At 38.1% G+C, this 72089-nt stretch overlaps 4 protein-coding genes and 1 pseudogene across 4 annotated transcripts; 4 read left to right on the forward strand and 1 right to left on the reverse strand.

The window, feature by feature from the left end:
* Window positions 1–19581: 19581 nt before the first annotated feature.
* LOC133742343 (protein NRT1/ PTR FAMILY 7.3) lies at window positions 19582–24376 on the forward strand. Its single transcript, XM_062170010.1, has 5 exons — window positions 19582–19724; window positions 19960–20080; window positions 22071–22288; window positions 22454–23016; window positions 23130–24376. The coding sequence occupies exons 1-5, from the start codon at window positions 19698–19700 to the stop codon at window positions 23998–24000; spliced, it is 1800 nt and encodes a 599-aa protein (XP_062025994.1). The 5' UTR covers window positions 19582–19697; the 3' UTR covers window positions 24001–24376.
* Window positions 24377–25033: 657 nt separating this feature from the next.
* On the reverse strand, window positions 25034–32767 carry LOC133742344 (pyruvate kinase isozyme G, chloroplastic). Its single transcript, XM_062170012.1, has 12 exons — window positions 32236–32767; window positions 31543–31824; window positions 31206–31371; window positions 30509–30643; window positions 28875–28985; window positions 28668–28756; window positions 28486–28548; window positions 27619–27794; window positions 26916–27018; window positions 26638–26786; window positions 25367–25475; window positions 25034–25277 (listed from the first exon to the last, which is right to left on the reverse strand). The coding sequence occupies exons 1-12, from the start codon at window positions 32458–32460 to the stop codon at window positions 25152–25154; spliced, it is 1734 nt and encodes a 577-aa protein (XP_062025996.1). The 5' UTR covers window positions 32461–32767; the 3' UTR covers window positions 25034–25151.
* A 1073-nt stretch (window positions 32768–33840) lies between these two features.
* On the forward strand, window positions 33841–35010 carry LOC133744749 (uncharacterized). Its single transcript, XM_062172801.1, has one exon. The coding sequence runs from the start codon at window positions 33841–33843 to the stop codon at window positions 35008–35010; it is 1170 nt and encodes a 389-aa protein (XP_062028785.1).
* Window positions 35011–51439: 16429 nt separating this feature from the next.
* LOC133744750 (wings apart-like protein 1) lies at window positions 51440–56453 on the forward strand (annotated as a pseudogene).
* Window positions 56454–61434: 4981 nt separating this feature from the next.
* Window positions 61435–62819, forward strand: LOC133742390 (protein ALP1-like). The gene has a single exon (XM_062170047.1). It carries the CDS (start codon window positions 61548–61550, stop codon window positions 62637–62639), a length of 1092 nt encoding a protein of 363 aa, XP_062026031.1. The 5' UTR covers window positions 61435–61547; the 3' UTR covers window positions 62640–62819.
* Window positions 62820–72089: the final 9270 nt, after the last annotated feature.

Genomic DNA, 72089 nt, shown 5'->3' on the forward strand with positions numbered 1-72089 from the left:
GCTAACTAGAGACCCCTCGGTCACTAACGTTAACAGTGGTGGAATATATGGTACCAACTGTCTTGGGTCTAGTTTTGGCCTAGTTCACTCTGGTTCAACTAAGTGACCACCTCCACCCTTCCCTTGGTAACAGACGGGGTTGCCCATTGAGAAGCAAGAACAACTCTAAGGAGTTCGGAATCTCCCAAAGGCTTAGCGAGTGATAGTGGCCATTGCTCTCAGTCTTGGTGATAGGGTATTTCTGTCCACCTAAATAGATGCACAAAAATGCCTGTAACTTAACCCTACAAGAATGTCAAAAGTAGTATAGGTAGATAGGGATCGTTCCCGCAACAGATTGTGGTCTAATCACTAATCTAAGACCAAAACAATGTCACAAAAGTGACCACCGTTCCTAGCGAACAGCAGCCGAACACATAAATAATTACCTAACCTAGACAACTTTAAAAATTACGAAATTAAATAAAGACGTACTACACACATAAAGAAACCAGCACAAACGTGAAGAGACTCTCTCTCTCTAAAGGCGCCGCACACGCACCAACCTTGTCGATTCTTCAGTCGAGATCCTCTCGTCCTGCGGCACTCTGGGTCGGTGGGGCTTGCCTCGTCGTCGCTGGGAGGCTGCCGGACGGGTGTTGATGGTCTAGGGTTCCCTGGTTCATAGATCTGCAGTGGCTCGAGGTTTTGGGTCTGATCTGGTCTTGCTTGGGTCGAAACCACTCTGTGGCTGGGGGAGTTGTGGATCTGCTTCAAGGACGACGCGGGCTGGTGTTTGTCTTCAGGCAACGGCAGCAGTGCAGCGTATCGCCGAGCTGCAGTCGGTGCTCAAGGGGTACAGGGATCCTTTCTTGGATCTGGTCTGGTGTTGTTCGGGTTTTGTTGCCCTCGCGGTGGTGGCGGTGTGGTGCGGACGATGGTCCTTGAAGTGGCTGCGACGGCATGGTGCAGGCGTGGCAGCGGTGTGCGGCGTCCTCAACACAGCAAGGCAGAAGCTCAATAGGGCTGGGTCAGCTAGTTGGGCTTAGGGTTCTGCTCTTCTTTGGGTCAAATGGGCCGGTAGTTAGTTTTATTATTTTCTAGTTCATTTAGGCCTTTTTTGAGGCATCTAGTGGTTTTTTCCTACCTAGTTTTTAGCATTGGGTTTGGTCTTTGTCGATTTAATTCTCAATATCTCTAGTTGTACACCAATTGAGATCTCTAGGCGACTAGATTTACTGTTTTTTGAGTTAGGTTGGGAGGACCGGGCCTTCTAGCGCCTCCGGTGTAGTACCAAAGGGGGATCCCGCTTTGTCTACGTACTCGATTGTACAATGAGTAGGTCTATTTTTCTATGTACCACTGTGGGTACTACCACTGTCTTCTTGTCTGTCTAGATGACAGCGGAAGGGTATGTAACGACCTATTCTGGCTTCTGATGAATATATTTTCGCCTAGTGGCTCTATTTCAAAAAAAAAAAAAAAAAACCAGCACAAAAAATTTGGGGTTTTTAGGAGTTGATTTGATCTGGAAATAAAAATAAACAATAACAAGAACAGAAAGTTAAAAACAGAAAACAAATTTTATGGTTGAGAGAAGACAACGAAGAAAACTACATAGGAGTGCTTCCACCACCAAACAATCATTCCAAGGATAATTTATTCTAATCTAAATTCAAACAATTGGATGACTACGCTCACGATAAGCCTAGTGTGTTATGGTCAAATCGTATTACGTTTTCTTACTTACCTTGTTATGTGAAGGGTGTTATCAATCATAGCTCTATTCCCAATTAATTGACCTAGAAAGGTATTATCTGAAGCCTAATTAACTGAATTCATGAAGTTCTAAAAACGTTTGAGTCGATAGCAAAAATCCTAGCATAGGGTGTTAGATAGTAGGTCATTAGGAACTTGGTTTACACAAACAGGGCTGAGTTGCTTGGTTGTTTCTTGCAAAACATGCATCAATAAGGTGGTTGTCTACATGCTTCAAACAATAGATCCTAAAATATGCTTCTATGTATGCATCCACAGAAAACAGATAAAAGAATCATCAATGATAAACTAGTAAACCAAATTTCATCCAACTATAAGTATTTAGAAAAAGAAATAACAATCATCCTATGAAAATCATGTCTAGGGCTTCCACAACCCCAAACCTAATAACTTAGTTACACATAATAAAATAAATTAAAGAAGAATGCGGAGGGAGAGGGAAGAGATGGGAGGAGCCCTTTTTCGGATGTTGCACAGCCTTTTTATATTGCTCCTTGAGTCCACTTTCATTCATTTTAGATTAAGATTCCTTGAATTGTAGAGAAAGCCAACTTCTTGATTCTCTATTTGATTTAGGATTCTCCACATCATCTATGTAATGAGAATGCCATGTCATCATTCTCCACATCATCTGTCCAATGAGAATGCCATGTCATCATCAATATTTTCTAAATATTTTCTCCTTTTTATCTTCTTTTTGTATATAATTTGCTCCAAAATACCTAATAAACACAAAAGTAAATAAATAAAGAGAAAATAAAATAAACTAACATAGATTAATATAGAGATTAACATTATAAGAGTTGCATAAAATGCTCCCATCACTTGGCTAAGTTTGCTTATTGTGTATTGCTTATTGTGTATATTAATACATTAATAGCGTACTCATATTCTAATACATTAATAGCGTACTCATATTCTAATACATTAATAGCGTACTCATATTCTAATACATTAATAGCGTCAATCGCGATCAAGTAATACGGTATGAAAGTTTTAATTAGCATCGTCCCATCTCATCATCTGGAGAATTAAGTTCTTTGTGTTTACGGACAACTAAAACTTTAGAATATCATAATATTAGGAAGGGATCAACGTAGATAACCCTCATCACGTATGTGGTCACAATGCTACTTGTCGAAAACAAGATAGAATTTTTAGGTTAGGATTCTTAGTGGCAAACCAAAGGTCGCCCTAATTTACCCAGGTCATAATCTTAATGATCAAGTACTTTATGATCTCATCGATGTTATGGCAGATAAGACACGACCCGTCACAAGAAACAAAAAATCCGATCTATTCTCGGTGGCCTCTTGTCAAAATAGAGTACATATATATATACATGGCTTTATATTCAAGTTGATTGATAAGCGAATTCAAAGATTGGGACTTTACAGGAGTACTACTGCACCTACAAAAACTTAACTGTCAGTAGTGGTGAAAACAGGGAGAGGAAACAAATATTGACTATTAATTAGTAGAATCAATGGAGGCCACAAGAAAAATTGCTCCCTCGGTTGGACGCTTGGGGCACACGACCAATGATCTACAACCAGTGTGCTTGTAAACATGGAGGAGAATGAGAACAGGTCGTTGTCTGCCCCACTATATATTATCCAAGGCTGATGTTGATGTTAATTGGTACATGATGATCTGACGCTCAAGAGTCAAGCTTATATATCATAGAAGCTCGAGCTGTTGCAGAGTCAAATGTGCCAAAAATTTCAACGCCGAGCAGTTTATATGAAGACGAACAATGAACTGACATGGTAATTAATGATAGAGGGATAAGCTTAGTTTTTGGAAATTAAACTTGATCTCCTAAACCTGCTAGCATTTGTACATCCATCCTCAATATCATAAGAGGTTATAGAGAACCACAATCAAGCAAGGGCCTCGGTACCTCTCCCTTATGTGGCTCCGTCATTGCACGCTACCCTAACTAATGGATAAGCTAAAAATGAAGAATTATGAATTGTTTGATGTTAACGTAAGACTTGATGCAAATGAGACTTTACAATAAGCCCATAATTATGCTTAAATTGTTGATGAATGTGTCATCAACGATTATTAAACCAATAGTGTATGGATTTGGATAAGTGATGATACTTACACATGAGTTCGTCGATCATAAAAGACTGAAAAACCACGTCCAAATTTGAGAAGAAAACAAAATCGTATAAGAAAATATCCACATGATATTTTTGAAACTAGAAAACAGGGAAAAAATTCTACGTGAACAGACCTTAAATATAAGTTAGTCAATCACAAAGACACAGGATCACCTCGCGCAAACTTCGTAAGAAAATTCAGTTAATATTCTTTAACTAAAAAATGGTATTGCCCATAGATTGACACACCTTGCTAGTGCTGATTATTTAGATGATTATTGGTTAGATAAAGCTCCTGTGATTATTCAGGATGCACTGTATGAGGATTTATGTACCAGTACCTGAGGTTTAGGTAATATGTCTCCATCGTTGTATAATTATCCTTCAGTTATTAATAATAATTTCGAGTGTGGGGTTGAGCCTTCCAGTTAAGCTGGGCTCCAAACTCCTAATATATATATATATATATATATATATAAGGTGTTGACGTGAACATTAAAGAGTTTGAAGTCGTCGGTTATTTTGCCAGATTTCTCTCATGACAAGAAAACATTAGTCTTGTAACATCAAATTGGATATTCGATTAATTGTGTAACGACCCTGACGCTTACTTAAGCAAACTGCAAAGTGGGATCTGACTCGCGAAAGCAGACTACATATAATAAGCCACAAGAAATGCAGCAATAAACATGGCTACAAATGATAAGCCAACCTCTCAATTTTATATCACTATATGCTACTTTTGTAGTGATATGCATGCGTAAGACAATCCCAAAATGTAATACAGGATCTTATGATTTGTTACTGTAATTGATACTGTAATTGATAAGTCAGTGCATTGGCAGAATACGAGCCACTGCGTTTCACACTCAAAAGTTAGGTATTATGTCATCCCTAATATTCTATGAGAACTAACCCATTTGAGCAGGTTTACTTTTGATAAATACATATAGCTTCAAGTTTCACCTACTCACTTTGCTTTTCTCTACTCATGCATGAATGATGGAATGGATTAATTTAGCAAAGCTGGTTTAGCATTGCAAATACCAAAAATGGTTAAACTGGCGAAATGGCACGCAAAATCTGAGTAAAAAGTGATATTGCCATACAGTTCAGATCTTGTCATTACATCCACACAAATTGTATGTGAATGATTGGCCCTAGCTAGCTTAGATTGTTTCTCTCTTTTGATTCGTTGTAGAAGATTGAAATTAATTACGTCATGTTTAATGGTTGTCTTCCTCTTAATAAGCTTCAGTTTCTTGTCCCCATCTATATATTGATTTATCCATAAAAAATTGTTTAATAACTGTTGAACTTTAAAGGTTTAAATTGTTAAAATGATGATGCATTGTATCTAGAGAAACAAACATCCTAGACCAAAAACTTTGAAATCATGGTAAACAATCACTAGATATATAAAGAAGAAATTAACAATAACATGGAACAAAAAATTTAAATCTCATCATTTTAGTATGGGTGATCATTGTCCTACTTGAAATAGAACAGTTACGGTAAAGCTAAATCTTTGATTTAGACAGTTACGGTGAAGCTAAATCTTTGATTTAGGTCCTCTCATCCTTTGAAAGGATTGATGTTTTCAATTTAACTTTTTGTCATTTTGTTTTTGCCAAAGGAGACTTGATTTTCCGTTTTCACCCCCTATGTTCCACCTTTTAGCTTCTTTTTGTTTTTGTTCTTTAATAAAATTTTAAATTATAAGTAAAAATAAATAAATAAATCACTAGGTGTCTAAAACTCAGATTACTAGAAATTAGTGAAGGAAGTGAAATTGACACCCCCATTATTACAAACCACACTCCCCTCTATGCACATGAAAGAAGGTGTGGTTTGTAAAAAAGATTGGTCAATTTCATGTCCCATTAGTAAATACATGTAATTTGTGTCAAACTGACAAGTTATCAATTTTTTTTTGAATAGAATAGATAATTTCATTACTTATCTATAGCCAGAGGACACGTACATCAGATGTTGTCTTATACCAAAATCATAAATAGCACAAACCCTCAAGCAAAAGATAGGTAACCCTCATTGCAAACAAAATGAGCTCACTTATTCGAACCTAAAATCAAAAGAACCCAAACCCTCACAACTAACTCCCTTTGATAGTAAATCTAGTCGCCTAGAGACCTCAATTGATGTACAACTAGAGAAACTAAGAATTAAGCTGACAAAGGCCCAAGACCATTTGCAGGCAAAAAAACTAAGACTAAGTTAGGGCGAAACCCACTAGAACCACCAAATAAATAGGTGCTAGACAAACTAGATTTAACGCCCAAACTCCAACTCAATCAAAGATGGATCAACAACCCACAAACAGACCAACAACCCCTGCTCTTGCATAGCCTTTGCACCATCCCTGCTGGACAACTGTCGTCGTCGGAGCAAAGCGTTGCTGCAAAACCGTCGTTCCATCGATCCAAACCAAGCGCCACCTCCACCATGATCGATCCGAACAGATCATCCTCGCCTTTGAAACCCCTACATATGCCCTATCAATGAAACACGGGAGAAGCCCGCCCCGCAACCCAACTCAGGAACCCAGTCCGACTATTCTACCATCTCTAGACCAATCAGTGAAAACAAGACGCAGGCTTCGCCGTCTGCTGCAATCGCGTCCACCATCCTTGACCAAAGAACTTGAACGTTAACTTCCCTAGTGCAACGCATAGAATCCGTCGGTCCAAAGTCGAGTGACGCTGCCTAGATGCCCGTCCGGCGACGACATCCCAAGAAAGTGCGAACGGGAATTAGAGATCACAAAAAGTCTTTCGATACCTGTGGCGCGTATGGTTTCTAGAGAATTTTTGGACCTCTCCTTTCCTCAGTTCATAGTCAGTCATCTGGTGTTTCTTTGTATTGTGCTGACAAGTTATAAAATTGATTAGGAAGATAAGGTGCATATATGCATGATATGCAAGGATAATTTCAAGTGTCAGTATGACTTCAAGTTATAATTGTAAATCTGTAATATATATATATATATATATATATATATATATATATATATATATATATATATATATATATATATATTAATGGAGTTATTATGACTGGAATCTAAAGATGGCTAATTAAAGATTTTCATTATACAAAGAATCGTAGGGTTTAGAAATGACACAATTTATGGGGACTTATGGAAAAAATGACATTTTGGGGTAGTTTCTCTTATTTTTAAACCTAGGAGTGCAACTACATTACCTTCCCCAGGCTCCAACAATGTATCCAATCGCGATTAAAGACTTTTTTTTTTTTTTAAAACCCCACCCCATTCCCACCCTTGATGGGGCTCGAACTCCTGACCTCTTATATATGAGACCAAAGCCTTACCACCCCACCAAACACACACACCCCACCAATCGCGATTAAAGACTTCTCATCTCATTTCTCTCAGTAATCTATGGCTTTTGCCTTATATTTTCTAATTGTTATGCACGTTATCGGCATTATGGGTGACTATGAGTGGTACATTACGGGAAAATATAAGGAGTGCTATTGTATAAAGCAAGGCAGTAAGGGTTTTATTCAATTCGTAACACTTTTTTTAAAAGCTGTCACATGAAACTTCTATTAACAACCATATAGGAATGCATTCAGAAGCCTTGATAAAGAATTACAAATAACTATGTAACCTCAAAGCTAATTTTGTCTAATTGTATTAGAAGCTATCATATGAATATGGTATATTAGATTGTTATGGATATCTTGGTGCTCCAAAAAATGGTTTCGATCAGCTCTTTGTAAGGGTGCTCTTGCTAGTGGCTATCCGATGAAGGATTTTAAATCTGCGCTAATAATCTGGGGGATAATTGTTTGGAAAATGTTGTCTTCTCCTCAGCTAAACTGTTAATACTTTGCTAATGAAGTTGTATGTAAAAGGCACATTGGGCATCTCCAACAGAATAGCTAAATTCACTTTTTAGCTATATATAACTAGTTTTTAAGGAAAACTCAACCCCAACAGACTAGCTATAGCTAAGTTAAATTTAACTTTAGCTAAAATGGCTAGCTATATTTAGCTAGACAATCAAGAATAGCTAAAGAAAAAGTTAGGCCTGGGCTCGGGTCGGGCCGGGCCCAAAATTTGGTGAGACCGAGACCGAGCCCGAAACAATCGGTCCGGGTCGGTTCGGGCTTTTTCAAAAATGGAAACCAACAGAAACCGCACCAAACGGGCCGGTTCGGTCTTCGGGCTTTTCAGGCCCAAATCCAGTTTCCCAGCTTTATGCAAAATACACACAAAATTGGGTGAGAGGCGGGGTTTGAACCCCCAAACCCCGCCCTCTTACATGAAAGCATCGCTCCCAACCACTAGAGCACGAGACACTCTTAGTATAACTTGTGCAAAGTTTGTATTTATTTCATCCTAGGCGGGAGAAATGAAACAAAACAAAACCTAAATGTCCAGAACCGTCTTTCACTTTCTGCTCTCTCTCTTTTCTAGCCGTCTTCTTCTTCTTCTTCTTCTTCTTTTTTCCTTTTTTTCTTCCTCCCCAATCCCCATTAATCCATTATGCAGTTCCTTCTTCTTCTTCTTCTTTTTCGTTTTTTTTTTCCTCCCTAATCCCCATTATGCAGTTCTGAGTTCTCTATTTACCATATCTTCTTCTTCTTCTTCTTCTTCTTCTTCTTCTTCTTCGGCGACTTCGATCTACTTCTTGTTTCTTCTGAAATTCTGCTTTCCAATGATTCAATCTATTTCCATGTTCTTTTCCATTCACATGGTTTATGGGTGTTTACTGAAATTCTGCTTCTTCATTTATGGAGACTGGTTGCTTCAGAAGCCACTGCACATTTGAGTATGGAGAAGGAGGAGGAGGAGCTGGCTTGGGAGGAGAATTTCAAGAGGTTGAGATGGAGGAGAAATCGGTTCTGATCGGTCTTTCGGTCTCGGAAAATATCAAGCCCGACACCGACCCGATAAACAGTAATTTGGGTCGGGCTTTGCACCGAACCGACATTTTCCAACACAAAACCGAACCGAATCGGGCTTTTTTGCTCGGTTCGGGTCGGGTTTTCGGGTCCAGACGCCCAGCTCTAGCAAAAGTTATATTTCTCTCTCCTCTTTTGTCCACATGTCAATTTATAATTCGATAAAATATTATATCACTTATAAATAGTTATTACTGCTGGAGCAACATTGTTAAATCAATAGCTATATTTCTCAATTTTAGCTAAATTTAACTAAAATATAACTTCTATTGTTGGAGATGCTCTTATATATCTCGTGTGTAAGAGAATGTCTTGGCAACTTGAAGCATATAAAACGTAGGAAAATATTTGTGCATAGTTTTCAAATATGATCGACTTAAATTGACATTGAGATCTATTCAAAAAAGCCAACAATCCGTTCAAGAAGAATGTGAAAAGTATATGAAATTTTTAACTAAATATCTCAATTTTTTTTTATCTATTTTTTAAAAAGCGACTGAAAGTGCTTTGAGCTCTTGATTGTTGATCTGGTTACCCAATGAATGATTTCATATTTTCTTTTGAGAATTAGTGTGATACAGTAATTTGTAAGCTTGATTGAATTAGTGAATTGTTGTCTTCTCCTCAATGGTACAGTAGTATATACCATATATTTATTTTTCTAAATGAAATATTGAAAGTGATAATAGTGCCTCAACAAAGTGACTATAACACTCAGAAAGTTATAGTCGTCAAAGCACAAAAACAAAAGTAAAAAATAAAAAATGAAAAAAAGATATACATTTTTTTTAAAATCTAAATAGGTCAGCCATTTCATTAAATTCAGCAAGCGGTACAAAAACGAAACACCTCTATGGGGTCGACAGAAAGAATTGTTCCTCAAAACCTCATGAAAAGCCTATTCTAGAAGAATAAAATCCCAAAAAGTCCCTAGTACACCCACCTTTTAGGAAGTCTGCGCACCATTATTCTAACAAAAAACAAGAAACCTCGAAGCAAACATAAAAGGATTCAACTAAGACACTGGTTTTTACGACCCAAACATAAATTAAACAATACTATGGGCCATTGAGACCCTATTCATAGAGGGAGTACAAAGTGAATAATCACCCTCAACCTCCATTCCAAAGACAGACCAGGCCTTAAAAAACTTAGGACCCCGCCCACTCACATCCAGCCATGCATTAAGCCCTAGCCCTGGAACCAGTGCCAGGCACAGTGGGTCGGAATTGCTAAGGGCACTGATGTAGAGCGAATGACGATAAGAATTGAAGAACAGCTTGATCGTGGAAAAGGAGGAAAACCCGGTTTGCATGGAGGGGGTTTGAGTGGACACTTGGGCCGAGACAAGACTATTGCTAGCCTTGAGGAGAGGTATTTCTGGCCACAGCTGAAGAAGGATGTAGGAGCTATTGTGAGGAAGTGCTACACCTGCCAGGTTTCTAAGGGTCAGTCCCAAAATACTGGTCTTTATTTACCTTTACCTATTCCTGAAGATATTTGGCAGGATCTTGCTATGGACTTTGTGTTGGGATTACCTCGTACCCAAAGGGGTGTGGATTATGTGTTTGTGGCAGTTGACAGGTTCTCCAAGATGGCGCACTTTATAGCTTGTAAAAAGACTGCTGATGCTTCCAATATAGCCAAACTGTTTTTCAGGGAGGTGGTTCGTTTGCATGGAGTGCCCAAGTCCATTATTTCTGATAGAGACACGAAGTTCCTTAGTCACTTCTGGATTACGTTGTGGAGAATGTTTGGAACAGCTTTGAATCGTAGCAGCACAGCTTGACAGGTTCTCCAAGATGGCGCACTTTATAGCTTGTAAAAAGACTGCTGATGCTTCCAATATAACCAAACTGTTTTTCAGGGAGGTGGTTCGTTTGCATGGAGTGCCCAAGTCCATTATTTCTGATAGAGACACGAAGTTCCTTAGTCACTTCTGGATTACGTTGTGGAGAATGTTTGGAACAGCTTTGAATCGTAGCAGCACAGCTCACCCTCAAACTGATGGGCAAACAGAGGTTACTAACAGAACTTTGGGTAACATGGTCAGGAGTGTTTGTGGAGATAGGCCCAAACAGTGGGATTATGCTTTGCCACAGGTGGAGTTTGCTTATAACAGTGTTGTGCATAGTGCAACAGGGAAGTCACCATTCTCATTAGTTTATACTGATGTTCCTCAACATGTGGTTGATTTAGTGAAGCTTCCTAAAGTTCCTGGTGTTAGTGTTGCTGCTGAGGGCATGGCTAGGGATGTGCAGTCTGTTAGAGACGAAGTTAAGGCCAAGTTGGAAGAACTAATGCCAAGTATAAAGCTGCAGCTGACAAGCATCAAAGAGTTAAAGTGTTCCAAGAGGGTGATGACGTGATGGTGTTTCTAAGGAAGGAGAGGTTTCCTGTTGGTACCTACAACAAGCTGAAGCCACGAAAATATGGACCTTTTAAGGTGCTGAAGAAGATCAACGACAATGCTTATGTTGTTGCACTTCCTGATTCCGTGGGCATTCATAACACCTTTAATGTTGCTAATCTGCATGAGTTTCGTGAGGATGATGTTCTTTATCCTGAAGAGAACTTAGGGTTGAGTTCTTCGGAGGTGGAGGAGACTGATGTAGAGCGAATGTCGATAAGAATTGAAGAACAGCTCGATCGTGGAAAAGGAGGAAAACCCGGTTTGCTGCAACTTTGGCATTCGGTGTCCGATTCGCGATTGCTATAGCTTTCCGAAAAGGGAACGACGCCAGGAACAAAACTCATCGCTTTTCCATGTCGTGTGGGCTTTTTTAGGCTTTCGGGGTCGTTTAGGGCCTCAAAACTGCATTTTACTATTTTTCAGAATTTTTGGTTTTCTAGTTTGTTTTGTATTTGTTTTGTTTTTACCCGTGGGTTTTAGGGTTTCATTGTTAGTCACCCTAGGGTTTCTTTTCTCATACATAAGCAACCTTAAACGGCTACAGAACCTATCTTTTTTTTATCATATTATCAATCAAAATTGAGAGTTTTCTCATTTATCTCTGGTGGACTCCATAATTCTTGTTTTAGGTTTATTGCTTGTGAACCTGGGTTACTTTCGACTGCGTCAGGCACCCCAAGATTTCCACCATAGCCAAGCAAGCCGTCACCGCTGCCATCATGGGTCGCCGCCGAAGAGATTGTACCATCACCAGGATCGAAACACACCTAGGTCAGCACCAAACTCAGATAACTCGGGATCGACTTTTGGTCAACACACTCCACAAACTCCAACTCCACGCACCTAGGCTTCATCGCCGCCGATAGAGAACAGAGGACGGCAGAACCCAAGAACTTTGAGGCCCCACCACCCCCATTAGACGCTCTGGTCCCTCTCATAGTAAGACTAGATTTGATAGCCACACAGTCATCGTTCGGCCATACGACCCCAACCGCCGTTGGAAGAAAAAGCCACACCCAGCCAAGGCGGCGCCATCTCAGTGAGAAACCAATCCGATCTAGACCACTCTAGATCCAATGATCCGCTCTCAAAGCCAGGGATCGAAGTCGCCCACGACTCAATCCGGCCAAACGTGCTCTGATGAACCACAGCACACACGAAGAGAAAGTAAGAACAAAAGCTGATTAGACAAGTAAATCGGAACACAGCCATCGAAGACGGTAGATGTAAGGAAGAGAACATACGCCCTCCCAAAACCATGGCAGAGCCGCAGAGCACTAGGTCAAGTTACTATCTAATAAAAAAAAATAAAAAAAATAAAGATATATTCTATCTCAACTACTATAAAGCGAGGCTTTCTTTGGTGTCAAAAGTTTTACCAAAATTTGATTTTTCTATAATGGTCATTCAAACATGCTTATTAACTCACCAAAATTTACTTTCTAAGTATGAAATTATCAAATAATAAAATGAGGCAAACAAACAAAAATTATAGTAACTCTCCAAAAAATACCCACTATAATAATCACAATTAAACGTTTGTCACGTAGTAGATACAATTTTGTCAAGATGCCAGCAGTTAACCATATCAGCCTTGCAATGTAACCCCAAACTCTCAAAGCATAATTACTGAAAAAATTAGGTAGATCAGCAGCAGTTGATGTCTTCATAGCTCATATACAAATTTTTTGCATGAGGCTAATATCAAAGTAAAGAGGTGGAAATAAATGAATTACATCATTTTTAATGGAGAAGAATTAAAAAATAAAAATAAAACACACACACACATACACATAAAAAGAAGTGCAAAAATATTGTAACCAAATCCTAAAATGCTATTCCTATATGAGGTACATGGATATAATAAAAGTGTGTGAATAGAGCAAATGAGTGTGTGAATAGCACCACTCAGGGTGGTGCTATTCACACACCCTTTTATTTTTCTATTATTTTAATTCAATTTTTTTTTTACAAATTACTCTAACTACCCTCCATTCCAATTCTGATTCTTTTTCTTTTTTCTATTTGACAAGTCAATCATGAATCAAACATCAATATATCATTATACAATAAATCAAAATTTTAATTTACCTATAAATAAAGGAAAAATAATACGTTCGTTAAGTGGAATGACTTGTATTATTAGACAGACAAGGAATATGTTCCTAGGTAATTACGTTCATCCAACTGAATCAAAATTGCAAAGTTTGTCCTCAGCCTTGCGTAATACATTCTTATTATTTATGGGTCAGTGTTCTTTCAATACAGTTATCTAAAATACATTAAATTAAGAGTTCATACCATTGATTATGCGTGTGTCTACATTTGTCTAGCCCCTCAAGCTAGTCTTATTCAAACAATTAATTTTGAACTATACTCCTTTTTTTTTTTTACCTACAAATTTCTCAAATTTGCAGACTTCGTTTGAAAATGGCTTATTGCCAATCTATAAGAGATAAGAAACTCTAGTAAGCTAGGTGCAATATTGGAACCCGAGACAACGAGGGAGTAAAGCATGCGTTTTACCCCTCCAACTTGTATGAGAACAAACTTTTCAATTTAGATTCAGTTGGATGAATGTAATTACTTGGGAAGCATATTCTCGTCTAATAATATAGGTCATTCCACTTAATGAACGTATTATTTTTCCTTCATTTATAGGTAAAAGAAAATTAATTTATTGCATAATGATGTTTGATTCATGATTGACTTGCCAAATAGATAAAATAAAAAATAAAAAATAAAAAATAAAAGAAATAGAATTACAAGGGAGGGTAGTTAGGGTAATTTGTAAAACAGAATTAAATTAAAGTAATATAAAAATAGAGGGGGTGTGTGAATAGAGAAAATGAGTGTGTGAATAGCACCACCCATAATATATTATGTGCATCATTGTTTCATAGGAATTGAGAAAGCAAACCTATAATTCGCAATAATTAAGGTCATCCCTCACTGTTGGGAGATCCTTATTCCTATTCTATGTGATGGTTGTCTCCTCATCAACTAACTAATTAAGAATATTGTTGTCGATTTTAGTATTTGCATTATTAGCTTTTTCACTCATTCTGCATTTCCTACTTTTGAACATAGGTCGCATAATTAATCCCTAAGGAAATTGAGAAAGTTTTATAACAAAGAATATCTCAGTTGTACGATATTGTATCAAGAGAATATGTAAAGGGCCATGCATTATTTTGCATTTAATTTTGGGTGATCATCTTTTTAATCAAAATGAACTTTTGATTAAGTTAATCAAAATAGGTTTTTAATCAATTTAATCGATCTTTTTGACAACGTTTTTTTTTTGAGAATGGATCTTTTTAATAACTAGACATTAATTTTAAGTAATTTCAGATGAAGATGACAACTTTTACAGAAAAAAAGAACAGAAAATATTTCTGTTAAGATCATCTTTTTGAAGTGCCCTATATCTTTTTGCAGATGGATTTTGAATCCGGACTTGTTCAGGTTTCAAAAGTAGGAAATGCAATATCAGTGAAACCTGAACAAGTTCGGATTTAAAATCTGAAGCCAGTTAAAATCTCTATAATGCATCTTGTTATGCTTAGAGAATCTCCAAGAGTTTCCTTAAAATATCCATATTGTAGGTACTCAAAAGATAAAATCTTTATAATTTTTCTTCGAAGTTCCAATAGCTTCTCTAACATTTTCTTTATAATGAATTATCCACAATTAAAGATGGTTTTTTTTTTTTTGAAAGGATTTGATGTTATTAGATATCAAAGCCATGAAAACAGGTCAGAGTCTAACATGCACTAACATAAGAGTCCGGTGAGACCGGAGAACCTATCTAAGTCAATACTAAACTCATTAAAGTCTAAAGGGACGCTCGCTGGATAGCAAGCCTAAGCAAGCAAGAACAACCTCGCTATTCTAAGGAAAAATCATTCATCTAGTCTAATCTGCCGACACGCAATTGTGGTACAAATACAACTAGAAACATCTTAGAAAAAAGCTCATAGAGATTACTCCAACTTTAGAAGGCTTGTAACCAGATGTCTAATAGCAGAGACTTAGAAAAATGCTAGCTCCTTCCCCTTAGAGTTGGAGCCAACACCTTCCACGACCTCTTCGATCCGGAGCCAACAACCTCGGCAACAGGTTGGTCTTGCTCTTCTTATCCGAAGCAACTGCAACAAACGCAACCAGTCCAAGCTTGAGCTCGAACCCAGGCTCAGGAAACCAAGCCCAAATCCGAGCAGATGGAGAAGGGCCCATCAACTCAAATTTAGGCCCAGGCCCAAAAGCCCAAGTCCATACCAGAGCAAAGACAACAGCAACTGCAAGGCTTTCTTTCCTCATCAGCCCAAGGTGGAACCCAGCCCACCTGATTGAACCCACATTGGAGCCCAACAACTCAAGCTTGATCCTAGGCCCAAGGGCCCAAGCCCGAACTCGAGCCGATGGGGCAGAACCCGTAGGCCACTACTGTCATGCCTCCTCCGCCGCAGTTTGGCCCTCCGGCGGCCAGCCTATCTTCCATTGCCTCATCAGTCAGGCCCGCAGCTGGAAAATCAAATCAATCCCAGTGCGATGCCTCCTTGAACAGTCCACAATCCCACAGAGGCCCTGTCGGAAAAGATCTCTGCCTCCTTGATAGCGGCGACCCCTCTCGTGCCTCGCCGGGGTGGAATCTGTGCAGCGCCGATACCCAGACCCGGATCTACTACGCCCAATCGGAAACAGGAAGACCTCCCGTCCCCAAAAATCCCCAAACTCCACCGGGATCTGAACACCCCAAATACCGACCAACCACGAGCGCAGAGCACCGGGCCTAGGCTAGAAGAGCGCTGAGATGTGGGCGGATCTCCTCTCTGTGCTTGACGAAACCCTAGGGGAGAGCGCCGTTTTACGTCTTTTTTAAAGATGGTATTATTTTCCTTTCAAAAAAAAAAAAAAAAGATGCTATTATTTTTAAAATTAAAAAACATTAACAAATAATTAATGATAGAAATAAATACAATAAAAAAGAGAATGACCCAATCAAAAAAAAAAAAAAACAGAGGATAGCTAGAAGAGAGTTTTCTAAAAAGATAATTCTCTATAATTTTAGAGTTTACTGTAAGTATAGATTTTTATTTTGTTCTTCATCAATTTCTCTAAAATAGGGATATGTATATGGAATACGTTGTTGGAGCCAAAAAAAAAAAACAAATAAAAAACTCCCTAAACTAGAGAAAAAAAATCTCTAAAGCTCTTAGAAATGCTCTTACTATTGTAATTCTCTTTATTGTCAATAAACTTTGTTGTCATTTTTATAAAAAAAAAAAAAAAAGCTACTTGTTTTTTTGAGTTGAAATAGAAACTTCATTAGTCTCAAATTTAAAACGGCACTTAAGTAAGGGGAATTAATACCATCCACTAGTATACTGAATTATTGAAGCTCAATTATTTATAGAGCCTACATGATTATGTGAGTCATTCCACACAAATTAAATAGTTTGAATTTCCTTTCGTCAATACACTCAATTGTGGTACTCCGGAAAATTCTTTAACTTGACATTAAAAAACCCTATAGTATATATGTAAGCTAAGTTAGCCATCTGTTTGCCAGCAAGAATCACTTCGAAGTGGTGTTAGCTCAGTGGTTAGAGCACCCACTACCTAATGACGAAGTCATGGGTTCGAGTCACCATGGGGGTAAGAGTGAAGTCCTTTGATCCTTTTTTTTTTTTTTTTTTTTTTTTTTTTTTTTTTTAAAGAAAGTATATTCGAAAAAATTTCCCCTGGATCCCGAATGTGAAACCCTAAAGAATAAGAGCCCAACAGGCTAGTCCATATTTGAGCCCAGTGCTAAGCCCACTCCGAATTAGCATCCCAAATCAGAAATCACTACAAGAACCCAAGTTGCTTTCGGCACCCTCCTGTGGGAGGCATGACCATCACCTTCTCCCATCAAATCTACCATTAATCATAGGCCTCGCCATGGTTGTTGCCTAGCAAATTTACTCATAGATGTAGGCCTTCCAGGTGCTAATGGCACCCCTTCGTGGACCATCAGCCCTATACCACCACTCCTGCCACCGTTAAGAGCCTAGAGATCTTCGCCGCTTCCATTCAATAGAACACCCGGATCCCACACCGTCGGAAAATGAAGTCCACCTTGAATTGTAACCATAATCCAGCAAAGAGCACGAACATAAATCAGCAAAATAGATATGTCGGATCAGATCAAAGATTTGCATTCAAACAAAAATGACAAATAAATATGGAGATGAAGGAGCGACAAGGCTTCCTATAATGCACCGCAATCAAAGGCAGACTAGCTAGATATTGCGTGGAGCGATCAAGAAAAGGGAGGCGGCAGCCATGGCCGCACTCATGGTGGTCGACACCTAGTTCGATGTCGTTAGGGTTTTGGAGAGTGAAAGCTCTCATAGGTCTGTTTATTGGCCCCATTTTAAAATAAAGAAGCTACATTGAGAACATCTTTGAACGAACCCAGTGCGATAAATATTCACTAACAAAATAGTGTTATCTATCGCTCGTTCATCATTCGCCACATTGATTTTACTGACGTAATCAATGCAATTTGAAAATACCTTGTACGTATCACTTTTTAACTATTTAATCCCCGTCAACACAGTTGCCTTATCAACTTTTGAATCATTATAATTATTGTATTCGAATAGATTGTCGTGTTACTGTCTGTGGTTGCATGTATGTGATTTTCGATCATGGAAGTATGTGGAATCTTTGCCTGTGGCCTAGGCGCATCAATATTAGCTCGGAATTGCTCATGGGCGATTGACCTATCAAAAAGTTGTTTCAGTTCATGGTCGTGGGTATAATGATTATTATTATGTCAGAATACAAATATAACTGAAAAGAACACCGCAACGATATTGGATCGTATCATAGTAATCACTCACTTAAACTAATAAGCAGTTTAACCACTTAATCAATGCAGAAGATTGAATACTGAGAAATTTAGCTGCATTCATCATTTTTAAAACAAAAAATATTGTTCCCAAAGAGGGGAATTATTCTATGCACCGATGGTGCAAATGACTCAACACTTATAAGATGATCTAAACTTTTGATATTTATAATTAATATTTTTATTAATGACCTAAGAGTGTATTTAATATAATCTAACCATCTATTTATGTCGGTGCAAGTGCACGTCGGTGTACTGAATCCTCCCCCTCCCAAAGAATGCTAAACAACCTACAATGAGTTGTCTGTTGAGTTGTTTCCAACGTGCATAGAGATAGAACTATTGGCCATAAATTACTATCCTTAAAGAAATTTGTATGACTTTGAAGAGCAAGTACTCAAGAACTTAGGCATCTTTCCTCTTTAAGAACCCAATGTGATATAAAAGGATGGCATTTTGCCGGAAATAAGTCCAAAAAAAAAAAAAGTATTCATCCCAAATCACTCGTTTATTATAGAATATTTTTGGACACTGGACAAAGTGCATTTTGAATTAATACCCTCATCTCCTAATAAAAATTATATAAGGCATATTATCTTGGGTGTAAGAGAATGTCTTAGCAACTTGAGGCATAAAGTATGCAGAAACATGTGCATTATTTGTGCATATAATTCAAAACGCCACCAATTCCTCTCAAGAAGAATGCGAACTCTTCAGTCTTTAACTGTGATGAATGAAATGTCCATATGATTAAGGAATCTTATCCTTCATAATAATTGAGCAGCAAATCTATGACATATATTATATCTCTAATCGTAAGAAACTAAGAAAAAACAAGTGCATGTAAGTGTTCTTATCCTCTTTTTAAATGATCCCCAGCTAAGTGACAAGCTAAATTCATTGCATTATTAAAGAACACTCGGATTTGTTCCAACTGACTAGAAAGGGATAAAATAGGATAATGTCCATATGTGCAATGAGAAAACTGGTAACGTATGAATTCAAGTAATTATGGAAGCAAAAAAACGAAAGTAATTAAATAAATGTCCAAATTTTCCAAAAAAAATGGCGATAATCAGCATCAAATTGGGAATATGCTAAAAACAAGGAATCAAAATTTTTTCAAGGAATAACATTTTGATTCTAGAAATTCACGTGAAAAAAAACATGCTACATTTCTAGAGCATTTCTTCCATACCATAATGGAAGAACTCGATTTTCAAAAGTGTCATTTGTTTTTTGAAAAACAGAGTAGGGAAGAATACAATGGAGAACCTCTCCATTTTCTCTTTTGCTATCTGGTCCAAACAGATTGCACCTAAACCAAAAAGAAAAAATGAAAAGAAAACAAAAGGATTATTATTTCCTTTGGTGGTGTCCCCACTTTCATCTGTGAAATCTGGACCGTCAATTGTCCCCTCCTTTCCTTTATATAATAACACCTCCCCCTCTCTTTTCTTTGCTCAAGTAGTTCAGAATATCGTCTCTTCCTTTTAGCACTCACAACCTTTCTCTTAGCCCTGTCAATAATCCAAAGCGTTTCTGACTCTACACATCTTCAATGGCCTGTTTAGAGGTCTGCAACGAGGTAAATTAGCAAACCCCACAATGTCCTTCTTTCCCTCACCGTCTTTGAGCTCCCCTTTTTGTTTATCTGTGTTTCATTTAATCATGTCCAGGTGTCCACCTTCTTGGCATGATTTCCTTGTTTTACCATATGCATTCTTGAGAAATGCCAACTCTTTGTTGTGTGATCGTAGTAGCAAAAAAAATCAGTATAGTTTATTGATTTTCATTTTCTTATATATGAAAAAAAACTTCAGGGCAAGTTCAAAGAAGATGAAGAGGGAACCACAAACACACTTGATGGAAGTGTAGACATGCATGGCCGCCCAGCAATCAGAGCAAAATCCGGAAGATGGGTCGCCGGAATCATCATTCTTGGTAAGCACCGTTTTCTCAAATCACTCTTCAAAAAAATCCAAGAAACAGGGAAAAAGAAAACTCACATATATCTCTTGGTTTTCTTGGGTTCCTCAATTGTGTTTATATGACAAATCACTAACCTCATTTCAAACCTCATCAAAATTGTTACTCCCAAGGTCCCCTGCTTTTATTTACCCAGTAGTAAAAAAACGGTCCTCTGGTTTTATTGCTTTTATTACTTGGTTCTGCTGCCTTAGATTTGGGTTGCTTGGTTCAAGAACATTCAAGAACCTTCAAGCAAATCTTTTGAAAATGAGCAAGAGTTTATCCAGAACTGGGATGAAATGGAAGCCTGTGTATTAGATAAGCAGTTTTGATTTTTCTTTGATAAGCTAGAAGCAAATATAAGGGAGAGAGGATTTGATACACTTGGCACTGAAACCCAGAACCAAGTGTTGCAGAGTCCTTGTTGCATGCTGGGTTTCTCTATAGCCAGCTAAACTCCACTAGCTAGTGCCCCAATTTAAAGTGCCAGTTCACCACCACAAGAACCATGTTTTTCTGTTTTAGAGAGAGAAACTTGGAGAGAGTGGGAGAGAGAATCTTAGATAGAGAAAACGAGACTTGTTAGGTTCGAAGTGTGAGAGAGAGAGAGAGAGACTGGGAAGTAGACGACATGACCAAAGAGTAGAGAGAGAGGAGCGTGAATGTGAGGAAAGCATGCACTCAGAGTAATACGTCTCAGACACGTAATCAGTGTCTGATTTGCATGACGTGGGTTTCTGCCACGTGTCCTTTCCTCAAATTTTACGTTAAAGGGTTCAAGAGTTATCTACTCACACTATCCCCAAACCCAATGTGTCTTCATGTTTTGCCAAAAAAAAAAACTATTTCCTTGCATTAGATTTTTTTTTAATTGTCCATAAGCTGGAGATTATAATTGTGTTTATGGTTTATGGTCATGTCCTAGTTTCCACTAAAGTCTGGAAGAATGCCTAATCTCAAGCAGGACTGTAGATCCAAATATAACTTTACTTTAGAACATCCTAAAGCTTTTCTGCTTTGCCACCTATCCTCGAGTTTAGGTCACTTTGGTGTCCAAAGAGGGGAATATCCCTTTTTCTTTCTGAAATGTTTTCACCAGCAGAGAGTAGGAACCCATATCGAGAGGTACTAAACACATTTTATTCGACTCCCAGAAAAAAAAAAAAAAAAAAAAAAGACACCACTATCCATATTTTCAGAAGTAGTTTTTATCAACACTATTGTAAATGAACCTAATTGATGTGCATGCTTTATCAGTGAATCATTAATTTGAGGTTCCTATATAGAGAAGGAACTGTATATGTGTGCATCTGAGTTGCTGTTAATTTGCTGGATATCTATTTTGATTGCACATGTATATTGATCTAATGCATTAATGAGTGACCGATCTTCTGGTAAATTAGAGCTGTAGATGACAATAACAGTTTGATGCGTATGTAGAGGATGGACCAAACTATGAGACAACCTGAACATGCTTGATGATGAATGCTAACCATATATGGGTTTTGATTGTGTTCTCAAAATGCTTTCCGAAAGCTTCCCTTTTCACTCTTAAGAAAAATCTTGTTACCCTTGAATGTGTTTGATTTCAATGCGAAGCAACTCTGAAAACGATTTCTTTGATCATCTAAAGCATGGGATAACTTCTTTCCCTAAAAAAAGAAAGATGTCAAAGGAAAAAATATATATATAAACTCAATCTGTTACAAGCACAATTGTTGCTATATCCCTGGTCTTTGAATTCTGTTTAGATCATATATCTTTTTGATTGGGATCTCATATAGTCAGGTATTTAGTTTTAAAAGTAGTTAGACAAACTCGCTCTTCCCCAGACATGTATTTAAACGTCGAGTTTTCCAACCCAATTAAATCTTCCAGTTTCAATAGTTGCTTGAAAGTTGAAACCACATGTTTTGAACCTTCTGACCCTTTTTGTTATTGTATTGTTCAATTGAAAAATCAGTGAACCAAGGTCTGGCTACCCTAGCATTCTTTGGAGTTGGGGTGAACCTGGTCCTTTTCTTAACCAGGGTGTTGCAACAAAACAATGCGACGGCAGCTAACAGTGTGAGCAAATGGACGGGAACCGTCTACATCTTCTCCCTAGTTGGTGCTTTCCTCAGTGATTCTTATTGGGGACGCTATAAAACCTGTGCAATCTTTCAAATCATATTTGTCATAGTAAGTGCCATTTACTTACATTATTTATGGGATTCAAACAATGAGCTAAGCACCATTGTTTTCCAAGACGAAAGCATGCCATCTAAAACAAAAAGACTATAGCATTAACTGAGAATAAGTTAGTATTCTTTGCCAATGCTTTGTTCCTAATACATTAACTTGCAGGGGCTGGCATCATTGTCACTATCATCGCAACTCTTCTTACTGAGGCCCAAAGGTTGTGGGAGCCAAGAAAATCCATGTGGAACTCATGAAAGCTACCAAATTGTGTTATTCTACCTCTCCATCTACCTCATTGCCCTAGGAAATGGAGGGTACCAACCAAACATTGCAACATTTGGAGCTGATCAGTTTGATGAAGAGGACCGCAGGGAAGGACACTCAAAGGTGGCATTTTTCAGCTACTTCTACTTGGCAATGAACCTAGGCTCCCTTTTCTCCAACACCATATTGGGGTACTTCGAGGATGAAGGAATTTGGGCAATTGGGTTCTGGGCGTCCACTGCGTCTGCATTTGCAGCATTGGTCCTGTTTCTTATAGGGACTCCTAGGTACAGGCACTTCAAACCAAATGGTAACCCTCTTGCAAGGTTTTGCCAAGTCCTAGTTGCTGCTGTGAAAAAAGGCAAGGTAGAGATGCCATCAGGTGGAGAGGAACTATACACAGAGGAAAGGAAGGAGTCTTCCATGAATGGCAACCGAAAGATCCTCTACACCCATGGGTTCAAGTAAGAGCATAACATAAAACTCCACGTTCTTGATACTTTGGCTGATTCCTTCAATAGGTACCTCATTATTGTTATGACTTCAGAAACATAGAGCTAACTTCCTTTAAACACAGGTTCCTGGACAGGGCAGCATATATCTCATCAAGAGATTTAGACAACCAGAAGCAAGGTCTCCACAACCCATGGCGTCTCTGCCCAATTACACAAGTGGAAGAAGTTAAATGCATTCTAAGGTTGCTCCCAATTTGGCTGTGCACCATTCTCTATTCAGTGGTTTTTACACAAATGGCTTCTCTATTTGTAGAGCAGGGAGCGGCTATGAAAACTACTGTTTCAAACTTCCGCATTCCGCCAGCGAGCATGTCTAGCTTTGATATCCTCAGTGTGGCAGTTTTCATTTTCTTTTACCGCCGAATTCTTGACCCACTTGTGAGCAAAATAAGAAAATCAGATTCCAGAGGACTTACTGAGCTTCAGAGAATGGGAATTGGCCTTGTTATAGCAATCTTGGCAATGCTTTCAGCTGGCATTGTGGAGTGCTACAGACTTAAGTATGCAAAGAAAGAATGCACCCATTGCGATGGCTCAAGCACCCTAAGCATCTTCTGGCAAATACCTCAGTATGCATTCATAGGTGCTTCTGAAGTTTTCATGTATGTAGGTCAGTTGGAGTTCTTCAATGCACAAGCACCGGATGGACTGAAGAGCTTTGGAAGTGCCCTGTGCATGACATCCATATCTCTGGGTAACTACGTTAGCAGCTTGCTTGTGAGTATGGTCATGAAGATATCAACTGAGGATCACATGCCCGGATGGATTCCTGGAAACCTCAACAAAGGTCACCTAGATAGATTTTACTTCCTCTTAGCTGCCTTGACATCAATAGATTTGATTGTCTACATTGCATGCGCCAAGTGGTACAAGTGTATCAAGTTGGAGGGAAGATTTGAAGAAAATGAAGATCAAGAAAACTTCAAAGTCTGATGGAAACATCAAGGAGGCATGTTAAGACCTATGCTAGCAACCTATATTAAATAAGATGAATGAGGTCATAAACAGCGGGGTTAAGAGAATCTCTTTCTTACCAACTCTCTTACACCCGTTTTTCTCTGTATCTTAAGCAGCAACACTGTACTTTTACTGTGCAGGCTGTTCTAGTAGTGAATGGTGTGTTGGAAGAGGTGGGTAGCTTTTGGTTTAGGTCTTAGATCTTCCCTCATTCTCATTTGTTTGTTTTATTGCTAGCTACAGAATATACATGTGCTTCTAGAGAAATCTATTGTAATGATGGGAACTCTTTGAAGCTGTCGTAATATGTAAGAGAACTACTCTGACCTTAATGGAAGCACCTCTTCCTTCAGACTTGACTTGTATATTTCCTTAAAAAAGACCATCTATTGGAACCATGTTAGCAAAGCCCTGGCGCGGCCCCCCACCCCCTCCCCCAAAAAAGAAAAATAAAAAAAGAATAAGTCGGAAGGTTTCTTCCCAGGGAAACTAGTCCTAATAAGCTCTGTGGAAGGTGATTCTGTAAGCATATCCTGCTTTCTGGGATGGAATCTGGTTTGCTGTTAGCCAGCAACAGATGGAAAGAAACTTGATGATATATCATTTTCTGATTCCTCTTTGGCAACATAGAGAACATCAACTATGCGGATTATGATTAGTCTTTATCTAAAGAAGGATGAAGGTTCTGTTTGATTAGATTTGCAGGTTCTGTGCACCTATTAACTCGCAGTAATCTAAATAACTACCTCACAGAAAAACTATAATTTTTTCTGTACTAATCAAAGGCCAAGTGGCCCAAGCAGATGTATCTATAATCACATGTACTTTAGACAACTATGTCTGATGTATGGCATAGATTTACAGAGCACAATCCATGCACATCATTCTTTAACAAAATTGGTGATCGAGCTCATAAATAGTATCAAGAAACGCAAACACATAAATGAAAGAAAATTCACAATATAACATCTAAAATTGGTAATGACATAATTGCTTTACGTATTAGATATAAATCAACTTGATCTACTTTTGCATTCAATATTGGAACTATATTCACTAGATGTCAACAAGTTAAACTCAAATGTAAATTTGACTATCAGCAACTAAAACCAACTAAAAACAAATTCTCACAGGTTCATAATACTTTCCACTTTACGAACTTGGATATGATGAGAAGATTCTTGACGCCAGATTGGTTGTGCACCACTTTGGACAAGAGTAACATGCTCTCCCTCTTTCAAATGACCCTTAACCTATGCATCAAATATTGGAATACTTTTACCACAAACGAAAGCAATATAAGATAAAAGAAGACACAGTTGAGAAATCAGTGATCACTAACCACTAATAGCTTTATTGCTCTTGAGAAAGTCTCCTCTGAATCATTTGAAAATTGCATATATATTGGGAGGACACCATGATAAAGCACCAATCTCTGCTTAATCCTTTCTCTACAAAGCAGAGAAAATGTCAATAGTTTAGAACAGATAACAAAAACCAAGTTTAACTTGTGCTTCCATAATCCCTTACACGGAAAGACAACAGTGATTGCATTTGCAATTGGCTTATGAAGCTAAAACCAATATGCAATGAGGTTTTCAATGCCGCAGAAAATCTTAAAATTCCATAAAAAGTCAGAATGGCAGTTAAACATAATTTAAGTTTAAAATGTTGTTTTACAGCAATATTCCTCATGAAAATGTTCACAATAAAAATAGTACATAACAGGAAATATCCCGTATAGGGGACTTTTAAACTCTGTGATTTGAGCCTTTACCCAACAGCCTAGGTCTCAAATGCGTTTAGCTTTTAGCTTTAAAAACCAAAATCACAAAATTTCATGTTGTGTGAGAGGTAAATTTCTGTGGGCAGAAAGAGGGGGTTGTGTTGCTAATGTGGTGTGTTGGCTGTATTTAGTATGGATGGCAAGGAATGTGAGGATCTTTTGAGGGGGTAAGGGGTGAGGAAGCGGATCAGTTATTAGCATTCACTTGGGGCGCCAGTATCTTTTCAGTTTTGGGATTATTCCTTCTGGCCTTTGGGCTATTTTATATTATTGGAATGCTGTTGTGCTTCAAGAGACTTTACTATTTTTATTGTAACATTTTGAGGCAGCTCATGTTATTAATTCTAGAGTGGTACTTTAGACTATCTAGAGGACTCGTTGTCTCATGTCTGTTTCTTATAAAAAAAAGTTGTATAAACGGAATTGTGCATGAAAAACAAAAGATAGAATACAGGCCAGCGTTTGACATAATTATAATAAGCTAAGTGCTATACCACAGAAGACTGATTTTTTCTATCAACAGTTGTTCTGTAACAGGCTTTTATCTACAAATTTTTTTTTGCTCAGTCTCTTTTTAGGTCAAAGATAAACCTTTATAGCAGAGTGACATGATATCTCTTTTCATCAGAATCTAAACAATTTGTCGTCACGGGAAAGGGAACTGTTATATAAAGTTCACATATTTTTCCTAGTAAGGCGATCCATATGTGTATACCGCTCACTATAAAACTAGAGATCGTTGTGTGGACTTCAGAATAGACCAAAGTATCAAACTATATAAGTGCCATTTTCAGACATGATGCATATTATTAGGATACTGAACTTACTCATTTGTGAAGGCAAAGATTGTTGAGCATGGCCTATAATGGCTTAAAAGTACAGCCATGGATCCTGTCCTTGTGAAAACGATGATGGGTGTATTGAGACTGTTGGCCATAGTTGTGGAGTGGAAAGCAAACATTTCCCCCATATGTCTCTGTGAAAAGGGTCCACATATTTAGATTCAACAAGTATCTCACGCCAACGGCAGTATATATAGCAACCAAACGGAAGGAAAAAAAAAACTCATAAAAAACAGAAAATCCCGTATATAACCAGTGCATACCTTATAGGTACTTATTTGGATCGGAGGAATAGTGCTAATTGGTAGACTTGACTCAGTCCTCAATGCCACAGTATGCATTACTTTAACAGCTTTGAGTGGATATCTAGAAATGAAATTACAGAATTAATAAGATATGGAAGCACTTGTTGCCAGCTATTATAATTGAAGCTGGTTCAACAAGAGATGATATCTTGCTACAGCCAACAAATGTCTTCAGCCACAAAACGAGGGAAAGCAATAGAAACAGAACAACCAAGGTTTTCAATTATGCATAATATGAGGCAAGTCAACAAAAACGAACCTGAATACTGGATTCTTTTGGACTCATCCTTTTCTAAAAACAATTATCATTTGATCACATGGTAGACAAACCCAGACTTCACCCAAAAATGGGGAACATAAAACCAATATAATTAATCTCAGATGTTATTGGATAATGTACTAATATAGTGAAGCCTCCAGTGGCAAGAAAATATACCACACAACAGACTTGACAGACTGACACAAACCGCAAGGATGAAGTGATATTTTAAATATTTCTATAAAACTTGATAGGGTGATTAAAACCATCATCCTGAGATGTTCAAAAAAATATAAATACAACCAGTCTGTAATAAGAAATGCGATCCCCCGATTAAAAAAATTAGAAATCAACAACAACAGCAACAACAACAGTACTACTAATGACTACCAGTGTACTTACTTTCCATGGGCAGTTTCTCCAGATAGCATGATTGCATCAGCACCTTCTCTCACTGCAATTGCAATGTCAGAGACTTCTGCCCTGGTTGGTGTAGGATGATCGATCATGCTCTCCAACATATTAGTTGCTACAATAACTGGTTTCTGCATACTGTGACACCTTCTAATGATGTCTTCCTGTTTAGATAACATAGGATTCATTTCCATAAGGACATTAGTTTCAGAATCGATCACAAATATTAACAGTCCAAAGCTATATAAGAAGGAAATATTATCAGAGAACCTGATATATTCTACACTCTGGGTTGTCTATTATTTGTCATCTCTAAAACACAGATAAAGTCATTGTTACACACTTACATGTACTACCTGGTTTGGATTCTTTTGAATTTGACAAATTTGATCATATCCAACTTAAGACATCCTATAAAGTATAAACTTCTTCGGCCACCATTCAATATTCCTAGCAGTCTAAATAGTCACCATAGTTGGAGTGATGCTATATCACTTCGAAGATTTAAAGGGAAACAAATTTTAATCAACTTATATGTATATACATAAATCTGATAATCATATGTTAGAACATCGATACCCTAATTTGGTAAGTCAATTTGATTTAGTACAATTTCAACTGGCCATTAAAAGATTTAAAATTGTCGGCACCTTTGCTTCAACTTTTGTTAATGAACCATTATGCAGATCCATCATTCACAATTGGATTACTGAAAACTTATTTCTTAATAGAACAGAGCAGCAGAATATTGTAACAAGCTAAATGATTAACTATTATTGCTATATATGTCCGACATTTTGCCTCAGACTTGTATCTTTCCAAGTCAGTGCAAATATATAACATAAATCAAATTACCTGCAACAAAGGAACTTCCTCAATTGGGAGCTCAGCTCCAAGGTCTCCACGAGCAATCATAGCCTATAAAGTTGACCAACAAAAAAGAATATACATAATATGGCATTGCTGATGGTAACAACTAACAATTGAGGATCAGATGGGCTCTTATTCATGAAAATAAAGTCACAAATAATGCTAACCCCATCAGATGCGGAAATTATTGAATGAAGATTTGGTATAGAGTCTGCACTTTCAATTTTTACTATAACATGAATATCTGCATTACAACCTGCAAGAAATACACAACTCAGTTCAGGAGTCAATAACATATAGAAGAGACAAGAAGAAATGGATAAGAGATTGAAAATGAGAATCAACTGAGTTGTGTATAGAGCTCATAGAAATACCTTTGAGATAATCTTTCAACTCATGAACCACCGCAGCAGTTTTTACAAATGAGACAGCATAGAAATCAACTCCATTGTCCACTCCAAACTTGATATCTTCCCAGTCTTTTTCTGTAGAAGAGACCGATAGAGAAGGCCATAAATTGAATATTTCAGTTGGCTAACAAGATGAGAGATGTTCTGTCGACTGAATCGGAAAAGGCACTTAATCAAAATTGGATAAAATGGTCCTCAATAAGGAAAAATCAGAGTTGGTTTTGGGTACTTTTCTGGTAAAATAAAAGCCTTTTTTTGGGAAGTGGTTCTGATGAACTTGGAAGAGGAATCATTATGGCTAGCAGTCATTAGCAGCAAATATGGTGTTAACTTAAAATACATGTCAATCCATTCCCTAACGGCTTATTTTTTTGGGACAACAGTGGTATCATAGCCTTGTTTGCAGGAGATCCTGAGTTCGAATCATCCCCCAATTTTATCGTCTATACCTGTCTGCCTTTCTGCGTGCAAGTTGGGTTTATACGTAAGGGAGGGTGTTAGTTTAATATGCACTGTTGGCCCATTCCCTAATAGCTAAGAACTTTTGGAGCAAAGTATTTGTCTAACAGAAGGAGCCCAAGAAAATGGACAAGATATGAATTCAGCAGCACAAAGACCAAGCAAGGACTCAAGGGTAATAGAAATTTATCCAATTATGCATGTTGGTAGAGGGAAGAGGATGTGTGTTGAGAATTTAAGAAACAGGTTGCCACACCTGTTTAATACAGGTCAAAGGTAGTCATATGTGCTCTTATTTATTTATTTATTTATTTTTTCTCTCCTATGGGATGAGATTTGAGCCTCCAGAGAAGCATATGAGATAGTGAGATTGGGGAGTTCTTTGTTAAGTCTGCAAAAAATGATACATTGATGTCTGATAGATTGGATATGAAGAGATAACTGCTTGAGGTATCTTGTAGTTTTCACTTCAGGTCTATATGCGAAAACAATGTCTCTATGTGGTTCAGAGTTTTAATATGGAAAGCAAGGTACCGTTGAAGGTAAAGGTCCATTTAGTTGGTAGCTCATGCAAAAGTCAACTCATGTGAATTTTTTCAAAAAATTGGTTGGACTGATTTCTCTCCTCACTACTGCATCATGAGTAAAAAGAGTGCGAGTTAAGTCAGTTAACTGATCATGTTTTTCTTGACTGTCTAGGGGCTTCATATTTGCAAAATTTTTGAGGTGAACTGGTTAAATTCTTGGAGATTGTTAAACGTTTCCGTGCAAGGTTAAAGATCTAATAACACAAAGAAAGCTAAACCTTTCTGCAGTGGCAGTGTGTTGGCCATTTTTTGGGTCATCTGGATAGAAAGTAATAAGAGTTTTTGAAGATGTTGGTAGGTTTGGGTCAGATGAGGTTTGGGATGAGCCGATAAGGCCAGATTATGATCATTGCTTGGGCATCACTATGCACATAATTTAAGGATAACTTCCTGACTCATAGCTGTTCTTCTGGCTCGGAAGGCTATAGTATGTTAGTAATTTAATATTACTATTTTCTTTCTTTCCTAAAAGCTTGTTTTTTTCTCAAAAATAATAATGTGGACATCAAATGGAGAAATTCACACAACTTCCACAACATTACTGAAGATTACCTGTTATTGAAGGCAGAGTTGCACTTTTTCCGCGCACATTTAAATGGCGCCTTGATTTTAGTTCTCCTCCATCAACTACAACACATTTAACCAAATCTTTTGTCTTTGACTTCACGGCTAAAGACATCATTCCACCTAGTAGAAAGATAAGCTACATGATCAGGTCTTGTCAAAAATATGAGTAGATTTATCAAAGGGAGATGGCGAAAGAACTCCCTTTTTTAGAGCATAGCTAATGAACTCAGTACATCAAATATAAGACATATATACACGTGAATACAGATTTATTCTCTTGTCAGATAACGGCATGCTATGATGTCAGACTCACAATCTGGAATAGATCAGGTACTTATTTGCCTAAACAATGTCCCAGCTACTTTAGGTTAACAAACACCAGCACACTAAAAGAACTAGTCTAACTCTATAGTCTGGCTTTTCCCATCAAAGTTGATCACAGAAATAAATCAATACATTCTTCAATCTCATCCCAATGACAGAGTTCTAGAATCCACCAAACCAAATGCACAAAACAAGGGCATTCAATCTCTTGTACGAAATTACTCAAAAGAGTCAACATTTAACTTTCCATATTTCTAAAACTTCAGCTACATGCTTACAACAAGACCATATCAACTTAGATGACATGCAAACCAAATTAACTCATCTACCAATTTAGCACCCACAAGATACTACTTACCATCAACCAGAACTATGTCTCCAACCTCCACATCATTCACAAAGTCATCATAGTTTACACTAACGGTATCTTTTGTGCTAACTCCTCTTCTAATTGTAAAGTTAAACTCTTGTCCCTCTGTAAGCAGAATTGGTTGTGGTACATCTCCACTCCTAACCTCAGGACCCTACATGAAGAACAAAAAATCATATAACAACTATAACCTCAAAATTTGTATAAGAACCAAAATAGAGGTAGAAGAATAAGAATGATATACTAAAGACCCTGAGCTCCTAACTACAAGCTCATTACGATATGAGCAGGTAAAGAACGAGAGAAAAATGTAAAGTGAATGTACCTTGGTGTCCAGCATTATGGCTATAACCTTGTCTTTGAATTGAGAGTTGTATTCTTTGACAAGATCAATAGTTTTCTGGTGTGACGTATGGTCCCCATGAGACATATTCAAACGCGCTACATTCATCCCAGTTTCTGCAAGTTTCCATATCATTTCACGTGAGCTTGTGGAAGGACCAATTGTACAGACAATCTTAGTTTTTCTTCGACCACTTGCAAATGCCCTTCCCTGACCCACTTCGTAATCATCATCAGACTGAATTTCATAAGTCGAGTTCACCCCCTGAAACAAAGCAACAACATTTCAGGATTACGACTTCAACACACTCACAACTGATACCCTTCAATGCACTCTCATGGCACACCTTGCCTCACCACACACCATATACAAAAGCTAGGCCAGTCGACAATTCAACTAATCCAAATACCTGTATATATTTGACAAATTAGTATCCAAGTTTCTTCATTTAGCCTAAACGTTCTCAGAGCAAAGATCATAAGACACTAAGAACAGAGGTGGTTCGAGCCTGCTTCAAGTAAGAGATACACTTTCTGCTAACCAAATAAAAACCCATGATCTCACATTTCGAAAGTTTCAAACTTTCAACAGTCTAAAGCAAGCAAACAGTACATAACAAATTCAAGAAGCACACACATAAAATCAACAACCCATATTGAGACAAAGGAGACTTACAACACCACCCGCAGGACCATTGGGTGAGCTAGGATTGCCTCCACTGCTCTGCTGGGTGATCCTCACTGATCTAACAGTGAACATTTGCTTCTGGCCATTTTCTCTCTTGGGTCTATATTCAAAGCCAATAAATTCACTCAGGCTCTTGGAGGAAGCCAACCGATCAGTTGTCCAAGTCCGGTCATGTTTCAGGGACATTCTGGCCGGAACATTAAGCGTCGACATTGAGGAAAAGCTCGGATGATATTGGTAGACTAGAAAGGAATACAGCGAGAGAGAGAGAGAGTCAGAGAGAGAGACCAAAGGGTGTTTATGTGGTGAAATAGAAGGGAGGGAACATAAGGACGAGAGAGAGTTTCGTTGGGAAGCAACGAAGAGAGGCAGTGAGTCCAGGTATACTTGCTACTACTAACTACTATTTGGACAGTTGCCCTGTTGGACGGACTCGCTTCTTTCCTTTGATCCTTTCTCCTCCGCCATATTGCAAATTTGCAATTGATTTTCTCCTTCTTTTTGGCACCATTCTGGACTAGTCCTCCTTATATTTATATTGTAAGGGATAAAAGAGTCTTCTAACTTCAAATCACACGATACAGACTTAAAAAAATGATTGACGACCGCTTCACGACTCGATCTAATTCAGAATATATACCAGTGATCACCTAACTAGAAATCATTGTAAGCATGCCAACTTCAGTTCAAAGTTGTTTAGCTACTATATCGATCTTTTGTTTACAACATTGAAGCTCAATTGTTGTGATCACATACCAAATGGAATTAATGACTTTTCTTTTATTCGTACAAAATTTTGTTTATCAACTTTGTGAGAAATAGATTATGAGCAAAGATTAGGATTTAGGGATACGAATAAAAGAAAAGTCACAATTCTAGGAAACAAAAATTTTCACCGGACTAGACATGATCCATGTATACAAGACAATCGCTATTGGAAGTAAATACTATAAGGAAACTCTTACTCTTGTTAAGAAAGTTCATGTGTGTTCACAAATATTACAACATCTCTTGTATCATCAGAATTCTAAGTTCAATTATAATGTCTCCTATCACTACATTAGAACATTAGTGTATCACAGACTCTAATGGGATTTCGTGGATGGTTGAGTCTCGGAATCTAGAAAACAATCAATATCTTATTTGTTGAAAAAAATGAAAAGTTAATACCGTTGTGAGAGTCTTTTTCAAGTTATAAAGAAAGGAAAAAAAGAGAGAAGAGAAACAAATATATTTAGCAAATTGAGGTCCGTTCAGATTTTGGTAATGGGTTGGTCTAGTGGAAACATGTTATGCTGTAAGTGGGACGGACACTGTATGGTTTCTTCGTGTAATAGAAGGTCTCTGATTCGAACCTCAACTTGTAAAAAATATATCTTGGAGAGGAGCTATATCCACGTTGCTCTCGGCCCCGAAGTGTAACTCACTCGGCCACCGTTTTTTAAAGAAGAAAAAAAAAAAAATATTGAGCAAATTGGGGTCCGTCCAGAATCAAGATAATGTCAAGAAAACAAACCATTCGCTCAGTTGCTCTGTACTTCCAATCCCCAAACCCAATCAAGACTCCAAAACCCTGCTCCTGATCGCACAGAAATGAAGATCTCCCTTCGTCTCCAAGACGACCAAGACACCCAACACTACTGCAACCCACTGATCAGAGCCAAAATCCCCATCACCATTTTCAACCAGCCTTTCACGTCTTCAATAGCCACCGTCCCATCCACCAACTCCTCCTCTCACCTCTCCTTTTCTCTCTCCTCAAACTTCTCTTCCGGCCCTTCTCTCAAACTCTCTTACTCTCACACCTCCACCACCACTCCCTCTCCCTTCTCTCTCTCCCTCAAGTCTGGTTTGGGCCTCTTCGGCTCCCCAAACCACTCCCCTCTTGTTTTCACTGCCCACTTCTCTCTCTCCCACACGAACCCAACTTTCTCTCTCCACATCAAGCCCCAATTCGGCAACTTTTCACTGAAAAAGTCCGCCTTTTCGGACTCTGAGCTTTCTGGGTCTTGCTCAAACGGTGATTTGGATTCTGGGTCCTGCTCAAACGGTGGTTTTGTGGATGGGTTTGCTGTCTCGGAAGGGTCGTCTTCTTGGCAGGAGCTGAGTTTGGAGCCTCGTGGGGGTAAAGATGTGAATGGGGGGATTGGGTCTGTGGAGGAGAGGCAGTTGGGTTTGAAGAACGGTGGGAAAGATGAGTTTTTGAATGGGATTGCTGTGATGGCCAGGACTGTTTTGCCTGTGACGAAAAGAGTGATGGTGAATATGAGGTGGGGGGTGAACTTTCCGGTGAAGTTGGGGACCAAGCTGCCGTATTTGACAGTGAATAAGATTGCTGTGGAGACAGTTGAGGAGGTGAAGGGAGAGGAGGAGAAGAGTGGTGAGAGTAGTGTAAAGGATTTGGAATTGTTGAAGGGGATGTGGTTATGGGTGAGGAGGGATTTGGAGGTTTTGGACAAGGAGAATAGGGATATGAAGCAGAGGTTGGAGGATATGAAGTCTGGAGTTTCTGGGAGGCATTTTCGTGGGGAAAGTGATGCTTCTAGGAAGAGAGTTTTGCCGCCGTTGGGTGAGACTTCTGGTGAGTTTGAGAGGTGGAGGAACAAGAAGGGTGGGAGAGAAGAGAATGTGCGAACAGAGTCTCACACGCCGGTGAAGAGTGTCAGAGAAGAGAGTATTCGGGTGGATTCGAAGAAGTCTACCAATCAGGCAAGTGATTTGGAATCTGAATTGGAGAGAGCTATAAAGGCTGCTACGGCTTAGCAAGGTTTGGCATATCAACGCTCATTTTACTGCTTTGTTTTCAAATGTATATAAGAACCTAGCTTCAGTTTTAGGCAAGTTGTTGCTATCTGCTCGGGGATTAAGTTACTATGTAACATGGCCAGTATGGCAGGATTTCTTTGTGTAGTTTAAACTTACCACGAAACACCGGCAATATGTTGAAATGATCCCAGCAATTGAGTTTGTTTCTTGTTGAAAAAGGAGTTCTATGTCTCTTACCTCAACTGCTGCTAGCCTGCTACATATGAATCTTATATGGGATATATACAGTGCCAAATGCGTTTCTAAGATCAATTTATTTGCTGGCTATTTTTTTTTTCTGGTGAATTGTTAATTAGATAGTTGATAACCTTGACTAATTTTTTATCAAATGAGTTGTTTGCATAAATTGTATGTCAGTGAATGAGATATGATTAATGTCAATGTGCCTTCTTATAATTTGAAAGGTGAGATGATGGATAAATTCTAATCAGGCGAAGGTTAAAGTTCGAATGTTATTTTTCTGTTCCCTATCCAAAAAAAAAAAACAGAAGAAAAAAGGTGAAAAGGTTCAAGATTACGATATTTGAGTCTGCTACTCTATTTACAAAATTAATTTATTCATTGTCACAAGGTTCAAGATTACAATATTTGACGCCCACACTATTGTTGAAACAGTTTGAAAATTTTATGTATGCAAATTGCTGTTTGAATGATTTTTGTTTTTGAGATTGGAAGCTTACTAAGAAGTAAGAACTTGTTATAGTCTAATATGACACTGCCCCTAGAAATCCTATGCTCACTCACCCCCCCCCCCCCCCCCCCCTATTCATGGAAAGATTGGAGGAGCCATAAGGCTTGTTCTGTCTTTGTTACATCTCCATCCTTTTTGTTCAAGAACCTCTTGTTTGCTAAGATTGCAGGACTATTGTGGCAAAAGGTGAGTTAGGATTTGGGTCACTCAAACTGAAACCTACAATAGTTCAATGTGCTTGATAAAAGTTTTGATTATGTTTGGTTTAGGATGAAAACTCATTGCAAGGTAATTATTCTGATTTCAAGTTTTGGTTTGAAGCTTCGAACACTTGTATGTGCTTGTCACTTGGTCCTTATGTTTGGTGCTGAGACTGTTGGTTATCACTGGATTTCTTGAACTAATAGTTTAGTCATTACCTCAAAGTCTTATCAGATATCTGAGATCAGTTGATCATCATCTATTGGCTGACTTATTATGCAGTAAGTAGGAAAATCTTACCAGTGAAAGTCTATTTCTTCTTCACCCATATTCTTTGTCCATCATCATCCTCTTAACATCAAGTCACTTGGGATGGCTACATGTCTTGTCTAACACACTGAGTCCAGGCACAAAAAGAAAAAGTGAAGGAAAAGTGCAGGAAGTGTGTTGTACTTCATCCTCAACCCTTCTCTTTTTGGTGACCTCTTTAGTCTTCTGAATCTCTGATAGTGGAAAGAAAAATTAACTGGTGTTGGTAACTTGAATGTCTCCTTTTGTTGCACAAATTGTTCCATTTTGTACGAGCAGATGATTCTCACCCTATTTTAGTTGTAAGTTTGTAACATATTGGGCCAGTTGAAAATGCCTCATAACATCCCTAGGCCTGCTTGGTAATGGGAAGAATCGGCAAGAACCAAAGGCCCCTACATTTCACTTGCAGGTGCATTGGTTCTTCGATTGTTTCTTTATCTCTTATTTTAAATTTTAATTTAATTAAGAACATACGGCTTTTTTGGTTTCCTGGTTACTAGCCGAGCAAGGTTGCAGTGGTACTATGCGAGGTGTAAAACTATGTCTTTAGAGGACTGAGCTTGATGTTGGTTTGGTGGAGTCCATTTATCTTTTGATTGCAGTGGTTTGATTAGAGCACCGAGCTTCTTAGTAATTCGACCGTGTTTTGGCTGGCCTGTGTTGATGTCTTTCTGACATGAATACACCATTTTCCTATAATGCAACCCTACCTTTGTTCCAAGATTTTTAGTCTTATTTACAAAAGGCAAAAGAAAGATACTCAAGTAATAAGAGATATCATGTATTTGTAGTCTTGGATGTAAAATATGAATGATTCTTTAAATAGGTTTTACATAAGACTTATTTATTGTGTTTCCACAATTCTAAACTGATGCTATTGTTAAACTTGCATAATGAAAGCCTATGCATGAGCAACACCTACAGATTTCTTCATCTCTTTGCTCACCTTTTGATTTTCAAAGAAATGCAGGAAGGGAATTTTCGAATCACTGACGAATAGCATTCACTGAACGATTACTTGTACCTAGTATTTTCCCTCTCCACGTCTAGTGTTAGGAGTGCCTGCAAGACTCCCAAGTAATTGGGACGTGATTCTTGATTTAGGATGGTTTTTAGGTTCTGCAAAGATTGAGAACTTTATTCAACTGTAATACTGTGTCAGTTGCAACCAGCTGTTCTTTATTACACTCGTTTGTTTAGTTTTGTCTCTTAGCAACCAAATGTTGATATCAGTTCTAGTCATCTAAATCACATAAGTTAGATATCAGTTGATATTTTTATCCTTCCTGGACATTCGAGTTTTCTTGTTAACTACCTATGGTATATGCACAAACAGTATAACAAGCTCTGGTGATGATATGCAAATTTCGCCAAACCATTGTGATCGTTATTGTATGTACTTTGGAGTTTTGCCAAGCATAATTTCTGACATGATCAGAAAGATGAAGTATTTTAACTCTCAACCTTTTAAGATACCGTGTGATCTCGATAAAAAAAATTAATAAAAAAATAAAAAACCGTTTGAATTAATCAATGCACCCTTGTTTCAGCTTCGCTTTTTTTATCTGTAAAGGCTGATCATAAGCGGCCTAGGGTAAACAATATTGTAATAAACAAAACATCCACGAAAATCAAGTCCTCCTTTATCCAATGTTCAAGAGAAACCGCATTCCTTCTAAAAGCCTCCCCGAGTAGTGGGTACAGCTGCTCCATCGACCCCTTGAACCTCTTGGAAACATAATCCGAAGGTGGGCATGCAGCCTCATTCTCATTGATGTTCCCGACTTCCACACGCCCACTTGCATAAGCACGCTCTCATTATACCACTCGCGCGGTACTTGCTGTCCGACGGAAATGCTCAATATATAGTGAAAGCCTCAAAATTCTTGGGTGGATTTTGGAGCAAATACAAGGTGGACTTGCATGTTGATATAAACACAACTTCGTTGTAAACCTGGGACTTAATCTTCAAGTATCTCAAAATCCTCACAACAGCCTTTATATGAGTTTCACTCCGGTTGTGCATAACTAACTTACTACACTGACTGCATAAGCTACATCTGGTCTGGTATGAGATAAGTAGATTAACCTTCCAACCAATCTCTGATATCTAGCCCTAGTTGTTGGGACTTGATCAAGATACTTTGCCAACTTGTGATTCTGCTCAATCGATGTATCGATAGGTTTGCAATCCAACATACATGTTTCAGTCAATAAGTCTAAAACATACTTCTGTTGGCATAAGAAGATTCCACTCCTCCCCCTGACTACCTCAATGCCCAAAAAATAACTCAAATCTCCAAGATCTTTCATCTCAAACTCAGAATCAAACTATTGTTGCAGTCTTCCAATCTCATCCCTATCATCCTCTGCAATCACCATATCATCCACATAGATTATCAACACAGTTATCTTACTAGTTTGAAGCTTGAGAAAGAGAGTGTGATCTGAGTTGCTTTGCTTGTAACCAAAGCGACCCATTGACTGAGTGAACCTTCCAAACCATGCTCGAGGTGACTACTTCAAACCATACAAGGAATTCTTCAATCTGCATACTATATCTGTCGTAGTAGTAGTTTCATATTCCGGAGGAAGACTCATATACACCTCTTCAGCTAAATCACCATGGAGGAATTCATTCTTCACATCAAACTACTGGAATGGCCAATTTAGGTTTATATCTAAAGACAACAGCACCGTGATGGTATTGATTTTTTCTACAGGTGCAAACGTCTCTTCATAGTCCACACCATAAGTTTGTGTAAGCCCTTAGGTACTAATCTTGCCTTGTATCTATTAACTGAACCATCTGCATTGTACTTTACTATATAAATCCACCTACAACCCACAGTCTTCTTTCCACTAGGCAGTGGCACTAGCTCCCATGCATTGTTTTTCTATAATGCTTCCATCTCTTCCTCCATTGCCTTAGACCACTTGGGATGGGATCTCTCAAAGCTTCCTGCACTCTGTTAGTAACATATACAGAGGATATTTGGTGCACAAAGGATTCATATGACTTAGATAACCTATGGGTTGATACATAGTTAGCAACTAAATATTTTGACTTGGCGCTGATAGTGGGTTCATACTTTTTTGATGGTTTATCATGGTTGACTCGATTGGGCAAAGTATATTTATCAGGTTCAGACTCTTCATCGTGATTAATAGTATTAGAAGGATTAGAGACATGTTCAGAATTTACATTGGGATGATCTTTAGAACCTTGGGAAACTTGGTCAGAGGGGAGTAATGGTGGAGGAGGAGTCATTATAGAAGCTTCTTCTATTCTGCAATCTGACAGTTTGAAATTCTGGCTTGCCTGGTTTGACTAGTTGAAAATTGTTCTCGACTAGTTGAATTTTCACCCTGTTCTTCATTTTTTTTTCATCCTCTTGACTTTTACTGACCAACTCTTCAAAATAACTTAATTTCTCCCTCTGAAGAGATGTGTCGGTGGGAGAGAAATAGCAAGCATCCTCAAAGAAAGTGACATCCAATGTAACATAAACTTTTTGGTGAGAGGATGGAAGTACTTATACCCTTTATGATTAGTCTCATAACTTAGAGCGTTGATTTTTTGGAACATGAACAAATGCTACACACCCAAAGACTCTAGCAGGTAGTAGGCCTCATCATATGGCCCTTGGGCCCTAAGCCCGCCCGGCCGGTAGGGCCGAAGCCCGGGCCGGCCCTTCCATTAGGGCGGGCCGGCCCGACCCTTTTTTATTTAGGGTAGGGTATGGGTCACACAAATAAAGCCCGGCCCTACCCTACGGCCCGGCCCGATTGAGCCAGTAAGGGCTAGGCCCGGCCCGGCCCTAACCCGGCCCTAAAATTTATATTTTATTTTTGTTATTTTCTATTACGTGTTATATGTATAAAACTATGGAAGTGTAGAAAATTATTTCAATCTGCCATATTAGGAAATGAGTCTTTTAAATTGAGCCATATTTTGAGAAGAAAAAAATAATTTTTTTAAAGAATTAACCGTTAATTCGACAAAAACGCCGCCGTTTTAATATAATCTTATGGGTATTTTAATATTTACCAATAATTACTGTTAACTAATTAACTGTAATAATTACAAAGCTATTATTTCAAATTGGACAATATATTCATGTAATACCAATTTTGAAATAAATCAAGTAATCAACATAACTAAAAATAATCAATTGGTCGAGTTGAAACCATTTTACCAATGTAATGTTAACTTCTTAATGAGCAAAATGGGGGACGAAATGGAATTTTTTAAAATGCACCGCTGGATGTTATTTTCATATGAATATATGTTAGTGGTAGAAATTTCAGCAATTTCCGCCTTCGTTTGGACCTCGATCTACCCGGTCAACTCAATACCCTAAATAGAACATATGCTTTTAACCGGTCCTTGGCAATTCACTTTTTTCGATCTTTCAGCTCCCACACTCTCATGGGTAGGGGGTCTACTTATGGATGTCAAAATTCCGCAACGTTTGTCCGCGCATGGTGCCGCTCCCCTTAGGGAAGTTTGCTTGTGCAAAGCGTTGACCGCTCCGTTAGGTGTCTTATTCACGGCGGATCGGCCTAATTTCTTTACACAATACCTATCACTATTGTATAAACATATAAGAATTTTCCGATTGATCGATTTTCATTTCAAAATTTTTGGATCGCACATAATCCTTATATGCCTATTAATGTAGTATAACTAGTTTATTAGGCTTGTTACCCTCCATGAGCAAAATGGGGGACGAAATGGAATTTTTTTAAATGAACCACTGGATGTTGTTTTCATATGAATATATGTTAGTGGTAGAAATTTCAACAATTTCCACATTCGGTTGGACCTCGATCTACCCGGTCAACTCAATACCCTAAACAGAACATAAAACAAATATGCTCTTAACCGGTCCTTGGCAATTCACTTTTTTCGATCTTTCAGATCCCACACTCTCATGAGTAGGGGGTCTACTTATGGATGTCAAAATTCCGCAACGTTTGTCCGCGCATGGTGCCGCTCCCCTTAGGGAAGTTTGCTTGTGCAAAGCGTTGACCGCTCCGTTAGGTGCCTTATTCACGGCGGATCGGTCTAATTTCTTTACACAATACCTATCACTATTGTATAAACATATGAGAATTTTCCGATTGATCGATTTTCATTTCAAATTTTTTGGATCGCACATAATCCTTATATGTCTTGTAATGTAGTATAACTAGTTTATTAGGCTTGTTACCCTCCATGAGCAAAATGGGGGACGAAATGGAATTTTTTAAAATGAACCGCTGGATGTTGTTTGCATATGAATATATGTTAGTGGTAGAAATTTCAACAATTTCCGCATTCGGTTGGACCTCGATCTACCCGGTCAACTCAATACCCTAAATAGAACATAAAACAAATATGCTCTTAACCGGTCCTTGGCAATTCACTTTTTTTCGATCTTTCAGCTCCCACACTCTCATGAGTAGGGGGTCTACTTACGGATGTCAAAATTCCGCAACGTTTGTCCGCGCATGGTGCCGCTCCCCTTAGGGAAGTTTGCTTGTGCAAAGCGTTGACCGCTACGTTGGGCGCCTTATTCATGGCAGATCGGCCTAATTTTTTTACACAATACCTATCAATGTTGTATAAACATATGAGAATTTTCAGATTGGTCGATTTCCATTTCAAAATTTTTGGATCGCACATAATCCGTATATGCCTATTAATGTAGTATAACTCGTTTATTAGGCTTGTTATCCTCCATGAGCAAAATGGGGGACGAATGGAATTTTTTAAAATGCATCGTTGGATGTCGTCCGTATATGAATATATGGTAGTGGTAAAAATTTCAGTGACTTCCACCTTCGGTATGTGTATTAAATATGTTCAATAAAAAACAATGAGTCTTTTATTACCAATATATACCATTAAGCCATATTTTGAGAAGAAAAAAATAATGTTTTTTTTTTTGTTAAACAAAATAAGGCCCTTTTTTGGCCCATTTCGGCCCTATTTGGCCATATTTGAGGGCCGGCCCGAACCGGCCCTTTCGGCCCTAACGGATCGGGCTTTTCGGGCGGGTAAGGGTTAGCATATTTAAGCCCTGGCCCGACCCTACCCGGCCCTAAATTTTGTTGACTTTGACTAGGCCCTAGCCCGGCCCATGATGACCCCTAGCAGGTAGGTTATGAAAGGAAACAAGGGAGACATATGTGGAGACTACCTCAAATGGAATTTGACCTTGAAGGACACTGGAAGGCATACGATTGATGAGATGAGAAGCAGTAAGAATCACTTCTCCCCACAAGTTCTTTGGCATGTTTGTACTAATTAAAGAGGATGGAGCGGGCAACATATCCATAAGATGGAGTTCTTATGTTCAGACACACCATTTTGGCTCTTATGCTCAGACACACCATTTTGCTCAGTTGTCTGTATGTGGGCAAGTGGTTTGGTGTAAAATGCCTTATGCCTAAAGATAATCCTGAAATTCACGACTCATATACCCCCCCCCCTCCCCCCATTATATTAAAACAAAAAATCTTCATCTGACCATTATATTGAGTTTGAATCATGGCTTGGAATGTTTGGAAAGTAGAAAAGACAATAGATTTAGACTTAAAGCAATGCAACCCATGAGACCCTAGTACAATCATCAATCAAAGAAACAACCAACACATGCAAGAAGAAGTAGGATCACGGGAAAGCCCCCAAACATCAAAATGAATCAATTCAAAAGGAATAGTACTATTATTAAAATTACTTAAAGGATAACTGACACGTTGAGTCTTGGCCAAAATAGAAGTTTCACATTTAAGAAAAGAATCATTAATGCCCAAAAACAAAGAAGGCATAGACTTTTTCATGTTACTAAATGAAGGATGTCCTAAGTGATGATGCCATAACCACAACTCACTAAACTGTTCAGAACTCGAAATCAAAGCGACTGGGGTCCTCTTTCCTGGTTCTTCCCTTGCATACATTCGGTCCATGTGGAACAACCTCCTCTCAAATCTCCCCAACCAAGAGTCTTCCTGGTAAGAAGATCCTAAAACACAACTTACATAGGAAAAAGGTCACAAAGCACTTAGCTTTAACATTTAATTATGGGACAGATATTAAGTAGTGAGATAAAGCAAGAACATATAAGACATTATGAAGCTCTAACATAGGTATAAGTCTAACTGAACCGGATCCTAAGATAGAGAAGGCTTCACCATTTGCACTGGTAACTTTAGACACAGGTAGTGGCGACAAGCGCGTGAAGTAAGATTTATCATAAGTCATATGGTACGATGCCCCAGAATCTATGATCCAAGCATATTCCCCAATAAAATTAGAAACATGTAAAGTAATACCAATCTTACCACATCCAACCATGGATATAGACGGATTACCAGCAACCAATGTATGATGTTGCCCCTCAACATCATAGTAATCAGGATTCTAAACCAAGTGAGTTGCAGCACATCCTTGTTGGTTAGGTGCCAATTTTTCTCAAAATGCAGGATATCCATTCATCTTATGACATTTGGCTCTAATATGTCTGGGCAACTTGCAGAATGTGCACACAGGACGGTTGCCAATAGGAGGTGAGAAATTAGATTGAGGACACAGCTGTTGGGTATGTGGTGACACATATTTGGGTGGTGTAGGCTTAGCCTGAACTGTGAAGCTTGACAATTCATAGTGAATTGCCAGAGCAATCTCCAGTTGAGCATCATCATTGCGAATATAGGCAAAAGTATCAACAAGGGAAGGACGAGTAGTAAGCATTAACAACTCACCTTTGGCACTAACATGCTTGCTATCAAGTCCACTCAGGAATATGTGTACCCACAGCAGATCCTTCTCTTCATTGTGCAGCTTAATATCATCAACGTTCTTCATCTTGTTGGGACGCCTCTGATCAATTTCCAACCAGATGTTCTTCAAAACAGCAAAGTAGATGGACACAGGCTATCCATTTTGAGTCATCCTGAACGCCTTGGAGTGGAGTCCATGAATCTGAGCAAAGTCAGAATCATTGAGATACAACTCCTTCAGAGTCTTCCATTGTCATGCCCCTGATTTTTAACACAAATAAAAATCGATATATAACCCCATAATTATACATGCGTGAACGTTCAGCCACCAATACCAAATACCTGGAAAACTTTTTCCCTTTATACAACATACATATTGATGCCCTGAACCCACTATGTTAATATTGACCCGCCCACAGAGTCATATATTACATAAGCTTACGAATTAAATTGTCAACAACAAGATAAAACGTAAAAGCTCCTCAGAGTTTACTACATAGCGGAAGTCATAAAAATGGTAAGGCCAACCAAATATGCTTCCTACCCGTTCTGCTGCCAACAAGTCGCCTCAGCTTCAGCAACGATCACCCTGACCTGCAAGGTTAACCCCTACACCGTTTGAATAGTGCACCGGGTTGTCACACAACAAACCCGGTAAGCTTTTGCAAGCCCGTATGAGTAACTCAAAACAACTCACACCAAATTACGGGATAAAAGCCCGCACAACTCACGCCAACACGAGGAACATCTTTCGACTCGAGAATAAGGAAAACATACCATGCCTCCCAAAACAATACTCTTTTTCCGAAAGAAAACCACGAAAGTCACACCGTGACAAAATCATATAAATCGTTAACCTAACAATTCAAATATGATTAAACGATCCAACCTGGATAAAACACATACGCACATCAATCATACCTATCGTTAACCTAACAAATAGCATATGATTCTTAGTCCAACCTGGACACAACAGCACATTAACACACCCTCAATCATACCTATCGTTAACCTAACAAATAGAATATGATTCTTAGTCCAACCTGGACAAAGTACGTACCCAGGAGTCATAAGTAACCTACTTAGATCCATGAAGTACCATGGCAGACAGACTAGCACCCTAGCTGATTTTACCCACTTACCCGGCCAACTGCGTGATTCCCTATTTCATGCCTTGGTCACTATCTGCGAGCTGTCACCATCTGTGACCTATAATCATTCAGACCCCGTCTGCTCTCGGAATCAACCTTTGGTCACCATCTGCGACCTATCACCATCTGTGACACTTGGTCTTCAGACCCCATCTGGTCTTAGAACCAACCGTTGGTCACCATCTACGACCCATGCTTTTCAGACCCCATCTGGCCTCAAGTCAACGTTAAGTAAGTCATACCTGACCTAAAAACGTTACGACTATCTAGTTCCGGCTTTCCCCATCCCTGCTCACGATCTGTGACCCTTGGTACAAGGACCAATACATTTAAAATGAGTCACGCTTGACTCCAAAATGTCACATCAAACTCAATACTTTTCAAACAATAGAAAACATCTTTTTCCACAATATTGTTTCAATGAAAAGTCGCATTCAACAATAATATGAACACCATCATGCATATTATTCATCACACATCATCCACAAGAATATATATATTTCACGTAAATATATATATATACGTAGTCATTCGCTCAGGAATGCCTACTAATACCAACTATAGTTTGCAGTTAAATAATTAACGCCAAAACAATAATGGTAATTCCGTTCATAATGAACTTTGTGAGATTACTCACCTCGAAACTCCCGCTGCGTCTTCAATACAGAACAAAGCAGTTAATCACAATAGCCGTCCAAAGAATACTTCGTCAAGTACCTAAGGAAACACAACTCTGATTCAGTTAACGAATCACAAGGAATAACGTTCGAAACCCTAAATCGAACCAAAATTCCCAAGGTGACGCCAATCGAGGCGAAACCACATCCGAGACCTCCCAAAGTCTCCGGAACACTTCCACGATCGATGTGTCCAAGCCACAAGTCGATCCGATGCTTAAATCCTCACGGATCGAAACATCGAACGGTCCGAAACCGTAAAAATCACAACATGCTCATACGATCTCCAAAAATTACAAACAATATATCGAAATGCTCGTATCGACGAGTAGATCAAACTCAGGAACAGAAACTATCCCTGAGGTGGCCGGAAACCACCGGAAAACACCACCACAGTGGCGGCACCGCCGCCAAACCAAACTCGGAATTTGACAAAACTTCCAACACCAAAGTTCTTCATCTCAACCCCAATTTCAACTTTCATAACTACAACAAAGTCCAATTATAAACCAATCGATCGAATTTTACCTTAGAACAAACCGGACCGATTGAAACCCTAGAATTTCAATTCCAAAATTCGGCCTCCACGAGTTGAATCGATGCAAGCCACCTTGTGGGAAGCATCAACGTCCTCCAAGCTCCAAAAGCCCTCAAGAACCACCGGCAAAGGTGGCCGGAATCTCCGACTCCGATCAAGGCGATTTCATCCCCGAAGCGGCTTCTTCTCGGCCTTGCAGCGCCGCCTACGGTGCTTCCCACGACGAACCACCACCACAGACGTGTAGAGGGGACTGAGGCGAGCAGGATTCCCTTTGGAATCGCATCGATTGGTGGCCGGAGGAGGGAGAACGACGCCGGCGAATTGGAGGGGCGAAACCGGGCTCGGGAGAGCTGGGTTTCCCAAAATGGAAACCTGGCCTTCTTTGCAATTTCCGGAAATTTTTGTCCTTTTATACCAAAATGGAAAGTTTTTCCGAAGCCCATAACTTCTTCATACGAACTCCGATTCTCGCGTTCCGCATGTCCACGAACTCGTATCGATGTGCTCTACAACTTTCGTGAAGGAAGTTTTCGGAGAATCTCAACACTTCAAAAGTCAACCTTTGCAAACCCCCTAAAGTCATACTTTCCGAATAAAAATTCGTCCGAAATACTTCCACTCCATCCACGAGCCACGAAACCGTCCGATAACCACAATTTAATTTCCAGAAAATCCTCGGAAAATAAATACGAAATTCCGGGGCATCACATCCATATCTCAACAGCTATCTCGCATTCAATGATCAGTTGAACAACCTCATCGGTCATTGACTTGTAGAGAATGGACATCACCGAGCCATTAGAGTTCTCCCACTTTCCAAACTCTAGGTCCTCCTCATCTGGTACTTCAATGGTGCCATTGACATATCCAATCTTGTCAAGCCCACAAAGATGGGCTGTCATCATTTTTCTCCAAGTACGGTAATTTGTGCCATTCAATTTGGCACCCCAAATCCATCTGAGGTATCTTGGTTCAAAGACACCTCTACCTTCTGAACATCCTTGCCTAAAGCTCTTTCTCCCATTGCAGCGGTTGACCAGAGTAAAGCACAGCGGAATCAATAAGCATAAAGGAAACACGAGCAGACCCTTCTTCGACTAGTCGAATGATGGTGATCGACTAGTCAACGCAAACTTGAAGGCAAAGATTAGATCTGACCAATACTTGAAGAATCCCCAAAAAACTAGGTTTAATGGATTGAATACTCTCGATCACAAGAACATGATTCCTAATTACTGGGGTGAAAGAAAAAACAAAGAGAGATTGAATAGAGAATATTGAGAGCAATGAGAGAACAGAGATGCAAAGTCTAATATGAATCTTTGCTCTCACATGGAGGTATATATACACCAAGGTTACATAGACTGACTAGATAAGTACGAATTACAATTAAAGTGGTAATTACATTCATAATAAAATACAATAAGTACATTTCTAATATGATAGCTGACTTACGCTAACAGTAGTCAAGAGATTTGGCAGCAGGTGGCTTTCTTCCTTTGTAGATTAGTTTAATTGTTGTTGGCAAAGCCTTAAAAAATAGGAGTATTTTAGTATACTCAATTTCTATTTGAGCAACAAAATGCCCATTTGAAACTCTTGCCAATATGTACCCCTTCCCACTTCACCAGAAGTAACCCAATAACACATCCCCTAGCTTCTAACTAAGCATTATAATCTTTCATCGATCCATACGCCAACCTGTATCAATTTTGCAATCTTTCACCACGATTCCACGAAGAGTATTCGATAATTCCCACATTGTTTTCTAGTTATGTTACTCTTCTAGTGGCTAGATGCACATTAACTATTTTCCATTACATCAAAAATTGTATTATCATTGATCTAAACCACCTCAGCCATGTAGAAGCAGTTCAAGTTAAGTTTCCAAAATGTATTTTACCCCATTCTGTTCCTGAGTAACCATATTTTTAGCAATTCAATTAGCATCAACAACTGCAACAGCATCTCTGCAACGCATTCACCCTTCCCAAATCTAATATTAGCCTCCAGTTGTGATCAAAATTCATATAATATTAAAGAAGCAGAAAAAATAAACAAGCAATTGATGAGCGTTCAGATAGAAAGGTGATACCTCGGAAGGTGAGGACTGTTGCCTGAGATCTGACCTAGTGTTATAAGGAACTAATTAAGGAAGGAATTCATAATTGAACATTTTTGGTATATCATAAATCCTATAACCCCCTTTCAAAAAAAAATAAATAAATAAAATAAATAAATCCTATATGAATATGAATGGGGAAGGAATAAAAAATAATGCTAATTTGATAGGAAGGAAATATATGTTTCCTTGTGCTAGCAGTGCTAGCAGACGGCAATCGAATTAATTAAAGTTGCCATATCTTGCTTACCCGCGTTAATGTTTTTTTTTTTTTTTTTTAAATTCAGAATCTTCACGTCTGCCTTACTTAAGAATTTCTTAATTCAAGAGACTCTTAGGTAGGGCAGGCATGCCACATAACGGTACCGCCAGCCGATCAATGCTTATGCAGGTGAGTGTTTTAGGTATTTTATTTTAATTAAACATGGGTAGTTTCAGAATACAATTAAAAAACAGAGAAACATGATTGGCTGGAAGTACCAGCCATGTGGCACATTTGCCCTGTTTAAGAATTTCTCAAACCTATATATCACCAAAGAGAAACAATTCCAAATCACTTTATTTGTATCGTTTCAATTTTATCGGAATTCTCCGAACGGATATCATAAGGATGGAATTCAATTTTTTTTTTTTTTTTGAGAATTGGATGGAATCCAAAATTTGAAATAAGGAAGCAAGGAAATATAATAAGTTTCCTTGTGCTACTAGTAGAGTACGGCAAATCCAATTAATTTTTTTTTTAACACAATCCAATTAGTTAAATTTGCCATATCTTGCTTTAAACTCTTAAAAAAAAAAAAAAAAAATTCGTTATTTAAACAAATTATGTTTTTCCTTTTTTGAGAGGTGACATCCTAAACCCTAATACGCCCCTTATATATAGAGAAGTAGTTCTGTCTCACCAAAGAGAAAAAGAAGAAGAAGAACAAACAAAGGCTTTGTCTCTCGACACAAAAGCATGGCAGTAGGCGCAAGTGCAAACCGAGACAGCGGCAAGGACAGGGCGATATACGTAAGGGTATTTGGCAGGGGAAGGATTTACTGGTACGTGATAGAGGAGAAATCGCCGGTCGACGACATTGACGACGACGACAGAATGATTGGATGTGAATCTGACAATGACAGAATCAGACGACTCTCGCTTCTATGTTCAGATTTCCGCATACATGAGGTACACTCCGCCTATTCGAGCAGCCTTGCCGCCATAAACTCCACCGTATACCTGATTGGTGGTGACGTTGCACAGAAAAAGAAAGACGCCGGTGAATATATTGCTTATCGACACTTGGATTTGGATTTGGGAGTAGGGGAATGGCAGCCGGACGGTGGGAATTTGGTGAATTATCAATATGGGGGAGCGGCAGTTGGCCCGGACGGTTTTATTTATACGGTGGGAGACAATATATACCGATTCTCTCCTGGTGGCCGGTTCCATGAGGAGTTGAGCTCCCCGCCAAGCATTTTCAGGCCACGTCTTCTTGGTCTTACTAGGAAAAAAATTTTCATCTATAGCATAGGAGGGGGCGTGGAGGGAGCCAATATCATGCTTTCTTTTGATTTGGAATCACGAAAGTGGGATGTCCTTGACGACAGCTTCCGTGGTAAATGGTCTACGGGAGTGGTGCTTTACGACGACCGATACTTGTTTTCCTTTGGCATTCAGAATCCCCTATGCCAAGATATAGCCGAAGCTCCGGGAATATATGTATTCGATATTAAGCTGCGTCAATGGCTCCTCGAACCAGTTAAGGGTCTCCCCACTAATGGAAAAGTCCTTCCATACAGTTACACGCCAGACCCAGACCCAGAAGTGTTTGTTGACACAACATTCTCGGCATACTTGCTCCAAATCGGAAAGCAAGACGACCGCAAGTTGGCTTTGCTGTGGGACGGTCATGGCACACATCCAGAATCTCATGGTCCCCAATTGACACTTGTTTGGTCCAAGTTCGTAGTCAATGCCAGCACTAGTACTGCTGATCAAGCCCCCCACTTCTATGCCAATTCGTTGTCAAGTGGACTCTGTCCGCTTGATGACTACACCTACGAGCTGATCGATTGTGCAGCAGGAATGTAGACGCTGCCTTAATCCATCGCTGAATATTCGATATCTAGTCTTAATCTTGTTAATTCTTTTCCTGTTTTCCTGTTTATTAAATAAGAATAATTGATACTTTGATTTCTTCTCTTGAAATACTACTTCGGTTGAAATCTTACGGAATGAGTTTTGTTCTCTTACATTGCTTATAAGCCAGTTGGTAATTTCTATGAATTCATGAACTGAAGTCTCTCACCTTATACAATAATTTTGTTCAGATGACGGAGAACATGCATATGACACTATTCCTGAATGAAAGTCTTCTAAATCTCTATGTAGGTTGCTTGACTAGACTCCTTCATTGTTAGACATGAACTAAAGGAGCATATTGTTTGAAATCCAGATTTGCTTTGCTCTATGTAATTGATATGTCATCATGCCTGAGTCAGGTTTTATATTCGCTTGCAAGCATGAATTACTGAAAGTATGTGCTACACATGCACTCGGTTTTCATGATGGTGAACATTTAGTTATATAAGGAGGATCCTCGGACCCATTCTTTGGTTACTTTATGTTCACCATGTACAAGTTATCTGCATAAATTCATTAAATTGTATGTCTGCAAATGAGATATGACTGATGTCAATGTGCCTTCTTATAGTTTGAAAGGTGAGCCGGTGGATTAAAAAATAATAATAATAATAATATATATATATATATATAAGAAAAAAAGGTGAAAAGGTTCAAGATTACAATATTTGATGCCCACACTATTGTTGAAATAGTTTGAAAATTTTATTTTTACGATTTTTGTTTTTGGGATTGGAAGCTTACTGAGAAGTAAGAACTTGTTATAGTCTAATATGACACTGCCTATGCTCACCTCCCCTATTCATGGAAGTGATTGGAGGAGCCATAAGGCTTGTCCTGTCTTTGTTATATCTCCATCCTTTTTGTTCAAGAACATCGTGTTTGCTAAGGTTGCAGGGCTATTGTAGCAAAAGCTGAGTTAGAATTTGGGCCACTCAAACTGAAACTTACAAAAGTTCAATGTGCTTGATGAAAATTTTGATTCCTGTTACTTGCAAGGATATGAAACCAAGTTTTGCTGATGATGGTGAAATGAGCATGCCGGAGTTAAGCTCCAAATGGATAGCGTTGCTTACCATGGAGAAAGCTGGCTTATCTACTATTTCTCTTGAAGGTCTGATTCTATATTTTGAAGCTGATGGCTATCTCATTATGTTAAATGTTACTACAATTTATTATATCATTTCCAAAAAAATTTGCCAGATTCTTTTTGAATAAGCATTCTAGGCATAATAAGATCAAATGCTAACCCCACAGATGTAAACAAGTGAATCATGGCATCATATACTAAAAAAACTAAAGTCTATAAGTCGGATGTTATATTCTGTTATGCATATGTAAGGGGAATTTTTCCACAGTTCAAATCACCACAGAATTGCTTTACAGTTTTCTACCTATCCACTGCAAGGTCTGATATTCCTGAGGACTATGAAATAAATTTTCAAAGTGTTCCTTTTCTAATACTGTGATTGGGATAAGTTGGTCAATCATCATCCATTGTTTCACAAGAGCTTGGAGGCCTTGATGCTGTCTTTGAGGTGTCAATGAGTTGCCATTCCGAAATGGAGATGTGAGCTTGTATGTTTGTTTAATCTCATTGTCTGCTTCATTACATATCAGAACTGAAATGGCTTAGATTAGTGTAAAAATATTAAGGAACCAAAATGCTTCAAACAGTTGTCAGAGATATTTACTATAAGTAAATTTTTTTTATGAACATCTGTGGTTAACTATATCATATTTCTCTGCAAATATAATTCACTGAATGAGAAAGAATGGCAATGGTACTGTACTGGTGTACATATGTATTTCTGTTGGTCTGTGTGTGCGCGCGCGCATATGTTTCTCTTTAGCTTAGTGATGTGAGGACATCATATTTTAAGTTCTGACAGTAATAATGGGTAATAGATTTGCCCTTGTACAGTGTCATCTTATTTATCGTTGATGGTACGTCCTGATAATTTACTTGGATTAGCATAAATAATAATGTGTGCTAAGAATGTCACTAGCTTTCAGGCAAAGTCCAAAACCAAATACCGTAATCACTATATAATAATTTTCTACATATCCTATCCTCTAGTTTTTATTTTTTACATTTTTTGTTTATTTCGGTGTTATGGTTCTCAATTATTAGTGTAAGGAAGTTTTTTTTCAAAGCGCTAGAAATCAATGTGCAGGGTTGGCTAAAAAATAACTCACCTTCTAGGCTTCTACTTGGGAAAGGAAATTGACATGGTGCGGAGCCTATTTCTGCTTCTGAATGCTTGAAGATCATGGAAAATGCCACATTCCTGAGTAAAGAGAATCAGGTATAGTTAAAAGTGATTTAGGCTCTCTTCCACTCCTCCTCTCTATCCCTCTCATTTGTAAAAGTGCTATCCTTTATATCTCCGTATGATGTTGGATTCGTCGTAGTTATGAAAAAGGGAAATAAATATTGAGGTCTCTCCTTTCATATCATAGCCACTTGCTAGAAATGAAAGGAAAGTTGGATTTTAGGGAAAACCTCATATCTTTCACAGAACTTGTTATAAATACCATCAGTATTCTATCAGGTAACTTACAGTTTCTGGAGTGAATTCTAATTCTTAATATTGTTTTGTTTCTACTGCTTAGTGGCATTTTATCCGCTGCCTCCAATGATGACAAGTCTCATAGTCTTTCTCAATGGGATTGAACATGCTTCTGAGAAAAGCTCCCACAGATCTCAGAGCAATGGATTGGGTCCACTTCTTGCTCCGTGTATTCTATATCCAGTTCAGAAACTACCAGCACGTCTATGACTGACACCTATTCGTTGGATGCAAGACTTAGTTCTTCCAAAAATGGCTCATCCAGTGGTTCAGCAAGCCATTTAAGTGGGGGAACCCATACATTTAGCTATGGTTCCGGGAAGGATGCTGGTCTCAGTTACGGATCCTATATTTCTAAAAACTCTAAAATTGATCTTTCGGAGGAGAGCCAATATCCCTTTGCATTTAGCAATGGTTCCAGTGAGGATGCTGGTCTCAGTCAGAGATCCTATATTTCTGAAGACTCTAAAGTTGACCTTTCACAGGAGAATGAAGATCCTTTTGCATTTGATGGAGATGATATTGAACCTTCTCAGTGGGACAAATTGTCTTGCAAGAAAAAGATTTCTTGAACTCAAAAAAATGGAGAAGCTTACAGAGAACTTGATGATGATTGCCAGTTGCAGCTGACTATGAGCCAAGCAGAATCAAGTATTCGGGAAGACCATGATATGTCTCAGACGTCCTATGCGGGTGCTGTTAGTAAAGAGGGTTCCAGTCTTTTAGCTGACTGCATTCTTACTGCTGTTAGGGTAATTATGTGGTCTAATATTTTATACTTGTTCACAATATATTGGATTTTTGTGGTTCTCATTGTCAACTTCCATGCAATAGTGTGGTGGTGTACTACTCTAGTGGATTAGTTTAGAGGCTTTGTGTCAAACATCATGCAAGTCTGGTGTACCTTAGGAAATTATCTTTTGCTATTATTTAACTGGTTGATTGCCTCATGGTGTGATTAATTCCCTGCATAACCTTTTGTGTTTATTACTAGTACTACTGATCAACTGTTTGATTGCACTTCTAACTGGTAGAAATATAATTTGAAACTCTGTCTCGGTTCTTTGTCATAGAGGGTCTTGAGTTCATAGTAGGAAATATGATGATTCAACATCATACATACAGAAGGAAAGATTGAAATGCATGTAGAAGCTGATAAATTATCTTGGCAGGTTCTGATGAACTTGGGAAATGAGAATCCTGTTTGGTTGTCAGCAACTTGCTGCGAATGGAGGACTGGAGACCATGTCTTCCTTGATTGCTTGCCACTTTCCTTCATTCTCATCTCCCTTCAGAAATGACAATACTTCAACTGTTGAACTGGACAATCAGAATGGTAGATATCTTACTGATCAAGAGCTAGATTTTCTTGTAGCTATTTTGGGCCTGCTAGATGGTCAAAACAGATTAGTTTGACTTCTTAATTTTTCTCCAGCTCTTTATGTTTATGTTTATGTTTATTTTTCCTGAAGTATTGGCTTGTACGTCTTGCCCCTTTAATACCATATAAAAATCTCAGATATGTAGAATTTCAAGTCAATTTTCAAACGCTATGAGTTGAATTTAAGAGGTACTTATAGGCTAATTAGGGACAAACCCTAGCATTTTCTTGCATTTGGTGATGACTCATTATAGTATTCTGATAGACAGATGTACTTAAGAAGTTGGAAAAGAAGGCATTCTTTACTTTTGCAAGTTGCTGACTATGGTTATATTTTCTTTATGACTCTTTCTGTTAGACCAATTGTATCCCAATGTAGAATTTTGGACCAATTGCACCCTAGTGTTTTGTTGCACTTGCTGGTAATTCATGATAGTATTAGACAAATGTACTTGAGTAGTTGGATAAGCAAGCATTCTTCTATTGCTAGTTGCTGACTGCAATTATATTTACTGTATGAGTCTTCCTGGTAGACCAATTATATCCCAAAAAATTGACACAATGAAAGATGCTATAATTGGGACACACCTTAATGTTGTGTTGCGTCGGTAGCGATTCATGATAATAGTCTAATAGACAATGTACTTAAAAAGTTGGATAACCATGTTTTTGTTCTGGAAGTTGCTGACTCTGTATTATTTTTCTTTAATATGAGCTTAAATGGGGCAGTATTAGCCTCTAGTTCTGATAAATCAGATTGGCAAGTTAATTTTTTTTTTTTTTTTTAAATAACTTTCCATTCCAGATCACGGCTCACTGCAGTCAGTGTTCACTTACCTATTCCTGATGGCTTTGAAGAGGAAAGTCAGATGGATCTAATTCTGCTAATATGCTCTATATTCCTTGCTAACCAAGGTGCAGGTGAGGGATCCACAGAAGGAAAAATTTTGCCAGTGAGTTCACATTGTCTATGGAAAATTTTCTAGTACTTATTTCTTGTAAGGATTTTAGGGAGATAATGAATGTAAAAGGAATTAAAAAAAAAGAAAAAGATTTCTACTATGGTATAGAGAAGCTATCTGATTATACTTGTCATCTGAAGTTGTTATTCTGAATATATTGTATTCTACAGACAGTGTTACAAGGAGAACAAGAAGCTGAGAAAATGATAGTAGAAGCTTATGCTGCCCTGCTTCTAGCATTCCTTTCAACTGAAATGTTTTTTTGTTTTTGTTTTTTAGCCCTCTCTCTGTATCTCTCCTCCCTCCCTCCCTCCCTTCCTTTTTACTGCATAATTTTCTTCTTTTGCTGTCTTCAGTAAGGGTGTGCGCGATGCCATTGCTGACCGTCTCCCAGATTGCAACCTGGCTATTCTAGTACCTGTGTCGGACACATTGGTATGTATTGACTTCTAATTTTCTAAATCATTATATAGAGCAAGCCTGAACTTAATTGAAATTTTGTAGACGCTTTACATATTTGGATGCTGTATATTGATGACAAGTTATATTTATCATGTGATTATGTACCCTTTATTTCTTATTCAGGCATTTCACTTGACAATAAACATTATCTCACCGGAGACTCATCAAGTCGTAAGCGAAGTAATTGAATCATGTAGGATACGATAAGAGCTTCAGAGATGGAGATCCTGTACAGATTTGGCCCTTCATTCAGATAAATTGTTGTTTACATGACACTCCACGACTCCTATAGGGTTTTAATTTCAGCTGCACATTGTATTGAACTGTCCACAGGCCTTTTTTTGCTTCTGTAGTTCTTTCATTTTCTCTTTTTTGTTCCCCTGTTATTTTGTATTTTTTGTTTTTTGTTTTTTTTTTACCATCTTGTAGTAGTTAGAGAGATCTGCCTGTATACAAAAGATGATAAAACGAAATGAAAATATCTCGCTTTTGTTTTGTGCACTGTCCATGTATGTTGTAGCAAACTCCACTGTTATACAAATTATCCCAAATCTGGTGCCAGAACTTTGCTCATATCTTGGAACATGGGCTGTAATTCTGGTTTAAGCAGAGGTTTTTTTTTTTGTTTTTTTGTTTCTTCTTCTTCCCTTTGTTTTTCTCTTTAATATATATATATATATATATATAGGATTTTTCTCAGGTAAGGATGTCCTTAGTTTTTCTTATGGAACGGATTTACTGTTTTCACCCACTTTCCGATCACATTTTCACATATTAACTGTTCAGTTTTTAGGTCCTAATGTATGGATCACCTCTGCAAAATTTCAGCCAATTTGGTGATCGTTAAGGCGTCCAAAACTGCAATTTACACGAACGAACCGAATCTGTCGAACCGGAACCGTTCGTTTACATTGTTGTAATTTGCAGTTTTGGATGCCTTTAGATCACCAATTTGGTTGAAATTTTTCAGAGGTGATCTATACATTAGGACCTAAAAACTGAACGGTTAAGATGTGAAAATTTGATCGGAAAGTGGGTGAAAACAGGAAATTCGTACCTAAGAAAAACTAAGGACATCCTTAGTGTAGCCGGACTGTATATATATATATATAAAATTTGATCGGAAAGTGGGTGAAAACCGGAAATTCGTACCTAAGAAAAACTAAGGACATCCTTAGTGTAGCCGGACTATATATATATATAGAGAGAGAGAGAGAGAGACGTCATTTATTTATACAATCAGCAAGGTACAATAATAACCTGCCCCAAATGAGCCGTCAGAAAAGACCATTACTCTAGCATATCCCTCCCACAAGCATATACTACAAAAAGTATACCCCAATTACACCCACCTTTTGAACCATTAAGCTTAAAAACAAGACAATTTAGTGCTCTAAAGACGAGATAATTTTAACAACATAGCTACAAATCTTCTTGCCGATTTCCTAAACCCTAAACCATCATCGAGCCATTTCTATGCATGCTTAATCACTTGATGGTGTAAATAAGGCAATCCTTAAACTTGGAAGTTAATTTATTAACTTTCCAAGTCTTCATCAAATAACTTTAATCATCTCATGTGCATAAAAAATAGGGTTAATTACATATAAGTGCATCTTTGAATGTTTTTTTAGTCATAAGGCCACCAACTAATTTTTTCCCTCATAAGGCCACTAGATTAAAAATGTGTTATATTTTAGATATAAAAACTAACATATTTACATAAATGCCACTAGAGTAAAAAGTCAACAATCATTCTCTCTCTCCTCTCCGGCGAGGTCTCCAGTTAACTCTGGCAGGTCTCCGGCCGACCTTCGGCCAACTTTAGGTGGGTCTCCGACCGACCTCCGGCGAACTTCCGGCGGGTCTCCGACCAACTTCCGACGACCACAAAAGCTATTGTCATTAACACCAAAAGCTACTGTGGCTAGCAACAAAAGCTACTCTGATAAGATTTTTGGCAACTTCCGGCGAGGTCACAAAAACTACTATCACCAGCAACAAAAGCTACTGTCACAAACAAAAGGTACGCTGGTGAGATTTCCAACAAGATCACAAAAGCTACTGTCACCAGCAACAAAAGCTACACTCCCCAAAACCAAAAGCTATTATCTCCACCAACAAAAGCTACTGTCAAGCATAACAAAAGCTACTCCTAGAAACTGAGAAAGCTATTCTCAGATACTAACAAAGCTATAAAAATGTAAAGGATACAACAAAAATAAAAATGCTACTACAATCAAGAAAAAAAATCATATTCAATGATACAAAAAGTATACAGGGTTCAATAATGATAAATGATACAAAAAGTATACAGGGTTCAATAATGATATAACTATGTAAAAAGCTAATTCCATAGTTGTAAAAAGTGACTAATATAGTTGTGAAAATCAATTACAATAGTTGTATAAAGCTGCTGTCAATGTTGTAATGCTACTGTCATTTTTCAATAGTGACGTCCTAATCCCATAGGCATAATATTGCCACCTTCAACACGAGACTTCATTTCAGCACTTCTTGGTTAGCCAAATAATCTCTTGGCCAATGGAGACTTCAATATCCAAATTCACATGATTTTCGAAATCTATTACTACAAATGCAAAAGAGAAGAATTCTGCAAGAACAAAGATACAATAAAATATTAGTATTTAAAATAAAAATACTATAACACACGTATACTACCAGACACGTACAAAGCTACTGACATAGGTACAAAAAACTACTATAACACACGTACAAAGCTACTGGACCAGTAATAAAAAGCCACTGACATAGGTACAGAAAGCTACTATAAAACAGTTACAAGGCTACTGGACCAGTAACAAAAAGCTACTAACATAGGTACAAAAAACTACTATAACACATGTACAAAGCTACTGAACAAGTAATAAAAACCTACTAACATAGATACTGATTACACAAAACTAGCTCATTATACATGTTGATAGTGTGACACAAATCCCAAACAAGAAATGCTAGGGTTATGAAATCACAACAAGAAGAAAAATGAATTTCATTCATAATCATGTTTTTCCAATTTAATAAGCTATTAAGAAAAGACCACTTGAAATCAATCAAAATAAAAACAAAGAAATTACTGACATCAGATTGAAAAGATATTAATATAGGGATAGAAAGCTACTATAACTATGTTGAAAAGCCATTATAGTAATACTAAAAACCTACTGACATCAGCTTGAAAGTATACTAACATAAGGATAGAAAACTACTATCACTATGTTGAAAAACCACTATAACAACTTTAGAGAGCTACTGAATTGAAATCAATCAAAATTAAAACTAAAAACCTACTAACATCGGCTTGAAAATATACTAACATAGGGATAGAAAGCTACTATTACTAGATATTCCATGTAATCTAATTGGGCCGTAGTGATTAAATACCTAGCTATTCCATTCACTAGTACTCAAGTGAAGAGTAGGGCTCCATTCTCTAGTACTCAAGTGAAAAGTAGGGCTCGTTACAAGAATAAGATTAACCGTTAAAAGTAAGATGTCATGAAGATGAGAAATTTTGCAAGAATAAGATTTTTCTAATTTCCACTCCAAGGAAGAACCTTTACTGAATTAGCAATACACTAAGATGCTTAACGTTAGTAATCATGAACCACTTTTTGCATGCTTGTTATATCTCTATGAATGACATTGAAAAAGGCAAAAGAACAATATGTTTGACTGAAAGACAATAAAGGTATGAACATTTTGAGAAATATAGAAAAGATAAAGTTGGAGAAATATACCGTAATGAAGTTTCCAGTGTTTTGGCCATCTGCAGGCATGTAGTTATTTGAAGAAGTACTACTGCCTTGTTTTGGCCATCTTAGAATATACATCATCAACATGATGGTAGGCTTCTGCCTTGATCAAAAACATAAACAAATTATACAATATTTGGTAGGCCAAGATTGCTTGTAATATAAAATGTTTATGCAACAATAAGAAAGTGCCTTTTATTTCTTTCCCTTTCCTTTTTCTGAATGTGCAAGTTGTTTTTCTTGTTTTTAAGACCAGTATATTACTGCCATAGTCGATTATAAAAACTCTTGGTACCTTTATTTGTCAAATCTGAACTACACTACAGCCATAGACAATAATTTAAAGCATATACCTCTACTGTTTCAGTCCTCCACCATACACAATTGAAAAATGAACCTAATTTTAAAAACCAGAACATCAAAACCTCTCAAATCAAAACCTTCCATTCAAAACTTACTCCGTTCAAAACCTAGTGGATCAGTTCATACAGAATAGACTTTACCTGAAAACAATTTCATACATATCAACAAGCATAAATCCACAAAATGCAGCCACACAGGCACAGAATTCCAGTATAGATCAAATCAAACCAACAGAAATATCTCAGTCACTTACTAACACAAATCAAATTAGGGAAAACACTTACCGTAGGGCGACCGGCAGGAACGAGGGCTGCGACGGAAACACCGAGCTTCTCCTGGAGTTGATCGTCGAGGCTGGAGATGTCCGCATTCCAAAACGACGCGTTTCCTCTTCCTAAGAAGGTTCTCAGTGCATGCCGACGCCGGAACACGAAACGGACTCCGTGAGAGCGGTTACAGAGAGCAGAGACGGCTTGACGTGTAGATCGTCGGACAGGGAGAGTGGCGAATTGGAAACGGAGCAAAGGCGTTGGAAGCGAGAGGAAGCCTTGTCGGAGTCAAAAATGGTTGAGACGGTGAGGCCTTCTCCAACCGGTTTGTTTAAAGTGCCAAAGGGCCAAAAATGGCCTTTTTGTTCTCCAACCCAAGTGACTAAGGGGTAAAGGGCCATTTTTTAGGGCCAAAAGGCCAACCCAAGGGCTAAATATAGCCTTTAGGATAGCACTTTAGCCCTTAGGGCTAAATGGATCAGACATGGGAGGCCCACCCGTGTAGGGCATGGGTGACATATGCATGACGTCAGCAACGGCTAGTTGCTGACGTCAGCTAGCCGTTGCTTTTTTTTTTTTTTTTTTTTTTGTAGCCGTTGGCTTTAATTTTTTTTTTTTTTTTTTTAACCGTTGGTTATATAGCCGTTGGTTTGAAAAAAATAATATTTTTTTTTTGACCGTTGGCTATGTAGCCGTTGGTTGGAAACAAATTTTTTTTTTTTTTTCAAAAACTTTTACACTATAAATACATATGACTTCAACATTTTTTTTTCACATCTTCATTCTACTTCCTCATATATATCTCTCTATTCTAAATCTTTTATTTTCTCCCTATTCTTAATCTCTCATTTAAACCCTTTGACAATGAGTTCTAATTGGTTCAATAAGTGGCAAGAAAGGTTACGCGCAGAAGAGGAAGAGGATGAAGAAGACGATGAAGAAGATGAAGAGATGGAAATGCATGCAACACAAGTTATGACGACGGCAGCTACTTGGTTGGCAAATAACCAACTTCGTCCACAACCGCAATGGGGTGGGTCAGTTCCCGGGCGTAAATACATCCCTCGATTTCGCTCCCGTGCGAACGATGATCTTATGCAAAAGTACTTTGTAGAAAATCCGGTGTACCCACCAGAAATATTCAGACGCCGCTACCGAATGAGGCGTGAAGTTTTCCTTCGCCTACTAGACGATGTCCAGTCAGCTAACCCCTACTTCAGGCAAAAACGTGACAACAAAGGGCAACTCAGCTTTTCGCCTCATGTGAAATTGACTTGCGCACTCCGAATGATGGCTTACGGACAAGTGGCCGACTCTCTTGATGAAAACTTCATGATGGCTGAATCTACTGCTATAGAAAACTTCGGTGAATTTTGTCGTACGATCGTCATCATCTACCAGCAACGATATCTTCGAGCACCAAACAGAGAGGATCTGGAACGGCTCTTACAGCGAGCCGAACGACGAGGCTTTCCTGGAATGATAGGTTCGCTCGACTACATGCATTGGCGATGGAAGAACTGTCCAACTGGATGGCAAGGAAGCTTTAGTGGAAAATCAAGAAAACCAACCATCGTTCTCGAAGCTGTGGCGGATTTTGATACATGGATCTGGCATGCCTTTTTTGGAATTCCTGGTACACAAAATGACATTACAGTCCTCGGGCGTTCACCACTGTTTGATGCGCTCACTGAAGGTCAGTCACCACAATTAGACTACCACATCAATAATCATAATTATAGCATGGGTTACTATCTCGCTGATGGCATCTACCCTAAGTGGGCAACGCTTGTCCAAGCAATCAGACGCCCTCAAAATGAAGCTGAAGCATATTTCACCACCAAACAAGAGGCCTTCCGCAAAGACGTTGAAAGAGCATTTGGTGTTCTCCAGGCAAGATGGGCAATCATTAGACAACCTGCAAGAGGGTGGAGTTTGGAAAATTTGTCCAATATCATGTTGGCATGCATTATCCTTCATAATATGATTGTTGAGGATGAACGTGCCGATTACTACAGTGGCGAGTCTGATGATGACGAACCGGATCCAAATAGGTCCAGAAGGGCTCGAGCTCGCATCTTAGACGAAGCCAGAGAAAATTTGGAAAGGGATCCAAGATCCGGAAGAATCATCATGTCGGAATATATGTCTCGATACAGAATGATACGTTCTCCTGTTGGCAACTGACATTTACAAGATGATCTTGTCCAACACCTCTGGAGTCTGCGAGGTCAAGCACCATGAATTTGATATTTGCTATGTGATTGAGTTTTCAAAGCTTTCAATTTCTGATTTTAATAATTGTCAGGGTTGTCACTGACAAGTGTTTGCATTTTCTTACTTTGTTGTGTAACTTTTAAATGCTTATGTCATGAATAAAATAAATATTAAAAATTCTATTCCAGTTTTATTTCATTTCAACATTAGCTAAAGATATTTTTAATTATCTTTAAAAAAAAAAAATACAACCGAAAAAATATTTTTTATCATATAATTTATTTCAATTACTATAAGTCAATTGACTTTAAAAAATAAGCACATATATATATATATAACCAATCCAAAATGTTAAAATATATTTTAGGGCTATAATTTAGCCTTGACGGGTTGGAGACGGTTGATGTCAGATCAATGAATAGTACAGAATTTAGGGCTAAAATTTAGCCCCAGGGCCATTTTTAGCCCTTTGGGTTGGAGATGGCTTGAGGGCTGAGTTGTTATTGATTTGGGTTTGAGATTTGGATCGGAGAAAAGAGAGATTGATCTGATTTGAATTGATGGTGAGGGCAAAATGGGTATAACATAAAAAGAATGTGATAGTTTTAAGTCCTAAAGTGGCCTTATGTGTACAAAAAATATTAGGTGGCCTTATGACTAATTAAAGTTTTAAAATAAACACCTATGTGTAATTTTGTATAAAAAATATATCTTTTTTTTTGTTTGAGAATGCATAAAAAATATATTTTTTAAAATAAGGCTAGGTTTTGGTAATTTATTTTTGTAGGGGTATTTTAGTAATCGAACCAGCTTTAATTCTGATTCATGAACATTAGTAAACAGTATCAATTGTAATCAATTCCATTCTTATTTTGATAACATATGGTAAGTATGGACAGTTTATGGTACTGTGATGTTTATCATACATTTGTTTTACATATAACGAAACAAAAATTACAATCTAATTGAATCAAAATTAGTACATTAAGAGCATCTTTAGCAAACTCTCTATTTTGGCTTTTTAGCTATTTTGGAGAGTTTAGCTTTTGATATATTTTAGCAACTGCACCAGTTTAGCAGCTACACCAGACTCCTAAGTGGCTCTCTATTATAACTTTTAGCTATCTCGCTCATAAATATAGAGAGCGAGATGAGGCTCTCTATAATTTAATACATTACTTTTGATTATTTGATGTAATTTATAAATACATTTAAACTATTTAATCTTCACTTAAAAAATAATATAAATTCAAAAATAGCTAAAATAGAGAGCACTGATACAGACGTGTTTCTAAAGTGGTTAGCCAAAATAACTTTTTAGCTACTTTAGCTAAAATTTGACTCAAAAATGGGTAGTATTGCTAAAGACGCTCTAATTGACAACAAAATTACCAAATTGTTTTACACTATTTACATATAATTGAACCAAAATCACAACATTAACTACAAATTTTTCACATACATGTAACAATGCATGTCCTAAATTGAGTAATTACTTCAAATGGAACTAAGATTACAAAAACAATGACTTGTGTTACCATAATGACAACAAATTTGTCTTCACATATGTAAATGTATGTTTGACATACATGACGGTACCATAGAATTTTTCTGGTAAGTAAATAGCTTAATGGAAATAAAATATTCTCATACTGATTCATTCATTATCCCATTTCAGTTGTCTCTAATTCATGATTTTCTACATTCCAAATAAGTAAACGTATCATTAGTTTAATTTAGGATTAAATTCAGTTTACCCTCCTGAGGTTTGGGGGTAACTTCATGTTAGTCCCTGTAGTATCAATTTAATCAGAAACACCCCTGAGCTTTCTGATTGCAGTCAGCCGTGTCCAATTTCACTGTGCTCCGTCTAAATTAGACGTTATCTCTGATAATGGGGCTTACTATAAGGGCTAAAATGGTCATTTCCTCTCTCTTCTCTGAAACCCTCTTTCTGAACCCTCTCATCTTCCTCTGATCCTCTTCCCCTTCTCTCTCTCAGCTCCGGTGGGCAGCTCCAAGGAACCCAACAAGCCCTCTACGACTTGTCATCCCTCTCCACTCCACTCCCCTCCTCTCCTCTCCAAACCCGATGACCCACCCCCACCTCCATCCCCCTACTCCAACCAACCTGACTCCAAATTGGGATGAGTGATGAGACAATTGACAATGGCAGAACGTAATCACGCGCGAGTCGTCGTCAGCATTAGAGACTCATTTCACTCTCTCTTATACCCGGAGAAACCTAGGGTAAGATCTCGTCCGTCTAGACTCATTTCAGTCTCAAATTTCATTACTGGTTGTTTGAGTCCTATGGAGATTATTATGAGCTAGTGCTGAGAGAGATGTGGTCTCTTGGAATGCGAAGATCAAAAAAGTGTTTGGATTGTGGGGATTTGGGTAAGGCTAAGGAGCTGTTTGATGGAATGCCTGAAAAGAGTACTGTCGTGTCATGGACGACGATGATGAATGGGTACTTGTAGTTTGGTGAAGTTGAGATGGCAGAGTGCTTGTTTAAGAAAATGTCCGCAACGGATGTGGCTGCGTGGAACTCAATGATTCATGGATTTTTTTTTTTTTTTTGAATAGATGATTCATGGATGTTTTATCTATGGAAGAGTGGAAGATGCTAATTAAGAAGTTGTTTCAGGTGATGTCTGGGAAGAATGCCATTTCGTGGACTTCCATGATTGCTGGGCTTGACCAGAATGGGAGGAGTGAGGAAGCTTTGGTAGTTTTCGGGGAGATGAAAATTTTGAGACTACAAGCAAAAAACTTAAGCAATGAAACACAAAGTTGAGACCTCAGACCAAATTGGGCATTAATCAATGATCAGACCCAGACAAAATTTTTGAAACTAGAGATAAAATTGAGCAAATGAAGCACACAAATTGTGACTTTTTTGGAGCATAAACAAAATTGGGGAGAAGAAGAACTGAGGAAGAAGAAGATGAAGTTGATTTTTAAGCCTAGGGTTAGAAGCGTAATTTAACCCTTAAGTTTGGGTCCACATCAGCAGTGAACGTCCAATTTGGACGGAGCTTGAGTAATTGGACACGGCTAATTGAAATTGGAAAGTTCAAGAGTGTTTCTGATTAAATTGAGACCACAGGGACTAACATGAAGTTACCCCCAAACCTCAGGGGGGTAAACGGAATTTAATCCTTTAATTTATCTATGATAAAAAAAAGTATCACAAAAATTAAAGTTATAGAATTAGAAATCCGGACATGTTCAATGAGTGGGTCTATTTCTATGTACCATTGTGGGTACTACCACTATCTTCTTGTCTGTCTGTAGATGGCAGCGAAAGAGTATGTAACAACTTATTCTGACTTTAGATGAATATATTTGCACCCGCCCTATGGGTTTGGGTTTGGTTCAGAAAAGTTATAGAATTAGAAATCCGGCCAACCCCAAACACATATAATCATATGTTCCACTTCTATCATCTTTTCATTTAAAAACAGAAAAAAGAAAAAAAGAACACATAGTAGTTCATTGTTACACAGGCATAATGGAACTTAAAAGGCCAAAGTCGTTGCAATAAGATCCTAATCTGTTGTTCAACAATCAATTATCCTAATTCTTTTCTCTCAAGGATCTTTCGGTCAACTTTACTTCTCCGTCTCTCTTAAGCCAAACCTTATATTCTTCCGGTCAAAATTTGGGAAACAGTGTAGACGTGATGTTTGTAGCCCCCCACCAAGGCCTCGTGAAAGGCATTGTAGATATCTTCTATCAAATAGGGAAATTCTGTACGTATCTCAGCAAGGATTTCACTTGATGTAAGCTCAGGCTGTTTTAAAACAAAATATAAGTTAGTACATAAAACATCCTTCTTTTTTTCATTTTCATATAAATAAATTTCAATTACTAATTAAGGAAGCTTACCATTTGTATACCACCATGATTGTTATTGTTTTGCGCCCTCTCACAAAAGTGTTTGACACAATTGTGGGCAAAAGTAACAATGGATGCCCCCGATAGTACCCGAGTACGGGTAATTCGGTCAAACCTTTTGTAATTTCCTTTGGCAATACCAAATTGGTACACTTCATTTAAGGCACTAGTTGTGGCCGTCACTCGGCTGTCCCATTGAGAATAGGGAATATTGAATGTATTTCTAAATTCCTGATTATCTAACAAATTAGAATGCCGATGCTTACGGCATATATCCGTGCATAATTTATGCATATTTGCCAGAAATCGGAGATTGTCTTCATCGTTCCAGACACTCGGATAGTTGAAGATCAATTTAACATGGTCAAGATTAAAGGGATTATACAGATGTGAACCCTTGATTGGAGTTGGATTAGGTGCTAAACAACTCGTGGAGAAAAATGACCTCCACCTATTAACACGCTCTTTTATCTCCAAGTCCACCAAGTTCGGTTCGATTGAAGTAAGAATTCCATCGAACTCTTGAACGTCCTTAAGGCACGTGTTTGTAGCAGCACTACCCAAGTTGAAGAAGAAAACTTGAAGGTCTGCTGTTATACCTATACCTTGAAGGAGATTGTTATGTGGTCGAGGTGCTTGTATCTCTGTAGACAAATATCGTATGTTTCTTCCAATCTTCTTCAAGAGCTCCCACAACACCTTATCGGAGACTTGACTGTTAGCATGTGCTTTATGTAGTCTTAAACTGAAGGATTACTCAACTAAAGACAATCACATATATATAAACACATTAGCTTAAGGCATGCCAGAACAAGTTTGAAAGACAGAAGACATACTTGAAGCTGAGAATGAATTGAGTGCCATGATAAACTGGTCCGGTCTTCTGCAACTGCTCTAGATTCAAGTCTTCTCTTTATGGGGCTGAGATCTTAATACTTGTGTGTAGAGAGTGCAGGGACCTGAACCTATATATAGAGGATGATATCAGGAACTTCCCATAACAGTTTTCCTAAATCAATTAGGTCCTCTACATATAAATCCTGTATCAATATACATTACTTGATTACAAGCACATTAAGTTTCCCAATACAATATGGATTTCAGATACAAATTCCTTATTGTTCCAGGGATAGAATCATCTATGCAATCCCGGTTATTTCATTCAACAGTAATCATATACAATTGTTAAAGTCATAATGTAATTAATGTAAGTCCAACTCTTACATTCTCCCACTTGGACTACATTACTCACTCAATTGTACACAATTAGAACAATGTAATAACCACTGAAGTGTGCACATGAAATTGCATAAAATTCTCAAACTTAATCACAACCTTGGTCAAGTTATGGAATCTGGCAGAGCTAAGGAAAAATAATGCTTTCAAAAGCACACCACTCCAAAACTACAAAACCATAACCATAACCCACATAAGTTCAATTGATACAACCAAAGATAAAACATACATATGCAGTATGTATCTGTCATCATCTGCAGTGCATATGTAAATGGTCCAAACTGAAGGATTTTGACTATCAAAATCAGAGACACAACCAAAACTGGAATGGATTATTACTGAATGTGTCTGCACTTTACAAAACTGAAATGTTGATCTTAATCAACTCAATCTATCCAACATAAATCAAATAGCTATTTGCCAAAACAAAATACAGAAATATTCACAATCACCAAATGCTGCAGCAAAATAAAAACTTCTGAATAATACCATGGATTTATTACTGAATAATGAAGACAAAGTCATTACAAAACTTCAAATTTCAGAAAAACAAGAATTGAAATTAAACGACACTGAAGATAAAACTTTTAACAAAAATAATGCTCCCACTGATCCTAGGCATCTAAGGTAGGAAGGACTCCCATATCAGCTACATGTTTCTGAAAAGCTGCTACAGATAATGCCTTAGTGAATGGATCAGCTAACTGTGAGTGTGTATTAACCTGAGCTATTTCAATTTCCTGATGCTTCACTCTTTCTCTCACACTATAATATTTCAAGTCTATGTGCTTAGAGTTATTAGACCTCTTATTATTCTTAGTGAAGCAAACAGCTGCAGAATTATCACTATAAACTCTCAAAGGTATGGTATTGATGGAATCCAACAACCTAGTCTGAATTAGAAAATTTCTGAGCCATAACCCTTGACATACACCATCATAACCCTTGACATACACCATCGTATATTGCTATAAACTCTGCCTGCATAGTCGAAGTGGCTGTCAATGTTTGCTTAATGCTCCTCCAAGCTATGGCACCTCCAGCCATCATATAAACATATCCAGAAGTAGACTTAGTCGAATCCGGATATTTACCTGCAAAGTCCGCATCAGTGTATCCAACTACTTCTAGCTTCTCAACTTTCTTGTACACCAGCAAATAATCTTTGGTTTTCTGCAAATATCTAAGGACCTTCTTTGCTGCAACCCAATGCTCATGTCCAGGGTTTGACTGAAATCTCGATAATATACCCACTGCATATGCTAAATCAGGCCTAGTGCACACTTGTGCATACATCAAGCTGCCAATTAGTCTAGCATAAGGTCTGCCCTTCATATCTTCCCTTTCTAAGTCATTCCTAGGACATTGACCTTTGTTCAGTTTATCTCCTTTTGAAATAGGTGCATCTCCTGGTGCACACTTCTGCATATCAAATCTGCTCAAAACTCTAGAAATATAATTACGCTGACATAGTCCCAGTAGCCCTCTTTTCCTATCTCTTTTAATTTCAATTCCCAGCACAAATGAAGCTTCACCAAGATCTTTCATATCGAAGTTCTTAGACAGAAAGTTTTTAGTCAATTTCAACAAGTTCACATCACTGCTGGCAAGTAGTATATCATCTACATATAGAATCAAGAAAATAAAGTGTTTACCTACAGTCTTTAAATAAACACACTCATCAACTATATTCTCAGTAAAACCAAAGGTAGTGACTACTGAATCGAATTTCTTATACCACTGTCTAGATGCCTGTTTTAGACCATAAATGGATTTCTTCAGTTTACAGACCATGTGTTCTCTTCCTGGTTCAATGAATCCCTCGGGCTGTTTCATGTAGATATTTTCTTCAAGTTCCCCATTTAGGAATGCAGTCTTCACATCCATTTGGTGTAGCTCTAGATTAAAGTGCGCTACTAAAGCCATAATCATCCTAAAGGAATCTTTTGTTGAAACTGGAGAGAAGGTTTCAGTAAAATCAATGCCTTCTTGCTGCGTAAAACCCTTAGCTACTAACCTCGCTTTATACCTCTCTATACTGCCATCAGCATGTCTTTTGGTTTTGTAAATCCACTTACAACCTACAGGTTTTTGATTTGCTATACGTTCAACTAACTCCCAAACTCCATTGTCATACATACTCTGCAATTCAGCTTCCATAGCCTCACTCCATTGCTTAACAAATTCACTCTCAGTGGCTTGTTTATAACTAATGGGATCATTGTCTTCCCCAAAATCAAAGTCTGGTTCCTGAAGATATACTTCATACTCAGTTGGATCTATGGTGGGTTTTCTAACTCTGTTTGATCTTCTTACTGGTTGAGGTACTTCAACGTTTTCGTTTTGAGGCATCACAACGTTATCCTGAGGTTGTAGATTTTCTGGTGCTTCTTGGACAGCCTCTGCGGGTTCTAAAATTGGCTGCTGAGGTACAATGATGGGCGGTGCAAGAGCAAAAGGTAAAACCTGAGCTAATGTTTCGGTTTCAAGGATTTCTTCAAACTCAAACTGTAAGTCTTCGGGTTCTCTATTGTAAAACACTTCATCTAGAAACTTTGCTTTATTTGTCTCGATGATTCTGGTATTATGGTGAGGGGAATAAAACTTGTAGCCCTTGGATTTTTCCGGATACCCTATGAAGAATGCACTAACGGTTTTGGAGTCTAATTTCTGAATGTGAGGGTTATAAACTTTAGCCTCAGCCTTACAACCCCAAACATGAACATGGTGTAAGCTTGGCTTTCTGCCATTCCAAAGCTCAAAAGGTGTCTTAGACACAGCTTTGCTAGGTGCCCTATTGCAGAGATAGTTGGCTGTTTTGAGAGCCTCGCCCCACAGATACCTAGGTAGTCCAGAAGTACACATCATACTTCTGACCATGTTCAGTAAAGTCCTATTCTTCCTTTCTGCGACACCATTTTGCTCTGGTGTCCCTGGCGTGGTATATAGAGCCTTAATACCATGCTTTTCAAGATACAAAGCAAAAGGGCCTTTGCTTTGTCCAGCCTCCGTATATTTCCCATAAAACTCTCCCCCTCTATCAGACCTGACCACCTTAATTTGTTTCCCCAATTGTTTTTCTACTTCTGCATGAAAGATCTTAAAGGTTTCGACAGCTTGGGATTTTTTTTGAAATTAGAAAAATATGACAGAACCTAGAAAAGTCATCAATGAAAGTTATAAAATAGGAGTTTCCACAAATGGTTTGATGTTTAAAAGGTCCACAAATGTCAGTATGGATGAGTTCTAAGAGTCCTAGGCTTCTGGTGGCATTTTTCTTTCTAGAATTAGTCATTTTTCCTTTAATGCATTCTACACAGTCCCCTAAATCGTCAAAGTTTAGCTCAGGCAGAATGTTTTGCTTAACTAGGATCTGTAGTCTTTCTTTTGATATGTGTCCTAATCTCCTATGCCAAAGGGCTGCTGAGTTTTCCTTAGAGTTGTGTCTTTCAACACCAATAATGGAATTGCCATCTACACTGTTTTCAATAGATAATATCTCCTTAGGAACTGAACAATGTAACTGTAAATAATCATTTACAATGGCACCAGAAGCAATAGGAAGAAAATTCTTCGAAATTTTTATTCCATTACTGTCAATAAGAAAACTACAACCGTTTTTAACCAAAAGGGAGACACTAATCAAATTCCTTCTCATAGAAGGTACAAAATAGACATTGTCTAAGATAAGAAAATTTCCAGATCCTACTTCTAGCCTAACAGACCCAATTGCCTTCACTGCTACCCTTGATCCATTGCCAACACACACGTTTTGTTCCTCACTTCTGGGATTTCTCTTCCTTATGTATCCCTGCAGTGAATTAGTTATGTGAATAGGAGACCCAGAATCAATCCACCAGTTGCTAGAACTACTTTGAACTAAATTTATTTCAATGGAAAAACTAGGAATTAAGTCAAGATTACCTTTTTTAGTTAACCAAGCTTTGAAACCAGTACAATCTCTCTTAAGGTGGCCAGATTTTCTGCAGAAGTAACACTTTGTCTGATAGGGTTTCTGAATTTTAGAATCAGGGGCTGGAGCTAGGGCTGTTTTAGGGCTGAACTTCTTTCCCTTCTGATTATTCCCCTTCTGGTTTTTCCATTTTGGTTTGCCTACCAGATTCACACTTTTCTCATTTTTCTCCTTCTTAATTCTTTCATCGACTTGCACACAGATTGAAATCAGCTCGTTTATGTTCCATTTATCCTTTTGAGCTAGGTAGGTGGTGTTGAGATGTTCAAAGCTCGATGGTAGTGAGTTTAGAGTGTGATGAATAAGCA

Source organism: Rosa rugosa, chromosome 4 (assembly GCF_958449725.1).
Source record: "Rosa rugosa chromosome 4, drRosRugo1.1, whole genome shotgun sequence".
Taxonomy (NCBI): Eukaryota; Viridiplantae; Streptophyta; class Magnoliopsida; order Rosales; family Rosaceae; genus Rosa; species Rosa rugosa.

Coding starts and splice junctions, on each gene's coding strand:
- LOC133742343 (XM_062170010.1), top strand. CDS start 19,698: ATGGCCTGTTTAGAGGTCTGCAACGAG. Junction 19,725..19,959: donor GTTTAGAGGTCTGCAACGAG/GTAAATTAGCAA, acceptor AAAAAACTTCAG/GGCAAGTTCAAAGAAGATGA. Junction 20,081..22,070: donor CGCCGGAATCATCATTCTTG/GTAAGCACCGTT, acceptor TTGAAAAATCAG/TGAACCAAGGTCTGGCTACC.
- LOC133742344 (XM_062170012.1), bottom strand. CDS start 32,460: ATGTCGACGCTTAATGTTCCGGCCAGAATGTCCCTGAAACATGACCGG. Junction 31,825..32,235: donor ATGGTCCTGCGGGTGGTGTT/GTAAGTCTCCTT, acceptor GCTTTGTTTCAG/GGGGTGAACTCGACTTATGA. Junction 28,986..30,508: donor AACTCTGCCTTCAATAACAG/GTAATCTTCAGT, acceptor TCTCTTCTACAG/AAAAAGACTGGGAAGATATC.
- LOC133744749 (XM_062172801.1), top strand. CDS start 33,841: ATGAAGATCTCCCTTCGTCTCCAAGACGACCAAGACACCCAACACTAC.
- LOC133742390 (XM_062170047.1), top strand. CDS start 61,548: ATGCAAAAGTACTTTGTAGAAAATCCGGTGTACCCACCAGAAATATTC.